This window comes from Myxine glutinosa, chromosome 13 (genome assembly GCF_964187855.1).
Source record: "Myxine glutinosa chromosome 13, kmMyxGlut1.1, whole genome shotgun sequence".
Taxonomy (NCBI): Eukaryota; Metazoa; Chordata; class Myxini; order Myxiniformes; family Myxinidae; genus Myxine; species Myxine glutinosa.
Genome location: NC_136273.1, coordinates 90,728,669 through 90,800,757, shown reverse-complemented (window position 1 = coordinate 90,800,757; position 72,089 = coordinate 90,728,669). Strand labels below are relative to the sequence as shown.

General features: G+C 45.3%; 2 protein-coding genes across 3 annotated transcripts; both read left to right on the top strand.

The window, feature by feature from the left end:
* The first annotated feature begins 18,515 nt into the window (after positions 1-18,515).
* On the top strand, positions 18,516-27,253 carry LOC137439115 (myosin regulatory light chain 12B). Of its 2 annotated transcripts, XM_068134824.2 has the most exons (4): positions 18,516-18,870; positions 23,299-23,460; positions 24,018-24,197; positions 25,798-27,253. In XM_068134824.2, the coding sequence occupies exons 1-3, from the start codon at positions 18,684-18,686 to the stop codon at positions 24,191-24,193; spliced, it is 525 nt and encodes a 174-aa protein (XP_067990925.1). In that variant the 5' UTR covers positions 18,516-18,683; the 3' UTR covers positions 24,194-24,197; positions 25,798-27,253. The 2 variants fall into 2 exon arrangements, with proteins under 2 accessions (XP_067990925.1, XP_067990926.1); XM_068134825.2 differs by lacking the exon at positions 25,798-27,253 and having other exon boundaries at positions 24,018-24,913.
* Positions 27,254-43,983: 16,730 nt separating this feature from the next.
* On the top strand, positions 43,984-67,619 carry LOC137438405 (syntaphilin-like). Its single transcript, XM_078767034.1, has 7 exons — positions 43,984-44,006; positions 44,249-44,315; positions 44,501-44,624; positions 44,730-44,847; positions 48,411-48,569; positions 62,221-62,370; positions 63,766-67,619. The coding sequence occupies exons 1-7, from the start codon at positions 43,984-43,986 to the stop codon at positions 65,186-65,188; spliced, it is 2,064 nt and encodes a 687-aa protein (XP_078623160.1). The 3' UTR covers positions 65,189-67,619.
* Positions 67,620-72,089: the final 4,470 nt, after the last annotated feature.

Genomic DNA, 72,089 nt, shown 5'->3' with positions numbered 1-72,089 from the left:
CAAAGACACTCCACACATCCACGGAACCATTCGCATTTCCACCCTTTCCAGCCTTCGTTGCTGCTCTACGTTCATTACCCTTGTCTCGCTCCCATAAATCATAACACTTCTCACACATGCAACATACACCTTTCCCTTCAGCTTCAACGACACTCTCCTCCTCGTCAGCACGCCACTCAGTTCCCGAAACTTCTTCCATGCACATCTCACTCGAGCAACCGTTGCCGAGTCTGATCCACCTTCTCCATTCAGCATGTCTCCTAGGTAACAAAATGTTTTCACACCTTCCAGCTTCACGCCGTCTCCAAGATCCAACTCAACATTTCCTCCATCTGCAGCTCCCTCTGTGCACACCTTACACTTGAATGTAGCTGCCACACTGGTTAATGACCCTCTCAAACCATTATATTTTTGATGAACCCACTCAGCGCACATTGTACATTGAATGGAGTTCACTCCGACACCCTTCCTGCACACAGCACATGGCCACATCCCAGTTCTTTCCACCTCACCACATGCTTTACCACTTGCCATCACCTTCGTTTTTCCGATATTCACCTTCAGAACTTTTGTCTCCATACATTCCTTCCACTTCTTCATCTTCTCCTTCAGTCCATCCATACTTTCTGCAATCAACACCAGATCATCTGCATTCAACAACTCCCACGGTAAACCCTCCTTTACGTTCCGAGCCAGCACCTCCATCGATGTTGCAGCCTTATGCTGAAATCGTTTAAATTCATTTTTTCCCTCATCAATCTACACTCAATACCCCATAATGACAAAGAGAAAACAGGATTTTAGAAAGTTTTGCAAATTTATTTAAAAAAAAAAACTGAAATATCACATTAACATAAGTATTCAGACCCTTTGCTACGACACTTGAAATTTAGCTCAGGTGCCTCCCATTTCTCTTGATCATCTTTGAGATATTTCCACACCTTGATTGGAGTCCACCTGTGGTAAATTCAATTGATTGGACATGATTTGGAAAGGCACACACCTGTCTATATAAGGTCTCACAGCTGACAATGCATATCAGAGCAAAAACCAAGCCATGAGGTTGAAGGAACTGCCTGCAGAGCCTGTGTGTTCGGTGTATTTTGGGTGTTTGAGGTCCATTGGGTCTTCAGGGTCTTTTTGGTCTTCGGGGTATTTTGAATCTTCAGAGTCCTTGGTGGTCTTCTGAGTCCTTGGGGGTCTTTTTGGTCCTCTGTCATTTGGGTCATTGGGTTTGTTTGGGTCTTTAGGATCCTCTGGTTCTTTTGGAGCCTCGGGTTTTTTTTGGGGTCTTTGGGGTCCTTTGGGTCTTCAGGCTATTTTGGGTCTTTTGGGTCTTCAGGGCATTTTAGGTCTTCGGGGTATTTTGGGGCTTCAGAGTCCTCGGGTTCTTCTGGGTATTCATGGTCTTTTGTGTCTAACATTCTACAGGGTATTTTGGGTGTTTGGGGTCTATTGGGTCTTTGGGGTCTTCTGGGTCCTTGGGGTATTTTGGGTCCTTAGAGTCTTTTAGGTCTTTTAACCGGAGGACACACAGTCGTGTTCAAAGATTGCCCATTAAACCGCCCCACTCAAATCCCTCCTAAAGCACTACTCAAAGCTTTTGAAACCTAACCGTATGAAAGGGGACAGACACACACACACACACAAACACACACATTGTGTTTTATATGGTAGATTATATATATATATATATATATATATATATATATATATATATATATATATATATTGTTACAGATCGCGGTTTAGATGTTATGATGACCGAGCGGTGGTGTATTTAACCGCGACCTAACAGGATCCCTGACTCACCCGATTCACCCAGAACCTTGGCCGTATCGCACCACAGCTGCCCAATAGGGAAAAGACAAAGGCGACGCAATGCAAGAGGAAAAAGGAATAAAACGAGAAGACGTACAGACGAGTAATGGGGTTTATTATTTACACACACAAGCAAAAAGGAGCAATCAAGTTTTATTTACAACACATAAGACGCAGGTGACACAGTGCAAATTTTAGCTTACCTACAGACTTAACTTATTCCCAGGACAGAACAAACAAAACAAACTCACGTATACAAGAAGGATGGAATGGAATGAAGGTGGATGGCTGGAGGGAGAGGGAGGTCCAAGGGGGTCCCGCAGCACAACCGGCGCGTTTAGCAGCCGCCGTTCAGGCCAGGCCCCACGCTGCTGTTTTGGCTGCTGTTTTCGTCGCGTGCTTTGCCAGGCCTTGTCCCACTCGTCTGGTCCAAACCCTCAACTCTTTCTTGTTTCTCTCACTCCTCACCACCGACTCCTCACCGCAACCAACTGACCACCGACTCCTTACCAACGCAACCACTGACCCTCCTCAGGCAACCGACTCAGACCAACTCAGACCAACTCCTTGTGACCAACTCCAGGGCTTTCTGTCTTCTGCTCTCCTCTGTAAAAACGCATCTCCTCCTGGACACGCCCTGCCTTGGGTTATTTAGGCCCCCGCCCCTCAACCTTTGCGAACCTCCCCGATCGCTCTTCCTCCGCCCTCTCTAGCCGAACCCCTGGCTCATGGTTGGTCGAGTGGGGCTGGCTCACTCCTCCCCTCTATGACGAGGTGGAGACACGCCTTTCTTCCCCAACCCTACCTCGTGGCCAAGGGTGGTTGAAGAAAACCGCCCAAAATGCGGAAGGCAATTGGAAGGGAGGTTTTGGGAATGGGAAGGAAAGGGAGATTTTGGGGATGGGAAGGAAAGGGGATCTATTCTCTTTCACTGGTGCAATGGAGTATTTCAATTAATGGAAGACACAGCCTTACACTAATACACATAATAAGGATATAACTGTCAAAAAAGATATATCGTGTCCTGCATGTATGTTTTATGGACTAACTACGGGAATGCCCTTTGACCTTTATACAACCACAAACGGAGGGAGGAGGGGTGATATTTTACAACAACCTTTTACAACAACATTTTACCACAACAATAAAATAAAAAAACATTCTCATATCCACAACACTGCACCCTCCTCCCCTTAGGCATGTCCCGGGCCTACAACTTTTACTTTTAGTGTGACACGTAGGTGTAGTCCCCTCTACTTTTAACCTGACCCTGAGTGCGACAGTTTTAAAACATAAATAAATGTGTCCCGCTGCTCCATTGCACCCTGCCTAACAGACTTACGCCCACAGTTAACCAAATTGCGGAATGGTCTTCAAACTATACACTGACGGTGGGAAGCATTATTTACAATGACGCTATTTTTATTTACAAAACTAACCCAGGACCTGTGATTGTTCTTTCTGGGGGGGAGACAGTCTGCTCTGCATCGACGCACCATGAACGCACCCAAAAACGCACCAATACAAGCCCAAGCACCAATCGGTGCAGTCACCATTGTTCATCAATGTTCAACAATAAAATAAATTCAACAACCCTTAACCCTGCAGGTGATCTCTTGCTCTTCGGCTCCCTCTGCTGGTTATTATTTTTGGTCTTCCAGATGTTGTCATTCTTTGGCTTTGCTTACTGGCGGCCTATTTTCAATAAAGTGTGCCCAATGTGTCCTTTTTATTTGCTTTATTTATGGCCCACAGGGCCGACTATGTGTGGTTCACCTGTGGGGCATCGGTGCCCTGTGGCCAAGGTCCGCCAGCAAGATTTCGGGCCCTCATGGCCGGTTCCAGCAGAGGGGCCATGCCCCAACCCATGGGGTCCATAAGTGGTGCTCGGCCACAGACATGTGGTCCATAATGTGGTGCATCGATGCAGACAGCTGGTTCTGGGAATTTCGGGCGCACAATGGCCGACCCACGCACGCTCCCCTCGGCACCCAATGGCGCACAGGTCATGTGGGAGACAAAAGGGGAAAGACAATTGAGCGAGGGGTAAGGTCACAAGGGTACACGTCAATAAGGCAATGCAAGGCGAAATGCGTACGGAGGGCGAAGTGAGAAAGCTCGTCCCTACCGTACGTCACCCCCCTGTCACCTACCCTACCCTTGCCCTTACCCCATATGTACAAAAATCTACCCATTTACAAATTCGTCACTACTGTCACGTCTTCCCCATATTTCCCCTATACCAAATTCGTCTCCACAATCCCTCTACTTCAAAATTTGCCATCACCAATTCATCATCAATCCTCATAAGGAGGGAGAGATGGAATTACGCACAATGTCACACCCACGTCATGATGCGTCTCACAATCCAAACATTTGCATCATAAAAAATAATCAAAACATGGCATGGTGTGGAGTACCTGTCACCTCAGGTGAGTGGATGCAGATGGTGCGAGGAGATCCTTCATCCTAACTATTTTCTAAATGACTTTAACACACTTTACACTACCCGGGGTCTTTCCCTGCCAATCCATTGGCCAACTTACACTATGGGTTCTAATAACCAATTCCCATTGCCCAAACTGTGGTGCTTCTCAATTTGGGGTCTCACTCCCCCGATTCATCTCCCGGTGCCCTCGCACAATTTCTGGGCTGCGACGTGTAACTCTCCCAGCAGGTCTACCCACCTGCACACCTCCACCACTGTAGTTGCCACCCGAGCTTACCTAGCTCCTCACCCTAACCTATCTAACTGGGGCAGGCCCCTCCTGGCTCTGTCACCCCACTCGGTGCCCTCTGGCACTGGGCTACCCGGGTCCGTCCTCCGGATCCTCGGGCCCCATCCACAACAACTACTACCGGCTCCCAGAGCCCACCTGCGGCCTCACCTGGCCGACATCCTTACAGTGGTGGAGCGCCCAACCAACTACACACACTAACAGGCTACACGCCCAGCCATTTCCACAACACTAATGCACCCATCCAAATACCATTCTGTCACCCGCACCACAGATGCCAATATCCAACCACAATTTACCTGTACCCTCTACCTAACACTTACACTACCTGCCCCGGGTATCCGTGATGGGGTCCACTCTTCCCCCATTCACACCTTCGCACCATCCACTCCACTCCACAATTTCCACCATTCTCACCATTCTCACTCCACGACCATCCATTCCAATACTCCAGATATTCCACACTACCATTTATTCCACACAGCCACATACACCTGTTGTTGCACACCTGTGCCCTCACACCTGGTGCCACCTGCACCCTCCTTTCTTCCTGGACCATTTGGTCAACACAACACGCAATCACCACTACTCCCTCATACACTGCTCCACACACCTGTTCAGTTGCACACCTGTGCAATCACACCTGTTCCATTCTCACCTGTTCAATCCTCACACACACGGCATCATCTCAGCTAACTACTCCCCTCTGAAACTTGCGCTTCCCAGTCGTCCCTTTAAACTATTGCGCTCCCACGTCATTATCATCCACACTAAACTACCTGCGTCCCCACTACAGGTATCAGTCACTAACTAATCTTAACGTTACCTAATGTCATCTTCGCTAGATCCCTACAATATAACCTAACCCACCCGGGCTAGTTTTCACTGCCATACACCCCATAAGCTATTGCGCATTTGCCCCAGTTCTGTGAGGGATGGTGGATTTGCCATCCCACCACATCGGGGGTCTCTCACTACCAATTTCGCACACCTAAATCCAACCAATCAAAAATTCTGCCAATCATCTGCCAATCACCGTACCAATCATCAAATTTCGCCTTTTTCTAATTTTGTGGCCACATCACTATCCTCATCACCCGTCTACTTATTAGATCCTCTCGGTGCGCCGTGACATCATTAAACTCGGTTCGTAAAGCTGAGCAATGAATTCGGGTGGTTTGGTTGCCTGCAGGTTGAATCCGTCCGGCTTTCGGTTCAAGGGAGGTGGTTTGGTTGGACCGAGGTTCCACGCACCATCTCGGCGCGGCACCTTGCGGTCCCGGGCCCGATGGCTCAATCTCCCCCAGTCGGAACCCCGTCCCCACGAGGGGGCACCGTTCCGCTTCCTCCCACTCGCCCTCGAACCGGACCGGTCGCCTCGCCCGACAAAGCCCGGACTCGACCGTGCGGGGCGGGGCCAAGCCCGAATCGGCAACGACGCTTCGAAGAGAAGCGACGCAGCATCGATCCGCGCCAGGCCCTGCATCCAACAAATCACACCGCGCCCCGAGTGCTCGCATCGGCTATCCGTCGCCCTAACCACTACTCCGTTTACCGTCGATGCTTTACTTGCATGCTTACAAGCATACGCTACCCCTTTCACCCTCACAAAACCCGGCGTTCCAACGCCGTCCGTACATTCCACCAACGCTCTCCCTGTTACACACCACACCTCTCGCGCACACTTTGGTCCACACCTCTCCTCCGTTACGTCCTCCGTAACACTCACCATGGGCGTGCACTCTTGCATCCACCCACTAACGCGCTCGGATGGGCTCTCCCACACTCGCGCCATGACCAACTCAGGTGTGCTTCCTCGCACACGTTCCACCACCACCTTACTCTCCGTGTCACACTCCGTACACCCCGACGTGCATTCTCGCTCGCACTCGGTTTCACACTCGCGCTTCGTAACACGCTCACCCCTTGACGCACACTTTTTTTCCACACGCGTGCCATTTCCACTAACACGGGACCCCTCACCAACGCCCGGATGCTTCCTCGATCCCAAGCGCGCGAAAATTCTTTTGTCGCCAAACATCCTCTTACAAAATCTCCCCGCACAATACACAACAGCACGTCTCACCTTCGGGGTTCTTCTTCCTCCCTGCACCAAAACCTGCAAACTTCCATTTGGATTAGCGAGTACATCATCATGATTTGAACAGGGACTTTGTACATATTCCATTTCTCCCTGCAATTCCCGGGCTACCTCCGTCATCTCTTCAATTTCAATGCCCACTTCCGCTTTTTCTTTACTCACCTCGACGACCGCTGGCTTTAATAAAACACCCTCTACCTCATCGGTCGCCGGCTTTTCCAAACCCCGTGTCGCGATTTCTACCCCCGTCATTGTACCCGTGCTTTCCTCCGCTTCGCTCAACCAGCGCTTTACGACCCGCTTTACCTCCTCGTGCACCCCTGGGACCCTCTCGCCCACCATGCGATCCATGGTCTCCCCACATTTTTGCATGCGGTCACCCATTCTGTTGGTTATTGCTTCAATTTGGTTTCCCCATCGCTCACTGTTAGCCCTCCTTTCGTCCCTCATTACTCCCAATTGCTCACTATTCTTCTCCATAAGGGCCTCCATTTCGTTCGTTATTGCTTCCATTTTATTACTCAATTTCTCCCCGTTTATTCTCAGCATCTCGGCGAATTGCGCCATGAAGTCCCCCACATCAAAGCCCGCTACTACGGTCACGGGCGCGGCAAAATTTGGTGCCGCTGTAACCACCTGCGCGAGAGCGCCATTTTGTGCACCTGATACCCCCTCAACCACACCTTCTTTACTCTCCTCCACCCTTTCCTCCACATACATTTCCCCGAGGTCCTGGGTCGATTCTACCCCATCTATCTCTCCCACCGGCATCCCGTCGCCTTGACCAGCCATGGCGCGATTTCAAAATTCGGGTTTTATAAAACAAAACAAATTTCGGCCGCTCCAAATTTTGACCAAATTTTTTTTTTTCCTCTATTCGTTTAAAAAAAAAAATTTGGTCGGGCATCGAATCCCACTCCTGACACCAATTGTTACAGATCGCGGTTTAGATGTTATGAAGACCGAGCGGTGGTGTATTTAACCGCGACCTAACAGGATCCCTGACTCACCCGATTCACCCAGAACCTTGGCCGTATCGCACCACAGCTGCCCAATAGGGAAAAGACAAAGGCGACGCAATGCAAGAGGAAAAAGGAATAAAACGAGAAGACGTACAGACGAGTAATGGGGTTTATTATTTACACACACAAGCAAAAAGGAGCAATCAAGTTTTATTTACAACACATAAGACGCAGGTGACACAGTGCAAATTTTAGCTTACCTACAGACTTAACTTATTCCCAGGACAGAACAAACAAAACAAACTCACGTATACAAGAAGGATGGAATGGAATGAAGGTGGATGGCTGGAGGGAGAGGGAGGTCCAAGGGGGTCCCGCAGCACAACCGGCGCGTTTAGCAGCCGCCGTTCAGGCCAGGCCCCACGCTGCTGTTTTGGCTGCTGTTTTCGTCGCGTGCTTTGCCAGGCCTTGTCCCACTCGTCTGGTCCAAACCCTCAACTCTTTCTTGTTTCTCTCACTCCTCACCACCGACTCCTCACCGCAACCAACTGACCACCGACTCCTTACCAACGCAACCACTGACCCTCCTCAGGCAACCGACTCAGACCAACTCAGACCAACTCCTTGTGACCAACTCCAGGGCTTTCTGTCTTCTGCTCTCCTCTGTAAAAACGCATCTCCTCCTGGACACGCCCTGCCTTGGGTTATATAGGCCCCCGCCCCTCAACCTTTGCGAACCTCCCCGATCGCTCTTCCTCCGCCCTCTCTAGCCGAACCCCTGGCTCATGGTTGGTCGAGTGGGGCTGGCTCACTCCTCCCCTCTATGACGAGGTGGAGACACGCCTTTCTTCCCCAACCCTACCTCGTGGCCAAGGGTGGTTGAAGAAAACCGCCCAAAATGCGGAAGGCAATTGGAAGGGAGGTTTTGGGAATGGGAAGGAAAGGGAGATTTTGGGGATGGGAAGGAAAGGGGATCTATTCTCTTTCACTGGTGCAATGGAGTATTTCAATTAATGGAAGACACAGCCTTACACTAATACACATAATAAGGATATAACTGTCAAAAAAGATATATCGTGTCCTGCATGTATGTTTTATGGACTAACTACGGGAACGCCCTTTGACCTTTATACAACCACAAACGGAGGGAGGAGGGGTGATATTTTACAACAACCTTTTACAACAACATTTTACCACAACAATAAAATTTAAAAAAACATTCTCATATCCACAACAATATATATATATATATATATATATATATATATATATATATATATACATATATATATATATATATATATATATATATATATATATATATATATATATACGTATATATATATATATATATATATATATATATTGTTGCGGAGATGAGGACTGTATTTTTTTTGATTGTGTGCTGTATTATTATTATTGTTTATTCTGCGCCCCCCTACCTCCGGAGCTGTGTAAAGGTGAAAGGGCATCCCATAATTAGTCCACAAGCATACACATCAGCCAAATAATAGAATACCCCTGTTGATAGTTATCTCTTATTCTGTGTTTTAGGGTAAGGCTGTGTCTCCCATTAATTGAAGTACTCCATTGCACCAGTGAAAGAGAATAGATCCCCTTTCCTTCCCATCCCCAAAATCTCCATTTCCTTTTACACCCCCTTCCGTCATTGCCGGGCCTCGATTGCCGAATTACCTCCCCTCCAAAACCACCATTGACCATGTGCTCGAGTCGGAGAAGAAAGGCGTGCCCGCCCGTCGTCATCAAGGGCGGAGCCAGAGGGTCGCGCGACCAACCAGGGCCGAGGTGAGCACCCCGATGGGCGTGTCCAAAAGGCCGGCGGCTTAATCGCCGGAGGCGTTATAAAGGCGCGCACGCAGGAAGCAAGTGAGTCGGTTGCCAGAGGGGGTTGGTCGTCAAGAGAGAGTCGTGAAGAGTCAGTCAGTGGAGTCGGTGGTCAGTTGGTTGCGGTGAGGAGTCGGTGGTGGCGGTCAGTGGTTGCGTTGGTTGCGGTGAGGAGTCGGTGGTAAAGAGTGAGTGGACCAAGAACGAGTGGAGGGTTTGGACCAGACGCGTCCGACGAGGCCTGGCAAAGCACGCGACGTCCACAGCAGCCAAAACAGTAGCGTGGGGCCTGAACGGCGGCTGCTAAACGCGCCGGTTGTGCTGCGGGACCCCCTTGGACCTCCCTCTCCCTCCAGCCATCCACCTCCTGCCTTTCCACCCTTCTTGTGGACGTGAGTTTGTTCTGTTTGTTCTGTCCTGGGTTAATTAAGTCTGTATAAGCTAGTATTTTCCCTGTGTCACCTGCGTCTTATGTGCTTGTAAATAAACGTGACTGCTTTCTTTTTGCTTGTGTGTGTAAATAGTCAATAAATTCAGTAGTATTTCCAAACCTTTCTTTGCCTTCGTTTTCCTCTTTGCATTCGTCGTTTTCGTCTTTTCCCCCATTGAGCAGCTGCGGTGCGATCCGGCCAACGTTTGGGTGGAATCGGGTGAGTCGGGGATCCTGTTAGGTCGCATTAATACACCACCGCTCGGTCAATATAACATCTGTCCGCGACCTGTAACAATTGGTGTCTGGGAGTGAGATTCGGGGCCCGAACCAAATTTTTAAAACATCTAAAAAAAAAAAATTTGGTCAAAATTTGGAGCGGCCGAAATTTGTTTTGTTTTACAAAACCTGAACTTTGAAATCGCGCCATGGCTGGTCAAGGCGATGGGATGCCGGTGGGAGAGATAGAGGGGTTAGGAGTAACCCAGGATCAAATGGAGGGGAGCAATGAGGAGGCGGTTGAGGGAGTATCAGGTGCGCAAAATGGCGTCCTCGCGCACGAGGTTGCGGGCGCGCAAAATTGCGCCTCGCACATTGCTACGGCGGCCGCACCCGCTGCACAAGTGGGAGGGATGGCGCAAATGCAGGCCCTCATGGAGCAATTTATGGTACAAATGCAGGCGTCCCTCAACCTGCAGAAGGACGATATGAGGGCTAATAGTGAGCAAATGAGGGCTGATAGGGAGCGATTGGGTGAGCGATTGGAGGGCCAAATGGGGGTAATGAGGGACGAAGCGAGGGCTCAGAGTGAGCAATTGGGGGTAATGAGGGACGAAGCGAGGGGTACCGGTGAGGGATTAGACAAGAAATTTGAGGAGTTAGACAATGGGATAAAAGAGGTGAAAAATGGGTTAATGGGGTTAGAAAATAGGATGGAAGGCAAATTGCGGGAGATAGGGGAGCAATCCGCCCGAGAAATTAAACAAATGGGAGAGCAGATAGAGGAGGTAAAAATCGGGGTAGAAACCAAACTGGATGCTCAGAGGGATGAATTGGGACAGATGAGGGCGGCATCTACAAAAGAAAGGGAGGAGATGAAGGAGGAGGTCTCGGGGCTACGCGAGGAGGTAAAGCGAGGTGAGAAGCGTATGGAGAAAGAGGTGAGAAATAATACGGCAAAGTTACAAGGGGGAATAGAAGATCTGACGGAGGAGGTGGAACAGCTGACGGAGGGAAAAAAAGAACTAGTGGAGCAGGTTCAAAAGAACACTGCGGAACTGGGAGGGTTAAAGGCGACACAAAAATAAATTAAAAACGAATTAATAGCGACGCAGAGGCAATGTCAGATGGTACGTGAGGAACTGACAATGAGGGTGGACGAGGTGACAGAGATAATGGAGACGAAGGACCGAGAGGTAAGGATGCACATAGAGACGGTCACGGTAGCCTTAGAGGACGAACTTGAGGAGCCGCACCGAGAAATAAAAGAGGTTAAACAAAAATTAGAGGAAGTGGAAGAAGAGGTGAGTGAAATTAAGAAGGGACGGACAGAAACTAAAAGAGAAATCCAGGAGGAGGTGATGGAATATGTGCAAGGTCGGTGCTCAACTCATGATGTGATGCTCACTAACCAAATAAAGAGTTTGCAGGTGGCAAAGGAGGTGCGACGACGAGGTACGGAGGTGAGTGGCAATGTATATGATGTGAGGAAAGCTTCAGTCGGCTTGGGGATTGGTTTGGATCCGGGTGTTCGTGAAAGGCCATTGGTGAAGTGTGCGACAGGTCTGGTGTGCGAAAAAGAGGTGTGCGAGAATGTCCGACCATGGGGTGTGTGAGGAAAAAGTGCACGCCGAGGAGTGAGTGTGCCATCAAGAGTGAGTTGGTCGAAGCGCGTGTGTGAGGGGGTACATGGAAGCGCGGTGTGGTGAGTGTTACGGAGGAAGTAACGAAAAAGTGTGCGCAAGAGGATGCGTGAGAAAGGTGTGTAACGGACGGGTGCATGGGGAAAGCGCATGCTGTCAAGAATAAGGGAGAATGCACGCCTGTGGTGAGTGTTACAGAGGGTGTAACGGGAGAATGTGCGGAAGAGTGTGCGCGAGAAAGGTGTGTAACGGACGGGTGCATGAGGAAAGAGTGCGCTGTCGAGAGTAAGGGTGAGTGCGCTGTCAAGAATGGAGGTGAAAGTAGTGAGAGTGACACGGAGCGTGAGTTGGTTATGACAGGTGAGCGGGGATGCACACCTGGAATGGTAGAGCGTGTGTGGGAATGCACACTTGACTTGGTCGTGAGGCACGTGGTTGGGTGTGCGGGTGAGAGCACACCTGTGATTGTCACAGAGGAGGTGACAGAGGAGGGGGCACGAAGAGGTGTGTTGGTGAGGTGTGCGAGCGACGAATGTGTGCCAAGGTGTTCAGTGGTCAGGTGTGTGACCAAGTCTGTGAGTGGAATGAGTGTACCTGGGTGTGTAAGGAAAGGTACGAGGAGCATGGGAACAGCTGGAGGTATGAGCAAGAAAGGGGTAGCGTATGCTTGTAAGCATCCAGGTGAGGCATCGACGGTAACCGGGTTAGAGGTTAGAACGACTTATAGCCGAATCGGGCCCTCGGTGCGTGTCGGGCAGCTTCGCGTGCCGCGAGGACCAGCGGGGATCCGAGCCGCGGCGGGTTCGAAAGAACCGCCGTACGCGATCCACGCTGTGCCTCGCTTGGAACGGCCGCGTCCGGGCTCCACTAGGCGGAGCGGGCAGCCCGATAGGAAGGGTCATCATGGCGACCACTTTCTATTGAGACGTGCCGGCAGGTCGAGATCGGGACATTGGATGGCTCCACGCCGAGGTGGTGCGTGGGATCTCGGCCCGGGTAAGCCCCCGTCCCTGCACCGAGTGCCGGACGCATCCAGCCGCCGGCACAAAAGAACCCGCGTTCATTGCTCGGCTGTACGAAGCCGGGCTGTAGACGTGAATTGGCGCACCGAGAGGATGTAATAAGTAGACGGGTGATGAGGATAGTGGTTTGGACTCAAAATTAGAAAAAGGCGAAATTTAATGATTGGTACGGTGATTGGCAGTAAATGGCAAATTGTTGATTTGTTGGATTTGGACGAGCGAAATTGATAGTAGGAGACCCCCCGATGTGGTGGGATGGCAAATCCACCATCCCTCACAAACGGGTGGGGCAAATGCGCAATAGTTTATGGGGTTGATGGCAGTGAAAACTAGCCCGGGTGGGTTAGGTTATATTGATAGGGATCTAGCGAAGATGACATTAGGTGACGTTAAGGTTAGTTAGTGACTGATACCTGTAGTGGGGACGCAGGTAGTTTAGTGTGGATGATAATGACGTGGGAGCGCAATAGTTTAAAGGGACGACTGGGAAGCGCAAGTTTCAGAAGGGAGTAGTTAGCTGAGATGATGCTGTGTGTGTGAAGATTGAACAGGTGAGAATTGAACAGGTGTGATTGCACAGGTGTGCAACTGAACAGGTGAATGGAGCAGTGTATGAGGGAGTAGTGGTGATTGCGTGTTGTGCTGACCAAATGGTCCAGGAAGAAAGGAGGGTGCAGGTGGCACCAGGTGTGAGGGCACAGGTGTGCAACAGCAGGTATGGAGAATGGTAGTGTGGAATAAATGGAGTATTGGAATGGATGGTCGTGGAGTGAGTATGGTGGAAATTGTGGAGTGGAGTGGATGGTGCGGAGGTGTGAATGGGCGAAGAGTGGACCCCCATCACGGATACCCGGGGCGGGTAGTGTAAGTGTTAGGTAGAGGGTATAGGTAAATTGTGGTTGGATATTGGCATCTGTGGTGCGGGTGAAAGAATGGTCTTTGGATGGGTGCATTAGTGATGTGGAAATGGCTGGGCGTGTAGCCTGTTAGTGTGTGTAGTTGGTTGGGCGCTCCACCACTGTGAGGATGTCGGCCAGGTGAGGCCGCAGGTGGGCTCTGGGAGCCGGTAGTAGTTGTTGTGGATGGGGCCCGAGGATCCGGAGGACGGACCCGGGTAGCCCAGTGCCAGAGGGCACCAAGGGGTGACAGAGCCAGGAGAGGGCCTTCCCCAGTTAGTTAGGTTAGGGTGAGGAGCTGGGTAAGCTCGGGTGGCAACTGCAGTGGTGGAGGTGTGCAGGTGGGTAGACCTGCTGGGAGAGCTACACGTCGCGGCCCAGAAATTGTGCGAGGGCACCGGGAGATGAATCGGGGGAGTGAGACCCCAAATTGAGAAGCATCACAGTTTGGTCAATGGGAATTGGTTTTTAGAACCCATAGTGTAAGTTGGCCAATGGATTGGCAGGGAGAGACCCCGGGTAGTGTAAAGTGTGTTAATGTCATTTAGAAAGTAGTTAGGATGAAGTCTCCTCGCACCATCTGCATCCACTCACCTGAGGTGACAGGTACTCCGCACCATGCCATGTTTAATTATTTTTGATGCAAATGTTTTGGAATGTGATACGCATCATGACGTGGGTGTGACATTGTGCTTTGATGTTCCATCTCTGCCTCCTTAGGAGGATTGATGATGAATTTGGTGATGGCAAATTTTGAAGTAGAGGGATTGTGGAGACGAATTTGGTATAGGGGAAATATGGGGAAGACGTGACAGTAGTGACGAATTTGTAAATGTGTAGATTTTTGTACATATGGGGTAAGGACAAGGGTAGGGTAGGTGACAGGGGGGTGACGTACGGTAGGGACGAGCTTTCTCACTTCGCCCTCCGTACGCATTTCGCCTTGCATTGCCTTATTGATGTGTACCCTTGTGACCTTACCCCTCGCTCAATTGTCTTTCCCCTTTTGTCTCCCACATGACCTGTGCGCCACTGGGTGCCGAGGGGAGCGTGCGTGGGTCGGCCATTGTGCGCCCGAAATTCCCAGAACCAGCTGTCTGCATCGATGCACCACATTATGGACCACATGTCTGTGGCCGAGCACCCCTTATGGACCCTATGGGTTGGGGCATGGCCCCTCTGCTGGAACCGGCCATGAGGGCCCGAAATCTTGCTGGCGGACCTTGGCCACAGGGCACCGATGCCCCACAGGTGAACCACACTAGTCGGCCCTGTGGGCTATAAATAAAATCAAATAAAAAGGACACATTGAGTGCATTTTTCAGTTCAAATAGGCCGCCAGTAAGAAAATGAAGGAAAAGACAACAACTGGAAGAAATAATAATAATAACCAGCAGAGGGAGCCGAAGAGCAAGAGATCACCTGCAGGGTTAGGGGTTGTTGAATTTATTTTTGTTGAACACTCTTGAACAATGGTGACTGCACCGATTGGTGCTTGGGTGTGTGTTGGTGCGTTTTTGGGTGCTTTCATGGTGCGTCGATGCAGAGCAGACTGTCTCCCCCCCAAAAAGAACAATCACAGGTCCTGGGTTAGTTTTGTAAATAAAAATAGCGTCATTGTAAATAATGCTTCCCACCGTCAGTGTATAGTTTGAAGACCATTCCGCAATTCGGTTAACTGTGGGCGTAAGTCTGTTAGGCAGGGTGCAATGGAGCAGCGGGACACATTTATTTATGTTTTAAAACTGTCGCACTCAGGGTCAGGTTAAAAGTAGAGGGAACTACACCTACGTGTCACACTAAAAATAAAAGTTGTAGGCCCGGGACCTGCCTAAGAGGAGGAGGGTGCAGTGTTGCGGAGATGAGGACTGTATTTTTTTTGATTGTGTGCTGTATTATTATTATTGTTTATTCTGCGCCCCCCTACCTCCGGAGCTGTGTAAAGGTGAAAGGGCATCCCATAATTAGTCCACAAGCATACACATCAGCCAAATAATAGAATACCCCTGTTGATAGTTATCTCTTATTCTGTGTTTTAGGGTAAGGCTGTGTCTCCCATTAATTGAAGTACTCCATTGCACCAGTGAAAGAGAATAGATCCCCTTTCCTTCCCATCCCCAAAATCTCCATTTCCTTTTACACCCCCTTCCGTCATTGCCGGGCCTCGATTGCCGAATTACCTCCCCTCCAAAACCACCATTGACCATGTGCTCGAGTCGGAGAAGAAAGGCGTGCCCGCCCGTCGTCATCAAGGGCGGAGCCAGAGGGTCGCGCGACCAACCAGGGCCGAGGTGAGCACCCCGATGGGCGTGTCCAAAAGGCCGGCGGCTTAATCGCCGGAGGCGTTACAAAGGCGCACACGCAGGAAGCAAGTGAGTCGGTTGCCAGAGGGGGTTGGTCGTCAAGAGAGAGTCGTGAAGAGTCAGTCAGTGGAGTCGGTGGTCAGTTGGTTGCGGTGAGGAGTCGGTGGTAAAGAGTGAGTGGACCAAGAACGAGTGGAGGGTTTGGACCAGACGCGTCCGACGAGGCCTGGCAAAGCACGCGACGTCCACAGCAGCCAAAACAGCAGCGTGGGGCCTGAACGGCGGCTGCTAAACGCGCCGGTTGTGCTGCGGGACCCCCTTGGACCTCCCTCTCCCTCCAGCCATCCACCTCCTGCCTTTCCACCCTTCTTGTGGACGTGAGTTTGTTCTGTTTGTTCTGTCCTGGGTTAATTAAGTCTGTATAAGCTAGTATTTTCCCTGTGTCACCTGCATCTTATGTGCTTGTAAATAAACGTGACTGCTTTCTTTTTGCTTGTGTGTGTAAATAGTCAATAAATTCAGTAGTATTTCCAAACCTTTCTTTGCCTTCGTTTTCCTCTTTGCATTCGTCGTTTTCGTCTTTTCCCCCATTGAGCAGCTGCGGTGCGATCCGGCCAACGTTTGGGTGGAATCGGGTGAGTCGGGGATCCTGTTAGGTCGCGGTAATACACCACCGCTCGGTCAATATAACATCTGTCCGCGACCTGTAACAATATATATATATATATACGACATGGCCAAAAGTATGTGGACACCCCTCCTAATTAGTGAATTAGGCTGTTTCAGCCACACCCATTGCTGACAGATATATATATACTGTATATAATCAAGCATACAGCTATGCAATCTCCATAGACAAACATTGGCTGTAGAATGGGCCATACTGAAGAACTCAGTGACTTTCAACATCGGATGCCACCTTTCCAACAAGTCAGTTTGTCAAATTTCTGCCTTGATAGAGCTGCCCCAGATAACTGTAAGTGTTTTGTGAAGTGGAAACGTCTAGGAGCAACAACAGCTCAGCCGCGAAGTGGTAGGCCACACAAGCTCACAGAATGGGACCGCCGAGTGCTGAAGCGTGTAAAAATCATCTGTCCTCGGTTGCAACACTCACTACCGAGTTCCAAACTGTCTCTGTAAGCAACGTCAGCACAACAACTGTTCGTCGGGAGCTTCATGAAATGAGTTTCCATGGCCGAGCAGCCACACACAAGCCTAAGATCACCATGCACAATGCCAAGTGTCTGGAGTGGTGTAAAGCTCGCTGCCATTGGACTCTGGAGCAGTGAAAACACGTTCTCTGGAGTGATGAATCACGCTTCACCATCTGGCAGTCCGATGGACGAATCTGGATTTGGCGGATGCCATGAGAATGCTACTTGCCTGAATGCATCGTGGCAATTGTAACGTTTGGTGGAGGAGGAATAATGGTCTGAGGCTGTTTTTCATGGTTCAGGCTTGGCCCCTTAATTCCAGTGAAGGGAAATCTTAATGCTACAGCATACATACAATGACATTACAGATGATTGTGTGCTTCCAACATTGTGGCAACAGTTTGGGGAAGTCCCTTTCCTGTTTCAGCATGACAATGCTCCCGTGCACAAAGCGAGGTCCATACAGAAATTGTTTGTCGAGATCGGTGTGGAAGAACTTGACTGGCCTGCACAGAGCCCTGACCTCAACCCCATAGAACACCTTTGGGATGAATTGGAATGCCAACTGCAAGCCAGGCCTAATCGCCCAACATTAATGCCCGACCTCACTGATGCTCTTGTGGCTGAATGGAAGCAAATCCCCACAGCAATGCTCCAACATCTAGTGGAAAGCCTTCCCAGAAGAGTTGAGGCTGTTGTGGCAGCAAAGGGGGGGACCAACTCCATATTAATGCCTATGATTTTGGAATGAGATGTTCAACGAGCACATACGGGTGTGATGTTCGGGTGTCCACATACTTTTGACCATGTAGTGTATATACAGTATATCTATGTGTATATATTTGTGTGTGTGTGTGTGTGTGTGTGTGTGTGTGTGTGTGTGTTTGTGTGATAGAAATGTGAGCAACCGAAATGAAAAAACAAGATGTGTATGTGTACTTGTCCGGATAATATTCGACATTCACTTGTTGAGCTACCAAACTTCGATCTTCTTCCTCTTCACGACCAATCGGTATTCAATCTCACCCTTGGTACAAATATCCTGCAGGGATTTTGCATTTTCCCGGCAATCCAATAATCAAAAATCCCTTCCATATCATACCGAAGGGCTGAGGTTGCGTGGCAACTACAGAGGTTAATGGCGCCATCTCTTGGTGTTATTGACACAGAATAGAAGGCACATTAATCAAAACGATGCGAAAGATCATCAGTTACTTTTTTACTCGGATAAAAGTATTTTATTAACAAGTATTTCGTCAAATACACAGGTTACTGATTGGGTCTTGTTCTTTCTCGGGATCATATCAGTTTTTGATCGTCCTGTTCAAACAGCTGGTATTTTGACAAGAGACGCCAAAATTAGCCACAACCCGAAGAGCTAACTTTAGCCCCCTGTGTCACCTACCAGGTCAGACTGTCGGGTGCAGACCGTTGTCGGGCACATATAAGAGGTCTCGGAAGTACAAAGGTTCACAATCGACATCGATCACCAGACTCGAACGCCGAGCCAGACTCGAAGCCATCTTTGAATCCGCCTCTCGCCAGCTCCATGTCCAGCCGCAAGGTGCGAGGAAAGGCCGCCCAGAGGAAGCGACCCCATCGGGCCACCTCGAACGTGTTCGCCATGTTCGACCAGACGCAGATCCAGGAGTTCAAGGAAGCGTTCAACGTGATCGATCAGAACCGTGACGGGTTCATCGACCGAGAAGACCTGCAGGACATGCTGGCGTCTCTCGGTGAGTCCAGCTCATTTGGGATCTTTCACAGGTTATCTTTTCACCCCTGTCTGTTTGTCTGTCTGTTTGTCTGTGAACAAAGTCTCTCAAAAAGTTCTGGACGGATTCGGACGAAATTTGCCAGAGATGTAGCGTACGTGACAAGGACCAAATTATTAGATTTTGGTGAAGATACAGATCCGGCTACAGTAATTTTTAAGTGATTCTTCACCATTGGGAGATCGGGCCAAAAACTATACATAGCAGAACATCTCAAAAAGTTGTGGACGGATTTGGACGAAACTTGGTGAACCGGCTGGGTGTCTGACAATGACGATTCTATACGATTTTGGGGAAGATCTGAATATGGATTCGGATATGATAATTATTTAATTTTTAAAGTGATTCTTCACCAGTGGGAGATCTGGCCAAAAACGATACATAGCAGGATATCTCAAAAAGTTATGGACGGATTTGGACGAAACTTGTTGGACAGGTTGTGTGTGTGACAAGGAAGAATCGATTCAATTTTGGCGAAGATCCGGATCCAGCTAGTACAATTTTTTGAGTGATTCTTCACCATTGAGTGATATGGCCAACCAGGTGGAGGCATGCTCTCTACTGAGTGCCGTTCCAGTTCATCCTGTTAAGCCATATGCTTCGTGTTATTGTGCCGCTTAAGTTTATGTCTAATTTGTTGCCATGTATAAGCTATATGTACAATGGACTTCGGTCCACTATGTTGGTGGTTCTTCTGTCATTATTACTCGACCTATTAGCCCGCCCCGTGCACAACAGGAGACGGGGTTTTGGAATCACTTCCGTCTGTTTGTGTGGGTGTGTGTTTGTCTGTCTGTCCGGGCCGAAATTTTTTTACCATTTGAGTTTTGCCATCAAATTTTCACCAAAGCTTTATTATGATAATACGGAGAAGGCAAATTAATAATTCTGTCAAAAGGTCAAAGATCAGCATCACAGAAAATCGTCAATTTCTATCCAATTGACCTTAAAAATTTAAATAAAAGCATATCGGGCCACTGAATAGGTTCACCAATCAAAAGCTACAAGCCAATTGTTTTTTTTAGATCAAAAGGTAGAAGGTAAAGGCGGCATAAAATCATCAATTTTCATTATGTATTTTTTTACTGTTTTTATTATTTTGAGCATACAGAAGAAAAAGACCTCTGATACAAATGGATGCGTACTGGCTTTGCATTTTCAGATGCTTTTTAGTTTCCATTGTTTTTGGATAAAATGTCGAGGCTCATGGAGGAGCTTATACATAGAATGGATCAGGACATACCAGAACAAAAGGAACAGTAGAAAGGGAGGGGAGAACATACCAACAACAGGGATAAGGGACAAAATGGATGGATATTGGACAAAGATGGGATGTGACGAAGAATGAGGGCTTGCCGTGGACAAGATGGATACCAAAGTAAGTTCTCAGGAAGGAAAAACTAAATTTGGAAAGAGGTGGGCTTGAGATAGGTTAATGCGGTTAGAAAACATCATGTTGTTTTTAGCATATCGCTCTGATTTATTTTGCCTTCTTAACTCTGGAGATGTCCCCATGGAGAACTGAGCTATGGTATCACCATGGAAGCTTGTGGAGATCGAAGCTTGTATAGTGTTCAACAAGTGGTTTAAACACTCAGGCAGGCACTCAAATGAAACAGTCCACCCATCGCTTCGCTGAATATGGAGAGGCAGAATCGTATTGTTCTTCTTTTTCAGTTTTATGGTGTTTTCAGAGCCATGGGCCTCTACATACGCCATGTGCCGAGATATAACAGCGGTGAACAAAGAAGCCTTTCGGTAATCTATAGCTGAGTTTCTCTGTAATGCTTTCCAATTTTAAAGAAGATGAATCACCAGTAGCTGAATTTCTCCATTATGTTTTCTGAGTTTGAAGAAGAAAAAGTTTCTTGCCGAGTTAAAAAAAAAATTTGTGCGGTGCATTTCACCAAAAAATGTAGGGAATAATAAAATTATAATTTACTAGTGAGGTACCCATGCTATGCACGGGTGGGAGGCCAGAAGCAAACAGACAATGCAGAAACAGAGAATGCTAAAGAATGAAACCAATAAATTCCACATTCCTGTAGCACCTTCAGTCGCACGTCAGACATGGACAGCAAGTTCGTGAAGGACTTCAATGAAAAACGTACCAGTTCGCAAACAAACGGGTACGTTTGTTCCATACCCAGTCGATGGCGAATCTGCATATGGCGATCCGCAAATTTCACATTTAGAAAGTAGAAACTGTCATGGCATTTCGTCATTCACTTGAACTCGATATCTCTTTTTTCATTCCAAACAGCATAACTCCAATCACAAATCAAATAGCATTAATATAAAAAATATATACTTTTAACAACATTCGTGACATAAACAAATATTTAAATCCTGATGTGAAGTTCCGTACGGTTGGGTGAATACAATTACGAATTCAAAATCGTACTTCTATTCACTCAATTCCAATCATCAATTGATACTTTAACAAAATACTGTTTTAAATGACGGTTGTATTAGGATATTATTATCAAACCAGCTCATTGCCGTAATCTGTCCACTTCCGCATTCGCGGCAGGTTCATAATTCTCATCAAAATCGAAACAGTATTTGAAGAATTTCAATAAAAGCCACATCACTGTTCATATCGGTAAATATTATTCCATCATGTTTGGAAAAACTGGAAAATCGGAAAAATTGGAAAATTGGAAAAACAATATAGCCTATTTTACTCCAGGGGGTCCCAGGATTACCCACCCAAAATATCGTTGTGATCGGTTCAGCCGTTTTTGTGGTACTTGGGAATGGACAGACAGACAGACAGACGGACATTTGGTGAATTATAGTAAGATGTTGATGTTTTGCCAATCTCATTGGTAGCTGAGTTTCTCCATCATTCGTTGAAGAAGACGAAGAAGAAGAAGAAGCATTAATGCTTTGTTCACCCTGTTTCTCCATATTCTGTTTGTTTACAATCCCAATAAATAAATTAAGACAAATGAGAATAAAGTTGAAACATTTTGCAACTTAAAAAAAAAGATCTGATGTATCATCTCATCCATATATATGACTAAAGTGTATTGCTGTGGTGTATATACATTCTGTTGTTCAAATACCATATGAAAGAAGAAGTTTAAAAAAATTCAGGAATTCCCCAGCGTCTTGTCTGACTAATTACGTTTTTGTATTTTCTTTTGTAAATACGGAAGAGGTCCGTAGGAGGCCTTTCTTGCATATAAATAAAAAAATATGCTAAGTTGTAATAATCACAGATTTTAATTTTTTTTGCAGATTTCACTCCAGATTTAGAAAGCTATTTAGTCCATGAGATGTGATCCTCATATGTGAAATCCTATTTCGATTCTAAACTTTAATTAGCCCGTGAGAGGCCATCGTGGAAAATTTCATCATATAAAGCATGAAGTCACTCCAATCTCCTAATTTGAAAACTATAGCACCTACAAAAGTGATGTATACACGGCTTCATAGGTATGAATATCAGACATTCGATAATGGAAGTGAGGAAAGTGAAAAAATGAATTCTAAAGCCCTTAATCGTGCAGAAACCTTTGTGGCCTGTTCCAAGGCAAGGTGTTTTTGAGCAGGCCGAAAAAACTTAAGACCCCTGCGAGGGATGGTGAGCCGACCAAGGATAAAGCCTGTTTTTGTTTTTAATTAAATAAGCTGGTAAGCTGGCAATATCCTCAAAGGTCATGTTTAAATGTATTCAAACACCCAATTTTCATTCATGCACTTCCTTGGAGTTCCATTAGTATGCATGCAAAGTTTTGGGCCGCTAGGTTTCATGGTTTTGCAGTTATGGAGGAGACACACACATTGTCTTATATTATTATAGATGAGTAAAATATTATTATAGATGAGTGAAAAAAATTACAATTTTTGATACAAAACCCGCGATCCTGCACCGTGGCCTACACAGAGTGTCGTTTCTCCTGAAGCAGTTGCTTGGCTGGAGTTGCCACGCTGACACAGGACTTTTGCCTCGAAGCTGTCTAGCCTGGGTTTGATTCCCGATCCAACTATAAACTGTCAGCCCAGTGTTCACAGGCAGGGTGATTCATCAATGTGTATTTTCACGGCCACGTCCATCAGATGGATGTTAAATGGGCGTCCCGTCTGCCAGCATTCGTTGGTGGACGTTAACTATCCCATGGTGTTCTTTGCAAAGAAAAGGTGAGCTATCGCCGGCACCATGGCCAAATTCCAAATTCCTGCCCTAACTAGTCGAATGTCTTGGCCAACCCCACAAGAAAAGGTCGGTTAATAATGGCTGTTAAAAGAAGAAGAAGAAGAGGAAGAAGAAGAAGATGAAGTGAAAGAGGTACACTATAAGAAATCCCATGCCAGTACTAGTGGTCTCATGCAGATATTGTGTTTTTATTTATTTTATGGGGGAAACTATCTGTCTTTCAGGTAAAACCACCTCTGACGAGATGTTAGAAGAGATGATCGGGGAGGCCATGGGTCCCATCAACTTTACCATGTTCCTCACCATGTTTGGTGAAAAGATGAACGGGACTGATCCTGAAGACGTTATACGGAATGCTTTTGCCTGCTTTGATGAGGACGGCACAGGTGAGAACCTGGGTCCTGGACCATATATGTATACGTAAATGTATGTACTTGTATATGTGTATACATTGAGTCCCGGACTGAGTCAGAAATTTTTCACACTAGCCCCACGCAGGAATTTACTTCCTTTTTCTTAAATATATATATACATTATTCTAAGGAAACTCCTTCTGATCCAATAATCGCAACATGGCATTTTTGAAGTGATTCGTCACCAATGAGTGATAGGTTTAGTTGGTGTATGAGTTGGATACCTGACAATAACAAGCCGATTCGATTTTGGTTCAGGTCCAAATCCAGATCCGGCCCATCAGTGGGATACAAAAAACAAACTGTTCAACCTGGCGGAGGTATGCACTCTACCGAGTGTCGTTCTAGTTGATTAATGCAATACTTGTTGCTGTGACGTCACCATGTTCTATACGTACTTGGCTCAGTGGTTTATTTAATCCCAATCCTTGGAAGGAAAAGTTTGTTTTTCTTTGTTTCGAGTGCATTTAACAATACATTTCCTTGCATTCACTCTTCCTTGTAACCCCGGAATCCCCTTGACTCAAAAGGACAGATTAATGAGGACCACTTCCGGGAGCTCATGACCACCATGGGAGACCGCTTCAGCGACGAGCAGGTGGATCAGCTGCTCCATGGTGCGCCAATCAATTCAAAAGGTGACATCAATTACACGGAGTTTTCTCGCCTGCTGAAGCGCGGAGCCAGAGAGAAGGATGACCAGTGAGAGAGTAAGAGGATGACAGCATTACCTTCACTTATTATTGGGATTCCAAGCACATACAGTAATATACTGTATTTTAGAAAATAATGATAGATTCAGCAGGTCGTGCGGCAGGTAAAGTTTTAATGTATTATTGTGTTTTGGTTTAATTGATGGCCGATGTCACCTGCAGTCACGGTTTGTCTCGTAATAACTACTTTTTCACTGCATAACTTATTAATAATCTTGCATAACTGCATAACCGTTAATTTTAAAGTATTTTATTCAAATATTTAGTAAAGGAAGTAGTTCCTGCAGTTGTCTGACATTCATATGACCCCTTGGTGTTTTGGAAAGTCCAGGGAGCAATGCTGCCCTAAAGGTTGCCCGTGATGACGTAATCAGTGGCCAAAATTAATGAAATATATTAAATATAAATCTGGGACCATCATTGGGTTCTTCGTGTTTCCTACAGACAAACGGCTCTCTTATAGTATAGATAATGGATTATTGGATGGAGAACTATATCGATGTACATGATACCAATTTTCCTTTTGCTAGATGAAGGTATTCTCTCGAACACCGTACAGGTGGCTCCTATTATCCCCATTAAAATGCCTCACGAATCTCACTTTCGAGAAAGCTCGAGTTTCATAATTATTTTGATTAATCGATAATAACACTCACAGGTTTTAAAGGTTTAATATTCTGTGACTTTGTTCAATAAAAACTTCCTCATTGCTATTACTAGCGTGACTCGACGCACCTCACCACACGTCGTTTCAGAAGGATAGGCATCTTTGACCATTTTGGTGTCTTTTGGATCTTCATAGTGTTTTGGGTCCCCATGGCCATTTGGGTCTTCAGGGTCTTTTGGATCCTCTGGGCCTTTAAGGGTATTTTGGGTCTTCCGGGACTTTGGGGTCTTTTGTGTCTTCAGGTTGTTTTGGGTCTTCAGGTTGTTTTGGGTCTTGAGGGTATTTTGGGTCTTGAGTGTATTTTGGGTCTTTGGGGTGTTTTGGGTCTTCGGGGCCTTTGGGGTCTTCCGGGTCTTCGGGGTGTTTTGGGTCTTCAGGGTATTTTGGGTCTTCGGGATGTTTTGGGTCTTCAGGGTCTTTTGGGTCTTCAGGGTCTTTATGGGTCTTTGTGGTCTTCAGGGTGTTTTGGGTCTTCAGGGTGTTTTGGGTCTTTGGGTATTTTGGGTATTCGGCGTTTTTTGGGTCTTCGTGGTATTTTGGGCCTTTTGGGTGTTTTGGGGTCTTTGGGGTGTTTTGGGTCTTCGGGGTGTTTTGGGTCTTCGGGGTGTTTTGAGTCTTCAGGGTCTTTTTGAGCTTCTGGGCCTTCAAGGGTATTTGGTGTCTTCATGGTCTTTTGGGTCTTTAAAGGTATTTTGGATCTTCGGGGGTCTTGGTAGTCTTAAGGGTCTTGGGGAAATTAAAGGGTGGTCAAAGCTCTGAGGGGTCTCAGCAGTCTAAACGTAATTAAGAGGGTTAATTAAGAGAGTGTTAATTTAATTGAAGAAGAAGAAGACGTTTTCGTCGCATGCAAACACAACGACATAACCATATACGTTTGCTCTATTATAATAAGATTTGCTCGTGCTAACTGCTTTCATTCTCATTTAAAAGAGCACTCGGTGTCTGTTCTTGTACGAGGTCTGCGGCTTTTCCTTGGACCTTCTTGGCTGGTCCATATGTCTGCGTGACCACATCGACAAGCGGAGACCCAACGTGAGTGGTGGTGACAGGGTTGTCCATGCCACCTGGAGTCGGACGCTGCCATCCACAAATGGGCATTGAACAGACTGGCATGACCACCAAGTTTCTCTGACATTTGGGGAACGGTGCTGGTCCTTGTGATCCACAAGTGTGTATATTTTGCAGATCACATGAACCAGCACCACTCCACCCCCACAGCACCCCATCGCACAAGTGGGCAATCCCCTAATTTGGACTCCTCATCAAGAAATAACCAAAAAACTGGGTGCCATTTTTTTTCCAGTTGCCCTAAATTCTCATGACCTTTGACCCTTGTAAAATTGAAACTGCCCTGTTGATCACCTTATGAATCAACTGAAAGTGATGCGTGAAAACAGGTATTAACTAGAACGCCACTCAGTAGAGCGCATACTCCCGCCGTGGGTTTAGTTGGAATAATACGTTTTGTTTAACACCCCCTCTCCCCAAAACAATAAATGAAAAAGAAAGTAAGCCCTAACTGTCAGAATTTATTTTGATATATCTCGGAATTGGAGGAGGAAAACATCATTTAAGAATAAGAATGAAAGCTTTAATGCAGTAAAACAGAAAAAATATTTACCAAAAAAAATTCCTGGATCCAGAATAATATCCTGAGCTTCACCAAAAACTAATGAATTCTTCCTTATCCCAAGGGCAATCATCCCATCAACTTTCATCCAAATCCGTTCAGAACTTTTACAGATATCTTGTTCACAAACACACGAACACACACACACACACAGACACGAGTGAATGCATTACTCCCTGGTAGGAGTAATAAACCTGAAAATCGCAGAGCCAGAACCAGAATTATTTATTTGGTTTGGGAAGCCAATGCGAGGTTTCTTCTTCTTCAGCCTCACAACCCTGGGTGAATATGCGATCTTTTGAAAAAAAGTTGGAATTTTGCCAAATCTGTTTTATTCGTTTGTTGATATACCTCAGCCATTGTCAAATATGGAACTAAGTCTTTATAAGTTCCTCAAATACTGACACCGCGAATGACATTCGCTGAGCTAAATGTTGATATCTCTTCTGAGGTTAAAAAAAAAACCAGTTTTAAAGCATTATACGTATCAAACGATATATTGTATGAAACGGGGAAACCTAATACACACTTTGGTGGTTTTAAAATGACAGAATATGTCTTTATTAGAAAAAAAAATGAACATTGAAGACGACGCTGCTAAAAAAAATACACCGCTCTAACGCATAACCACGAGTTTAAACTACATTTACAACAAATATGAAAACTATTTTCATATCACAAAGTTAAATATAGAATATATAGAAGATAATGTTAAAAAAAAATGAGCCCTATCTTCCAATGGGAAAAAAATCCTTCAAAAAATTTCTGGATCCGGAATAATATCCTGAGCTTCATCAAAAACTCATCAATTCTTCCTTATCCCAAGGGCAATCATGCCACCAACTTTCATCCAAATCCGTTCAGAACTTTTCCAGATATCTTGTTCACAAACACACGAACACACACACACACAGACACGAGTGAATGCATTACTCCCTGGCGGGAGTAAAAAACTAGGGGCCTGCCAGACCGTCTGTGTAGAGTTGAATACCACCTCCTCTAATACTGGAGACGATGTTGTGTCTACCTTAATGTCCTCTCATCATCCATGTGTTCACGAACAAATCTCTGCTGAGCTCCTCTGTTTTGTGCTCTAAATGCATTTAAATCAGTCACAGACAAACCTGCTCTTCTTCATACCTTATTCTTTGGATTTCTTCTTAACCAAGCTTCTGTTTGCTCCTCTGTCTCAACAAGTCGCCCATTTCGCATTCAAAATGGAGCTTCTGATTCATATGGTCTTTTCCGTGGACACATGGCCTGAAGAAAGATCGATTTTTATGTGGAAAAGACGAAAACAATGTAACGTTGGTCGCTGAATCAACGATGAAATGTATTTAAAATTGAGGTTGTATGTCACAGTTGTCAACGAAGGGGCGAACAACGTTTACAAGTGTACCGGGGTGTGGCGTCGATTCAATGTCGCGATAAAAAGTAGTGTGATGGCATTTTGGTTAGATGATGTGAAACATTTGGCACCTGCAGCCTCTCACCTGCCGTGAAGTCCTCTATTCTATTTTTTTTTTTTTGTATACAAGATCGAGGCTCGTGTAAGAGCTAACAATCACAAAAAACCGGACACATAAAACGTATAATAAAGGGAGCGGGAGACAAGATGGGGAGAGAGAGGGAAGCATACAAGTACAACATTGGAGAAGGGAGAGGGTCTGGGGGGCGGAGGCATGGGAAGGGGGGGTGGGAGAGGTATAAAACACATGGCTCGGACTTCCAGGAAAGAAGTCGGTATTTCAAAAAAGTGGATCTGGGGTGAACAATGTCTCTGTAATGATCTCAAATGTAAAGATCTCTCTGTTATGTAATGGTCTCTAAGATGCAAGAAAAATTCTGGATCAAACATTCCATTTATTGCCAACGTAATTTGGGATTTCGGTCAACATTTTATTATAATAGAAAGATACACATTGGTCAATGCAAGGAGGGTTGCTGGGCAGATGATCAAGGTTTACTAATGAGGAAAAGGTGAAATCAGACCATAAATAGGCCAACACATCCTAGTTTGAAAAAAAGGCCTCTGGGCCCTTCAAAAAAAGGCTTCTGGGACATTGAAAAAAGGCTTCTGGGACATTGAAAAAAGGCTTCTGGAACATTGAAAAAAGGCTTCTGGAACATTGAAAAAAGGCTTCTGGGACATTGAAAAAGGGCTTCTGGAACATTGAAAAAAGGCTTCTGGGACATTGAAAAAAGGCTTCTGGAACATTGAAAAAAGGCTTCTGGAACATTGAAAAAAGGCTTCTGGGACATTGAAAAAGGGCTTCTGGAACATTGAAAAAAGGCTTCTGGGACATTGAAAAAAGGCTTCTGGAACATTGAAAAAGGCTTCTGGAACATTGAAAAAAGGCCTCTGGGCCCTTCAAAAAAAGGCTTCTGGAACATTGAAAAAGGCTTCTGGGACATTGAAAAAAGGCTTCTGGAACATTGAAAAAAGGCTTCTGGAACATTGAAAAAAGGCTTCTGGAACATTGAAAAAAAGGCTTCTGGGACATTGAAAAAAGGCTTCTGGGACATTGAAAAAGGGCTTCTGGAACATTGAAAAAGGCTTCTGGGACATTGAAAAAAGGCTTCTGGAACATTGAAAAAAGGCTTCTGGAACATTGAAAAAAGGCTTCTGGAACATTGAAAAAAGGCTTCTGGAACATTGAAAAAAGGCTTCTGGAACATTGAAAAAAGGCTTCTGGAACATTGAAAAAAGGCTTCTGGAACATTGAAAAAAGGCTTCTGGAACATTGAAAAAAGGCTTCTGGAACATTGAAAAAAGGCTTCTGGGACATTGAAAAAAGGCTTCTGTAACATTGAAAAAAGGCTTCTGGAACATTGAAAAAAGGCCTCTGGGCCCTTCAAAAAAAGGCTTCTGGAACATTGAAAAAGGCTTCTGGGACATTGAAAAAAGGCTTCTGGAACATTGAAAAAAGGCTTCTGGAACATTGAAAAAAGGCTTCTGGAACATTGAAAAAAGGCTTCTGGGACATTGAAAAAAGGCTTCTGGGACATTGAAAAAGGGCTTCTGGAACATTGAAAAAGGCTTCTGGGACATTGAAAAAAGGCTTCTGGAACATTGAAAAAAGGCTTCTGGAACATTGAAAAAGGCTTCTGGAACATTGAAAAAAGGCTTCTGGAACATTGAAAAAAGGCTTCTGGAACATTGAAAAAAGGCTTCTGGAACATTGAAAAAAGGCTTCTGGAACATTGAAAAAAGGCTTCTGGAACATTGAAAAAAGGCTTCTGGAACATTGAAAAAAGGCTTCTGGGACATTGAAAAAGGGCTTCTGGAACATTGAAAAAAGGCTTCTGGAACATTGAAAAAAGGCTTCTGCAACATTGAAAAAAGGCTTCTGGGACATTGAAAAAAGGCTTCTGGGACATTGAAAAAGGGCTTCTGGAACATTGAAAAAGGCTTCTGGGACATTGAAAAAAGGCTTCTGGGACATTGAAAAAAGGCTTCTGGGACATTGAAAAAGGGCTTCTGGAACATTGAAAAAAGGCTTCTGGAACATTGAAAAAAGGCTTCTGGGACATTGAAAAAAGGCTTCTGGGACATTGAAAAAAGGGCTTCTGGAACATTGAAAAAAGGCTTCTGGGACATTGAAAAAAGGCTTCTGGAACATTGAAAAAAGGCTTCTGGGACATTGAAAAAGGGCTTCTGGAACATTGAAAAAAGGCTTCTGGAACATTGAAAAAAGGCTTCTGGAACATTGAAAAAAGGCTTCTGGGACATTGAAAAAAGGCTTCTGGGACATTGAAAAAAGGGCTTCTGGAACATTGAAAAAGGCTTCTGGGACATTGAAAAAAGGCTTCTGGGACATTGAAAAAAGGCTTCTGGGACATTGAAAAAGGGCTTCTGGAACATTGAAAAAAGGCTTCTGGAACATTGAAAAAAGGCTTCTGGAACATTGAAAAAAGGCTTCTGGGACATTGAAAAAAGGGCTTCTGGAACATTGAAAAAAGGCTTCTGGGACATTGAAAAAAGGCTTCTGGAACATTGAAAAAAGGCTTCTGGGACATTGAAAAAGGGCTTCTGGAACATTGAAAAAAGGCTTCTGGAACATTGAAAAAAGGCTTCTGGAACATTGAAAAAAGGCTTCTGGGACATTGAAAAAGGGCTTCTGGAACATTGAAAAAAGGCTTCTGGGACATTGAAAAAAGGCTTCTGCGACATTGAAAAAAGGCTTCTGGGACATTGAAAAAAGGCTTCTGGGACATTGAAAAAAGGCTTCTGGGACATTGAAAAAGGGCTTCTGGAACATTGAAAAAAGGCTTCTGGGACATTGAAAAAAGGCTTCTGGGACATTGAAAAAAGGGCTTCTGGAACATTGAAAAAGGCTTCTGGGACATTGAAAAAAGGCTTCTGGGACATTGAAAAAAGGCTTCTGGGACATTGAAAAAGGGCTTCTGGAACATTGAAAAAAGGCTTCTGGAACATTGAAAAAAGGCTTCTGGAACATTGAAAAAAGGCTTCTGGGACATTGAAAAAAGGGCTTCTGGAACATTGAAAAAAGGCTTCTGGGACATTGAAAAAAGGCTTCTGGAACATTGAAAAAAGGCTTCTGGGACATTGAAAAAGGGCTTCTGGAACATTGAAAAAAGGCTTCTGGAACATTGAAAAAAGGCTTCTGGGACATTGAAAAAGGGCTTCTGGAACATTGAAAAAAGGCTTCTGGAACATTGAAAAAAGGCTTCTGGGACATTGAAAAAGGGCTTCTGGAACATTGAAAAAAGGCTTCTGGAACATTGAAAAAAGGCTTCTGGAACATTGAAAAAAGGCTTCTGGGACATTGAAAAAGGGCTTCTGGAACATTGAAAAAGGCTTCTGGGACATTGAAAAAAGGCTTCTGCGACATTGAAAAAAGGCTTCTGGGACATTGAAAAAAGGCTTCTGGGACATTGAAAAAAGGCTTCTGGGACATTGAAAAAAGGGCTTCTGGAACATTGAAAAAAGGCTTCTGGGACATTGAAAAAAGGCTTCTTGGACATTGAAAAAGGCTTCTGTGACATTGAAAAAAGGCTTCTGGGACATTGAAAAAAGGGCTTCTGGAACATTGAAAAAAGGCTTCTGGAACATTGAAAAAAGGCTTATGGGACATTGAAAAAGGCTTCTGTGACATTGAAAAAAGGCTTCTGGGACATTGAAAAAAGGGCTTCTGGAACATTGAAAAAAGGCTTATGGGACATTGAAAAAAGGGCTTTTGGGACACTGAAAAAAGGCTTCTGGGACATTGAAAAAAGGCTTCTGGAACATTGAAAAAAGGCTTCTGGGAAATTGAAAAAAGGCTTCTGGGACATTGAAAAAAGGCTCCTGGGACATTGAAAACATAGGGGCAATACCCCTGGCGCTCACCTGATAGAATAAACAGTATACGGCACTGACTAAAGGTGCACTTTGAAATGTCCGCGTGACCGGCACTAAGGTAACAGAATGCCAGGAGATCGAGCGCCGGACAGTCTGGACTTATATAAGCTCCCTCAAGGTCGGCCCTCCGACCGAACCTTCTCTTCAAGCTCGAGACATTACATCATATTTCACCACAATTTTAAACCAATTTCAGTGGTTGCTAAAAGACCTGTCTTTTAGAAGGCATGTGAGGCTGGTTCCACCCTTCAATGAAAAGGAGGTAGCCAAGTTTTTTTTACACTTTGAGAAAGTGGCTCAAATGCTAAAATGGCCTGTGGGGTCCTGGACTATGTCGGTGCAAAGTGTTCTGGTGGGTAAAGCTCACTATATCTATTCGGCTTTACCGATTGACCAATGTGCAGATTATGATATAGTGAAGAATACCATTCTCAAAGCCTATGAATTGGTCCCTGAAGCTTACCGGCAAAAATTCCGGAATGCTAGAAAGAGGGAGAGTGAGACCCATGTGGAGTTTGCCAGAATGAAGGAAACCATGTTTGATCGGTGGTGTTAGGGCAGGTGGCAGGGCAGGATGTAGAATCATACTTGCATAATCATAAGACTTTAAACAAACAAACAAACAAAAATACCTATTTTGGGGGGCAACCCCACCCCCCTCCAACCCTCATCCCACCCCGTGTACCTCTTCAGATCCCAATTTTTCCAATGCCTTGAACAAACATTGGTAAATCATGGATGATGAAGGTTGTGGTGAAGTTTCAACAAAATCGTGTGTGTATGTTGTTACATATTTATGTGAATGTATGTGAATTACCATTCAGGTCTTTGCTTATCCGTGTGTAGTATATTAAGTTGTTGTGTAGTTGTTGTGGTTGGAGGGTCAGGAGCCCTTCTGAGGGAGTGGCCGGAAACGGAAGTGACCGGAAACGGAAGAGGAAAAGACACGAGGAAAAAAGGACGAGTATTATTCTTCCTCGCCCCGCACCGACGAAAGGTGGGATTGATTGAGCCGTGTGGAAAAGCGGCGTGCCGAAGCCCGCCTGGCGAGAGGAATCACCGGGACGTGTACCTGCCCGGTGGAGACGTCAAGTTGACGTGGGGCCGTGCATCGACCCCGCGTCTGGCACCGTTCCCAACACCGTCTAAAAAGACGCGTACGGGTCGCCCGTTGGGGCCGAACACGCCTGGCAAGCGGCGTGGGGCTTTTGGCTTGCTTTCCCGTCCCCGCGTCGCGTGGCCGCGAGGGGCTGTAGCCGGGGTGCCGGGTACGATACCTGCCCGGTGGAAACACGTCCACCCGGGGTTCGTTCAACCGCCCGAGTGCGGCGACGCCGACTATCATCTTGGTCAGGAGGGGCCCAGAGACATTGTGCGGGACCGAGACCAAAAGGGTGTCGTGAGTACTCACCGGGACACACGTATATAAGATGGCCATCTTACTCATAGGGAATTGATTGTGGCTGGGGAATTGTTGATGGTAGGGTATTGTTGATTGCTCGGGGAAAATCTCCGTGGTTGTGTCATTGAAATATTGTTGATGGTTGTGTATTGTTGATTGCTCGGGGAAAATCTCCGTGGTTGTGTCATTGAAATTGTATGGTATCATTACCATTGGAAATATATCCTTGAACATCAGTTGTCTCCTGGGTGAAATTCATATGGATTGCGTGGCGAAAGCGCATATATAATACAGCTTGCTGGCGGAGTTCCTCTCACGGTCCGGGGGTCACCGAGACCAGGTATTCACCGAGGGGACCACGTAACAGAATTGGGGGCTCGTCCAAATTACGATTTGCGGTGTCGCAATTGGGTCTACGTCCGGGATCTAAAATTGTATAACATAATAAAATAATAATATTTTATTAATTAAAATTTATTAATTAATTATTAATTGGTAAATTTTTTTGAGAAATTGGGGTAAAGTCTTGGGTGAAGGTTAACAGGTGTTAACGATAGACACCATGGCGTTTGTGGCACAGAACTTTGGGGTAACCCCGAGTGAGGCACAGTTCCGAGCGTTGATAAAGTCGGACCTATTGAAATTGGCCAAACATTTTAACTTGGAGGTCCGAACTAATTTGAGGAAGGCAGAGTTGCAGGCCACGGTGATACAATCTATGGTGGGATTAGGAACATGGGACGAGTTAGCTTGGGAGTGGCTACCCGAAGAACCAGAAGATGTTGAGCTCCGGAAACTGGAGTTGCAATTACGGAGCCAGGAACGGATTAAAGAAGAAGAAAGGAAAGCAGAAAAGGAAAGAGCAGAAGAAGAAAGGAAAGCAGAAGAGAGGAGAGAAGAGAAGCAAGCAGAGGAAAGGAGAGTGGAACGAGAACTCCAGGAAAGGTTAAAAGAAGAAGAAAGGAAAGCAGAAAAGGAAAGAGCAGAAGAAGAAAGGAAAGCAGAAAAGGAAAGAGCAGAAGAAGAAAGGAAAGCAGAAGCGAGGAGAGAAGAGAAACAAGCAGAGGAAAGGAGAGTGGAACGAGAACTCCAGGAAAGGATGAAAACAGAGGAAAGGAAAGCAGAAGCAGAGGAGAGGAGAGCTGCAAGGGAACTCGAAGCAGAGGAGAGAAAAGCGGAAAGGGAATTAAAGGAACGTGACATGGAGCTTCAGCAAGAAATCAAATTCAAGGAGCTGGAGTTAATGAGAGAACGGGGAGAGGCACCACCCTTGCTGACGGGGTCGACACCTAACCAGAAAACCTGGGATGTGGGCAGACATGTGAGGCTGGTTCCACCGTTCAGTGAAAAAGAAGTCGCGAAATTTTTTCCACACTTTGAGAAAGTGGCTCGACAATTAAACTGGCCGGAGGAGGCCTGGACCATACTCGTGCAAAGTGTGCTGGTGGGGAAAGCTCAGGAAATTTATTCGGCGCTACCAATGGACCAATGTGCAGATTATGAGGTACTGAAGACGCACATCCTCAAAGCGTATGAGTTGGTTCCGGAAGCTTACAGGCAAAAATTCAGGAATGCCAGGAAGAGGGAGAGTGAGACCCATGTGGAGTTTGCCAGAGTGAAAGAAAACATGTTTGATCGGTGGTGTGAGTCAAAAGGAGTCGGGAAAGACTTCGAGACATTGCGGGACTTGATCCTGGTGGAGGAATTCCAGCAGTGTGTCCACGAGGACATCAAAGTGTACCTGCAGGAAAAGAAAGTACCAAAGTTGTGGGACGCAGCCACCATGGCAGATGATTATGCCTTAACCCACCGAATAGGGGTCCACGAACCTAACTCCTCGCCTAGATCTCCGCAGGGGAGGTGGGGAACAGCAGGTGCGGAGAACGACCATACATGGCGGCGGCCTCGAGATGATTATGGGGACAACTATGATACCCCACCGGTTCGAAATCAGAGGGATGCGGGCCCAAGACAAACTTATAGTTCGGGGGGCCCGAGGCAGACCCCGAGTTTTTCCTCCGGGCCTACTTGCGCGTTTTGCAAGAAACCTGGACACTTGATGTCCAGTTGTTACCTCATGAAAAGGGACAACCCAGAGCGGAGTCCGACTATTACAACTCCGAATGCGATGGCTAGCGTAAGAAATCGCCATCAAAAGGGTTACCAACCATTTATTTCAGAGGGGTTTGTGTCACTGGATGGAGCCTCGACTAACCGGAGACCGGTTAGGATATTGAGGGACACAGGGGCCCATCAATCTTTAATGCTTGAAGGCATTTTGCCATGGTCCGAGGAGACGGCAACGGGGGATAGTGTTCGTTTACAGGGGATCGGGGGCGGTGTTAGTGCTCCCCTTCAGGTCATCCAGTTGGAGTCCGATTTGGTGTCAGGACCGGTCACCGTCGGTTTACAAGCCACGCTTCCTGTAGAGGGTGTATCTGTGGTTATCGGGAATGATTTGGCCGGGGGTCAAGTTTATGGTAACCTGAGGGTTGGTAAAGAGCCCAGCAGGGAAAATAACACCACACCAGCTCGGGATGGTGACAAAAGGGCCAAGTTATTTGTAGGGGGACTGAACTTCAAAACAGAGGAAGAAGTTCTGACCTCTGTCTTCAACAGATATGGGCCGCTGGTGGAAGTGCGGTTGGTAAGAGACTGGGAAACGCAACAGTCAAGAGGGTTCGGCTTTGTCACGTTTGCCAGCACAAAAGACGCCAGAGAGGCAGAGAAGAATTGGAATGGCAAGGATTTGGAGGGTCGGACCATAACAGTAGGGAAGGCATTTCATAGGCGTCGAGAGGTCTACAGGAGAGGACAACTGGGCGGTAGTTTTGGTGGTGGCCGCAATCAATATTATTATGGAGGCTCCCTGAGTTACGGCCGCTCCCGAAGGAAGGATTGGCCAAGTAGTGGCCGAGAAGGAGACCGCTATTCATGGGACTACAGGGACCAGTGGTCCCACCCTAATTATTAGGGAAGTTCTGAGAAGTTGAAGCACTGAAGGCGGCGGAGCCGCCGAGCCAAGATTCCTTCATGAATTAACCGTGAACGCCGTTCCTAAAGGCGTCCATGTAGTGAACTTTCATGCACGGACTAACTGTGAACTCCACGTTCCTCAAGGCGCCCATGTAGAGAACTTTCCTGCACGGACTAACCGTGAACTCCGCGTTACTAAAGGCATCCATGTAGTGAATACTCGGCTTGGCCTCCCGGAAAAAGTGCTATCGAGTTGCTTAACTTTGGATCTTTGATCAACCCCTTAACCTTCATTCCCAAGAAACTGACGGTCAAAGTCAGAGGGTCATGAGATGGAGTTTGATTTGGCAGGGACAATGTCGTTGTTGGTACTTAGTCCAGAGGGAGTAATCTGGAGGGGTTGTGGTGAAATTTTGGTTGCTTTATTTTTAAATGATAACTGTGCCCGGGGGGAACGGATAATGTGGGGGGGTTGAGTTATCTGGTTTGTTTCCCCAAATTGGCCGGCAAAGAAAGTTTTCGCTGGGTTCAAACTTTCTTTCTTGAAGGGGGGGAGTGTTACATATTTATGTGAATGTATGTGAATTACCATTCAGGTCTTTGCTTATCCGTGTGTAGTATATTAAGTTGTTGTGTAGTTGTTGTGGTTGGAGGGTCAGGAGCCCTTCTGAGGGAGTGGCCGGAAACGGAAGTGACCGGAAACGGAAGAGGAAAAGACACGAGGAAAAAAGGACGAGTATTATTCTTCCTCGCCCCGCACCGACGAAAGGTGGGATTGATTGAGCCGTGTGGAAAAGCGGCGTGCCGAAGCCCGCCTGGCGAGAGGAATCACCGGGACGTGTACCTGCCCGGTGGAGACGTCAAGTTGACGTGGGGCCGTGCATCGACCCCGCGTCTGGCACCGTTCCCAACACCGTCTAAAAAGACGCGTACGGGTCGCCCGTTGGGGCCGAACACGCCTGGCAAGCGGCGTGGGGCTTTTGGCTTGCTTTCCCGTCCCCGCGTCGCGTGGCCACGAGGGGCTGTAGCCGGGGTGCCGGGTACGATACCTGCCCGGTGGAAACACGTCCACCCGGGGTTCGTTCAACCGCCCGAGCGCGGCGACGCCGACTATCATCTTGGTCAGGAGGGGCCCAGAGACATTGTGCGGGACCGAGACCAAAAGGGTGTCGTGAGTACTCACCGGGACACACGTATATAAGATGGCCATCTTACTCATAGGGAATTGATTGTGGCTGGGGAATTGTTGATGGTAGGGTATTGTTGATTGCTCGGGGAAAATCTCCGTGGTTGTGTCATTGAAATATTGTTGATGGTTGTGTATTGTTGATTGCTCGGGGAAAATCTCCGTGGTTGTGTCATTGAAATTGTATGGTATCATTACCATTGGAAATATATCCTTGAACATCAGTTGTCTCCTGGGTGAAATTCATATGGATTGCGTGGCGAAAGCGCATATATAATACAGCTTGCTGGCGGAGTTCCTCTCACGGTCCGGGGGTCACCGAGACCAGGTATTCACCGAGGGGACCACGTAACAATGTTCTGAGAAAAAAGCAAATACCTATTTTGGGGGGCAAGTCCCCCATAGACCACATTAGACCCCGATTTTTTAAATTCCAGGAACAAACTTTAGTACAACACAGGTGATTAAGGTTGTGGTCAAGTTTCATCAGAGTTGCATGTGTAGTTTCTGAGAAGAAAGCAAATACCTATTCTGGGGGCCAACCTCCCCTCCCCCCATAGATCCCCAAAGGGGCAGATTTTTTTTTAATGCCGTGAACAAACTTCGGTACATCACGGGTGAGGAAGGATGTGGTTAAGTTTCATCGGAATTGCGTGTGTAGTTTCTGAGAAGAAAGCAAACACCGATTTTGGAGGGCAACCCCCCGCAGACCCACAAAGGGGCAGATTTTTTTTAATGCCGTGAACAAACTTTGGTACATCATGGGTGGTGAAGGTTGGTTTTGGTGAAGTTTCATCGAAATTGTGTGTGTAGTTTCAGAGAAGAAAGCAAATATCTATTTTGGGGGGGGGGGTCAAACCTGGACCCTCTTTGACACCCCGTAGACCTCCAAAGTGGCAGATTTTTTTTAATGCCGTGAACAAACTTTGGTACATCACCGGTGATGAAGGCTGTGGTAAAGATTAATCGAAATAGTGTGTGTTGTTTCAGAGGAAAAAGCAAATTCCTATTTTGGGGGTCAAACCTGGATCCACTTTGACCCCCGGTAGACCCCCTTACACACTGAGTTTTTTTTTAGTGCTGTGAACAAACTTTAGTCACAACACAACAAATATAACTTGTGCCCAATTTGGGCGCAATCCCATCAGTGGTTTCGGAGAAGAAGTTTCAAGTTTTTACGGACGGACTGACTGACAGACGGACGAGGCGCCATCGCATACGCTCCCCTGAACTTCGTTACAGGTGAGCTAAAAAGGCTTCTGGAACATTGAAAAAAGGCTTCTGGGACACTGAAAAAAGGCTTCTGGAACATTGAAAAAAGGGCTTTTGGGACACTGAAAAAGGCTTCTGGAGCATTGAAAAAAGGGCTTTTGGGACACTGAAAAAAGGCTTATGGAACATTGAAAAAAGGCTTATGGAACATTGAAAAAAGGGCTTTTGGGACACTGAAAAAGGCTTATGGGACACTGAAAAAAGGCTTCTGCAACATTGAAAAAAGGGCTTCTGGAACATTGAAAAAAAGGCTTCAGGAACATTGACTAAAGGGCTTCTCAAACATTGAAAAAGGGCTTCTGGGACGTTGAAAAAAGGCTTTTGAGACACTGAAAAAGGGTTCTGGGACATTGAAAAAAGGGCTTTTGAGACACTGAAAAATGGCTTCAGGGACATTGAAAAAAGGCTTGTGGGACATTGAAAAAGGCTTCTGGAATATTGAAAAAATGGCTTCTGGAACAATGAAAAAAGGGCTTCTGAGACATTGAAAAAAGGTTTTTGGGACATTGAAAAAGGCTTCTGGAACATTGAAAAAAGACTTCTGGGACAATGACAAGAGGGTTTCTGGGAGACTAAAAAAAGGCTTCTGGGAGACAAAAAGGCTTCTAGGACATTGAAAAAAGGTTTCTGGAACACTGAAAAAAGGCTTCTGGGACATTGAAAAAAGGGCTCTGGAACATTGAAAAAGGGCTTCTGGGACAATGAAAAAGGGCTTCTGGGACAATGAAAAAGGGCTTCTGGAACATTGAAAAAGGGTTTCTGGAACATTAAAAAGGGCTTCTCGGACAATGGAAAGGTCTTCTGGAACATTGAAAAAGGGCTTCTGGAACATTGAAAAAGGGCTTCTGGAACATTGGAAAAAGGCTTCTGGAACATTGAAAAAGGGCTTCTGGAACATTGAAAAAAGGGCTTCTGGAACATTGAAAAAAGGCTTCTGGAACATTTAAAAAAGGGCTTCTGGGACATTGAATTGAATGTGATTGTGATTTATTTTATTGTTTCATCTTTTACACCTTAATGCGAATGAGGGTCCGAATAGTAAAACTCAAAATAACTAACGAGTTCATTGAACACCTTACCCCATGCAGTCGTTAGACAAATATAATAATAATAATAATAACAATAATAATAAATAACGAGAGGAAAAATATAATACAACAAGAACACGGGCAGGGTCTATGAGCAGCAAATTTGATTGGTCGTGATGATGTAAAATTCTGTAATAATTTGTCCAAGTACTGCTAAACGGAAGGGTTTGAAAGTGGCAAAAGGCGATTTGTCTTCACCAATGTTCAAGTATTTAATTAAATAAAAATAAAGATTTTAAAGGTTATTTAAAAAAATTCTGGAAGTATACCACCATTGATGCAGCTTCTTTTACACCACCTTATTGACACGTTACATCAGTTTTTGTGCTTGTCGTTTGTATCTTTCATAACGTCCTTAAAAACAGTAAGTTTCCTGCTTGGAATAATTTTCAATTTTGTTTAACTGCTAGACAGGCAGACAGAGTAAAAATGTTATCTCATTCCGCTCTGTGCGTGAGCAATGGTACAAATTTAGAGCCAAAGTACTGTTAAACTGCAGATTTTGTTTTCCGATTCGTGTTCAAAATAAACATTCAATTGAAATCAAATTGTTCCTCGATCATAAACTGACGTTTGTGGACACATGGACAGAAAGACAAACAGAAGTGAACAAAGTATTGATTAAGTTCTTAACCCCGCTTTTCAGTTTGCATGCGTGGGGTAAACATGTGTCTCGGTGTACTGGACCAAGGTATCTCCGTTCAAAATGTAGAGGAATGGTGTGCGATTGTAATTTGTTGGAAAGAACAAAACACCAAAAATCACTGTACAGTACAGTACAGTACAGTGACAATGTCTCCCCTCATTGTCGGAGAGAATATATAATTAGGAGCCATCTATTTATTACGTATGCACAGGAGGAGATGCTGTAAATTCAGAAAATTCAAGTGAGATAAGGGAGAGGAGAGAAAGTGGGATTGGGGATTGTGGAAAATAAGTGAAATAAGGTTGGGGGGAGATAGGAGTGAGTGGGGTTTCCGCCATATTTGCGTACGTTATAAATAGATGGGTACAGGATTTCGTATATTTATTACGTACGCACAGCGGTGGTTTTGGAATGATATTTCCAGAAAGGACGACCATGATCGTCTCCCCAATATTTGCGTACGTAATAAATAAATGTCGCTTTGTACGTTTGCGAACGTGTGGCCGCCAGGGGGCATCGGGACGTGCGGGGTTCCGGCGGTCCGTGCTCATCGCTCCTCGAACCCCTCGGCTCGTCCTTCGGTTGCTCGTCCTGATTGGGCTCACAGGTCGAACGAGCCCGCGGTGGATCAGCTGCAGAGGAGGCGGGAGAGGTGCAGGTTCGATGGGCGTGCGGCGTGCATTGTGGTGTTTGTGATGTTTCGTGCACCGCGTGCTGCATTCGACGAGCATGTATTGTATCATACGGTGTCTGCGCGGTGTACGATCCATTAATAATTGCTATTAATGATGTCCCACATTGTATATATCGGACCGACAGCATCACATCGCCATTGCGGATTAATCGGATTCAATGGAGGGTCCACGAGCTCCCCGGAGACTCCTGATTCCTCCATTTTATCCCTTTTTTTTTTTTTTTGTAATGCACCAAAACCATGAACGAGTGCGTGCACGATCCAATCCGTACCGAACCTGAACCGCCAATCGTGATCGATGAGGTCGACCAGGTGGCGTTTTATGATCCCGACGTGATTCGGAAAGCATCGACTTTGTCTTTAGAGGCAGGTAGAGGTGTATGGGGGAGAATGGGGACGAGGAGCTGTTGGGACGGTGAGAGGGCCTGACATTGTGGTTGTGGCCAGGAATGAAGAACCAATATAATTGTAATTATAATCCCTGTTAATGCATGGGGATTACCTGGAGCGGGGAGGAAGCTTGTTATCGATCCAGCCTTTCTCGCAGGTACTATTTGGGAAATGAACTTTGCGTGGGAATGCGAAAAATTGCGCTCTTTAGTGACTCATCCAGCAGGTGGACCCGTGGAACACCCGGCAGGTGGACCCGTGGAACACCCGGCAGGTGGACCCGTGGAACACCCGGCAGGTGGACCCGTGGAACACCCGGCAGGTGGAACACCCGGCAGGTGGACCCATCAACACCCAGCTATGAACGCAGGTTCTACGCCAAAAAGGGAGGGAGGGAGACAGGGTGTTGGAGAATTTTATAAATATCTCATTACCATATTCAGTGTCCATGATTGGCTGGAAAAAGCACGTGACACAATTACTGTTTTTGCATTTTTATTTGTCGGATTCTTTTTGACAAGGATATCGATTTCGAACTTTTAAAGTCTGGGATGTTTTGTTCCTTTGCGGAAATCCGGCATCATGGGTTCATACATCAGGTACCGGAGATCATACCGCATGGTCGCCAAACATTAGGGACCAAGTGGTGTAAGGCAGATGATAGATTAGTAGAGAAACAAGCCCTGTAGTCTAACAGCGGCGCCGGGATTGTTTGATACTTTAGTGGAAGAGGATAGTATCAGGTATGACATGGGTGGAGATACCAGCATAGGTGGGCGCGATTCGGAAAATTTTAAGTCCGCTTACCGCTTATCCGCTCCGCCAGCCCGTGTAGTCCGATTCGCTTATCCGCTTCAGCGGCCGAAAATCTTAGTCCGCTTACCGCTTATCCGCTTATCCGCTTCGATTCGATTTTTTTAAAGCGCTTCGACGTTTTTAAAGCGATTTTTGACGTTTCTAAAGGGAATTTAATGCTTTTTAAGCCTAAATAGCCATTTCTAACTACTACAAAGACAAACAAAGCTTTTAAGATCAAAAATATACATTTTTATTTAAATAAAATTTATTCAAAATTTATTGAAATAAAGTTTTCCACTCGACTCTACTCTACTCTGCTGCGCGCGAGCTGAGGGGTCAGGGCGCAGATCTCGTGACTGTCCTCCACGTCCCCCATCATGTTGACCGCCGGGTTGTGGATGTCGCTGTGCTGGGACTGCTGGTTTGCGTCGCTCGTGTGCCTGTCCCTGGCACTGCCGCTGGGCTGGAGAGTCAGAAATCTCTCCATCTTGACGTATTGCCGCTCTAGCGTCCAATAAAATATTCAGTTTTCACTTACTAGGGCGTGCCCGCACGTACGTGCTTGCCCGTACGTGCTTGCCCGTACGTGCGTGCAAAAAAACATGCGTGCAAACAACAACAACAAAAAAAAACTTTGAAACCACGTGGCAGTAACGACCACAGAACCCCCCCCTCTATTTACATGAAATGGTTTGGTCCATTCGCAAAGCCAAAGCAAACGGCTTGCGAGTACGGTAGAAACCCCCCCCCCTCTATTTACATGAAATGGTTTGGTCCATTCGCAAAGCCAAAGCGAACGGCTTGCGAGTACGGTGACCATACCTTGGGAACCACTTGTCCGATTAATTTCAAACCTTGAAAAGGCACATCCTCGGGTCCCCAGCAATATACCTGGCAAGTTTCAATTAGATCGGACCCGTGGTTGTCGAGAAACAGCGGTCACAGACAAACACACACACACACACACACACAGACACACACACATACACACAGAGATTACTGGAATTATAGATAGATTATTCACTTAAATAAATATTCACAATTCTAGAGTAACGGCTCAGGCTAACAGCTGATTTGGCGAATCGTGATGCGCTTTAATTTTTCGGTAGTCCGCTTACGCTTATCCGCTTCGGTTTCCGGGGGTTGTTCCGATTCGCTTATCCGCTTGGAAAACGTTAGTCCGCTGCAGCGGATAAGCGGATAAGCGGACTTTCGAAGCGGACCGCCCACCTTTGGATACCAGGTCGCAAATAATGTAAATATTAAATTATTTTGAAGCATTCTAAGTCTCTAAAGTGTCTGTCACCAGGAAGTGAAGAGATTGCATTGAGACAATGGTTTATTTTATATGTTTCGAGTCAACAATGAACCAACCATACACCACCTCAATCCAGTAACTTTGCAGCCATGACAAAGAGATTGCAGTGTTGCGATTATATTTATGATATTATTATTATTAACATTATTATAATTACGAAAACAATACTTCTGTATTAAGAAATCTGGGCTAATTTGTCCGAAGCGGCCTGAAGGTGAGGCATGAAGCCTAAGGCCTATATGTACTGTGTCGTTGGAAGACCCATAACGTCGATGCTTTCGATATTTGATGATTATTTTAACAATCGGTTTATTTGTGTTTCACACTGAATGAAAAACGTCAAGGTAGAGCATGGCGATTGTGATATATGAGAGGTTAGACGACGTTTTCACGTCACATCACCCCTGTCATGTGACCAGTTCCTCAGCTCTGATTGGTGTTCGTTTGTGAGGGACAGACAGACATACAGACAGACATACATACATACATACAGTGTGTCGGTCATCATGGGTTAATCATACATACAAACGCTGTTCGACGGCTTTGCCCTACAGGCTACGCTGTAAAAAGATCCTGGTGCCAAATGATATCTGTCCTGTTATTCATTCATGTGCAGCGTGTGTCCACCGTTTTGGATAATTGCTGCAGACACAGTTGTGTCACTGATGCAGTGCCCCCTGTGGGTTAGGGCAGAACTTTGTAATGTATTGAGGATGCTGACAATAACTCACCTACTCTTCACGAAAGACACCGTGGGATCTTTAACATCCCACACTAACAGACGGGACGCTCAGACTAACGTTCGTCCGAGGGAGGGACGGCACACCTTGTGATTCAACCTCCTGCCTGCGAAGCACCAATCCAACAGTTTATCATCAGGTTGACAATCGAACCCAGACTAGACGGCTCAACAGACCAGGTGAGTGCACTACTTCCGACCTATCTTGCGAACCTGCTCCTAGAATGCTTCCACAAGTATGACTGCAATCCAGGTTATTGTACCTTGTAAGCACATATAGTAAGTAGTAAGGTGTTTGTAAGCTGTGGAGAGCATGAGGTCGTCCTCGAGTGAAAATGACTTGAGCTTTTGTTCGCAGACATCAATCCAATCTGTGCAGCTTCTTTTGGGGATCTTCTTCCATGGCTGGGTGAGTCCGTCGAGCACAAAGCCCTCGAGATGTCAAGCCGGAAGAACTCGCCATGCTCTTCACCCAGGTAATGGAATCACTCGATAGATTGATACCTCCACCCAGTCACGCAAGCCTGGTGTTGGTTTAACGGTTAAGGTGGCTGGCTTAAGATCTTGGGGTCTTGAGTTTGGGCCCCTGCTGTGCTTTTGAAATAACATCAGGTGGGTTGACTCCCACCACCAGGTGGGAAAATGAGTACCAGCTTGCTCGGGTAATAAGCCATTCGAGTATCCTGTGTCGTAGTGGCGACCCGTCCAGGATTGTACTTCTTAGCCAATGAAATTGTCTCGGCAGCTCGTATGCCCCTCATGGTGTGAACGGAATGGTTATTATTATATTTACCCAAGCATGTAGTGATGACATCAAAATCCTTAGACTCTACCAGGTGAGGACATCATGTGACCAAAGGAGAACCGGTCCACATAAACGAGTACCGTACCCTCACGGCATTTTTACCTTTTCCACAAGTAAGGAGATGGTTGCATGCGTCTCCACAAGTAAGGAGATGGTTGCATGCGTCTCCACAAGTAAGGAGATGGTTGCATGCGTCTCCACAAGTAAGGAGATGGTTGCATGCATCTCCACAAGTAAGGAGATGGTTGCATGCGTCTCCGCAAGTAAGGGGATGGTTGCATGCGTCTCCACAAGTAAGGAGATGGTTGCATGCCTCTCCACAAGTAAGGGGATGGTTGCATGCGTCTCCACAAGTAAGGAGATGGTTGCATGCGTCTCCACAAGTAAGGAGATGGTTGCATGCGTCTCCACAAGTAAGGAGATGGTTGCATGCGTCTCCACAAGTAAGGGGATGGTTGCATGCGTCTCCACAAGTAAGGAGATGGTTGCATGCGTCTCCACAAGTAAGGAGATGGTTGCATGCGTCTCCACAAGTAAGGGGATGGTTGCATGCCTCTCCACAAGTAAGGGGATGGTTGCATGCGTCTCCACAAGTAAGGGGATGGTTGCATGCGTCTCCACAAGTAAGGAGATGGTTGCATGCGTTCCCCGCACACATTGCGAAACTTTCAACAAACTTCCATTAAACCATTCGTGGTTTCTTGTTACCTCCGCCACCAAAGGTGGAGGTTATGTTTTCACCCCTGTCTGTCTGTTTGTGAACAAGATATCTCAAAAAGTTGTGGACAGCTTCGGACAATTTGGTAGAGAGGTAGCGTATGTGACAAGGACGAAATGATTCGATTTTGGTGAAGATTCGGACTCCGATCCAGCGAGTGGACTTTTTAAAGTGATTCTTCACCATTGGGAGATCGGGCCAAAAACGATACATAGCAGGATATCTCAAAAAGTTGTGGACGGATTTGGACGAGACTTGGTGGACAGGTTGGGTGTCTGACAAGGACAAATAGATTCGATTTTGGTGAAGATCTGAATATGGATTCGGATGAGAATTATTTAAATTTTTAAGTAATTCTTCACCATTGAGTGATGGGGCTAAAAACGATGCATAACAGGATATCTCAAAACGTTATGGATGGATTTTGACGAATCTTGGTGGATCGTTTGTGTGTGTGACAAGAAAGAATTGATTCAATTTTGGTGAAGATCCGGATCCGGCTAGTAGATTTTTTAAAGTGATTCTTCACCATTGGGAGATCGGGCCATAAACGATATTTAGTAGATCTCAAAAAGTTGTAGACGGATGATTTTGATTAAATGTGATTAATTATTGTGATTTTCTGGTCTACTTTGCGATACAAAACGTAAACTGTTCACCTGGCGGAGGTACTCTCTCTACTGAGTGCTGTTCTAGTTCCAGACTGCAAACATCCTAACTGGTGTTGAGCAGGGCAGAGACAACGTGTTCGTGTGGCAGACGACACTTGTTGACAATAGGTCATGTGCAGTACGTGCTGTGATGGGACAAGATCTGCGCCCCGCTGCCGTCTCGTCAAGTTAGGGGGCTCGATTTGTATATATACAACCAAATAACGCATGATGACAATAATTACAGCAACAGGTAAAACGACTGAAGGCGACGTGAATGCTACATTGGCTCGTCACCGACAGGGTATGCAATATTGCATTGCTCGTCCAGGTGACCAAGATGTAAAGCAAACCAGTGGTTGGTAATCCGTTTTCGTCCAATACCACTGATCGACACGTGCAGTGCATGAAACTCGCTCTCCTCGGAACTGTTGCTCATTCTTAAATGTCGTTTCAACATCAATCCATAAAAATCACTTTGTTGCAAACTTCTTGAAGCTCAAAGGTGTTCTAATCATAACTTGGTGGATCCCCAAAAAGATACACGCCATGAAAGCAAAATCATCCATTACAGGCCCAAGCTTGGCAGAAGGCTCACAATAAGGGAACATATTTGTCCCATTATAAGACTTCTGGAAACGCATTAGCATTGCCGTAAGGACATCGCAACTCATAGTGTGTGGGCGATTGTCCATGAATCCATGGCAAGTCTCCCATTATGCTTTCAGCAAATTGCTATTATTTGCTGAAGATGAAAGCTTATTGAATCTGCGACAAAGTTGAGGACTTCAACACGAGATGGCAGGAAATGGGGCGACGAGTGTAAAATTTTCATCAAAGGTAACCAGCCATACACTGGAGCGACTCACCTGTGTAGATCCCTGGCGATTAACTATGGGCAATTGACGCATTGACTTGACGTTCAACGACGTTACGAATATACATTGGCTTGTACTTCAGAACTTTTTCAAGCGAATCTCAAATCCAATGGCAAAATTACCTCCGCCACCTAAGGTGGGCAGTAGGTTATGTCTTCATCCCTGTCAGTTTGTCTGTCTGTGAACAGGAAGTTATGGACGGATTTGGACGAAACTTCTTCGGCAGGTGGGGTGTGTGACGAGGACGAATCGATTCGATTTTGGTGAAGATTCGAATATGGATTCGGATACGAGAATTATTTAATTCTTAAATGATTCTTCACCATTGAGAGATCGGGCGAAAAGCGATATATCACATGATATTTTTCTGTGGATGGATTATGACTTGATAAGTTGTGGATGGATTATGACGAAGCTTGGTGCACGAGTTGGTTAGGTGACGAGAACAAGCCGATTCGATTTTGGTTCAGGTCCGAATCCAGATCCGGCCTATCAGTGGGATAGAAAACATAAACTGTTCACCTGGCGGAGGTTTGCGCTCTAGTGAGTGCCGTTATAGTTTTCTTTGTTTTTATATGTATCTACAATTGGATTTTAAAAGACTTAATCCACTGATTTTTTGCATGAAGAAGGGTTATGAGAAGGGGCATCAAATAACTCGAAGGGGCATGCCTTGTGGATATTGTAATGCAGTGTGATGTCAAAGGCTTTTGGTAAATCGTCGGTTGTTCACCGGTTCAATTCTGATTACAGGAATATTTTGGTGAGAGGAATTATTCCCGGGTAAGTCCCTTGCAACATGCACTCTCAAGTGTGAGGTGGATCTTAAACAACTATCGGGCAAGGTTCCAGTGATGTCGAGAGGCGAATCTCCTGGAATTCACACGGATAGATCTCCCCAGGAAAAAAAGAAAGGCAAAAAGCATGAAGGAACTGACATGTTTAAAACGACAAATACTTGGACCGTGGATTGTCATTTTGTTTCCAGGAAAAGTCCAATTTCATGCCCGTCTGACTCACCCAAGCGCAAAGCAACCGGATCGGTGCCTAAGCGTCCCTCGGTTCCGGATGTTGTGGCCAGGCCGCAGGATGCACCCTCCCAGTGCTGCAGCTCCTGCGAGGACTTCGAAACAAGTCCCAGGCTCAGGTGACACCTCCAATTGTATTTTTGTATTTACCACAGCTTTATTTCCATGCTTCCATACCATCATCATTTCAACTGAGTTTAGAATTATCCGTCTATTTTACATTTATTTAAGTTTAACAGCTTATTTTCAAAGTATTGATGCTCGAGGAAAAATTGAATTGGAGCAAATAATCAACAGACGCAAGGTGGGGTGAGGGGGAAAAGAGAGGACAAGAGAAAAGGGGATGAATCAGCATTAAGGTTAGCTCTAGAGAAGGTAACAAGGTAACGGTTTCAGATAGAATGCATGGAGTCTGTGGAAGGGCATGGATTCGGCAGAGGTGAGAGTGTTGAAAGGTCAAGAGTAGAATGGAGGCAGTAAAAAAAATAACTCGAAGGTCACCAACATGCATGCGGTGAGGAAGAAGCAGGTCCTGAGATTTGCCTTGTTGTCATGATGTTCGTATGATACAGAGGAGAGGGCCTTACATTCCACCGCCTCGAGGTGAGCAAGTTCGGAAATGGCAACACCAATCCACAAGGGGGAGCCATATTCCATAACACCTCAGATAAAAGTCTTTTACAACTTTATAAGCTCACATCGGCGTTGGAAGGACCTGACCTCATGGATAATTCTGAGGTGGCGGATGGCATTGGACGTCTGCATAGAGATATGATGTGCCAAGGAAGGGTAATAGCTAATGGTGACACTCAAGCACTCCAGAAACTGTAATCACAGAAACATATTGAGAAAAAGGGAGCTCCTGCCGTTGACAGTGTCACCAGCATGAGTATTGGGTTTGGGTCTAAGGGCTCCAAGAATAACCAGGATTAAGGGAGACGTGCCAGTCCTGGATATCCGGTGAAAGGTAGGTTACTGTTTGACATATGAAATCTCAGAATGAGACTGCAACCTGCAGAGATGGATCCATTAGAATGGAGCATTGGCACCTGATGCTCAATAAAAGCATAGCTGAGTGAACAAGATTGATTATTCTTAACTTTATAATAATAATATTTAAACTTCATTTTTAGGTCATCTCGATTCTTAGAGATGAACTTGTAAAATGGGTGGTGATGTCTGGATGTCCGTCCATCTGTCCAGTCGTCCGTCTGCCCGTCCGTTAACTTTTTGCTATTCATGATACTCTTCCCTTATCACCCAGCTGATTATTCTGAAACTTAGCAAATTAATACAACACAGTAGCCCACACAATCGCTCGGGCTTCAATCTTTCGACTTCGGATCATGTGGGATCCCGGGGGCTGGGGTGGGGCATTATTTACCAACCGATTGCTCTGAAACCCGACGTAGCCCTTCTACTCGATGGTCCGCAGGATCACTCGGGCTTCGATTTTCTGATTTCGGATCATGGAGGCTTCCGGTGGAAGGGGCGGGGGGGACATAGGGGGAGGGGGGCGGGGGTTACCTATTGAAACCTCTGACCCCTACTCGATCCTTATTTACCAACTGATTGCTCTGAAACGCGATACAGCCCTTCTACTCAATGGTCCGCAGGATTTCTTGGCCTTACATTTTTCGATTTCGGATCAGGGGGATCAGCATGCTCCCAGGTGGGGTTCCCCAAAATCAACAGAGGTCTGAACCACAACCACAAGAGATACCCCACTCGGGGCTATTTTAAAATATGTTCTTTCTTTCTTTCTTTCTTTCTATCATAATCAACTGTATCTTAGCTGAACACAATCTTCATGATAATATTGTTGTCGGTTGGGTAGGCATATATAGATCCAGGAGATCTACATAGGTATCATGCTGTCGTGATAGGAAACCTCACCTGTAATAAGTTCTGTTCAGGCGGTTTGTTCGGATTAAGGTGTATCTTCGTCCCCATTATGAGGAATGGGGCATGATAAATAGTTCTAGGGATTATGCTAACTCCATTGTGTGTGAAACCTCTGTGATCATTCCGGTGTCCCTTATGGCAACACATCACATACAGTAGATAGATCCATTAGTGCACCACATTAATTAATTCCCCCGCCACCACAATGACTGACCAAAAAAACCGACAGCAAGCGGCCGCGCAGTGGTACACCCATGGCGAACACACATCGAGCAGGCAGGCTGAGGCCACACCCACCACGCGATAGATTGACACCGAGGGTATGATGGGCGGATCACAAGACTGGTAAGAAGGGACTCATGGATTGGTAAGAGGCCCGGATGACATCAGAGCGGCCCGGACAATATACTTGGAGCGGCGGACATTTTGTCTCTTTGGGCCGGACTTTGGTGGTGAAAGGTTGTGTGCCGACATCTTCTGACTCCTTCTCGTCCCTGGATCCATCCTGCCCAGACCTCTGTCTTGACCCTTCTTCTTGTCCTTGCTTCTTCTGCCCTTGCCTCGTCCTGCTCGTTTGGTCCCTACACCTTCGACCCTCTTGCCACGAATGTTGGGTGCATCGTAGCTTCGTGCCGAATTCGGGAGAACATTGCACGGCTGAGGAAGCGGGTTGCACGCCGGCTCGCTCGCTTGGCGCGAGGGGACGCATCGAGGCCTGATGAAGGGGGGGGGGGGGGGGGTGCAGGGAGGCCTGCGTTGGACGACGGTGCTCAAGCGCGACGATAACTGACGATCCCGGACACACTACAGACAGAGCTAAGCCAGCACATCCACAAACATGACATTTTATTTTATTTATCCTTTCAATTCGTCCTGTTGTTGAAGTCTGTGAGTGGGATCCCAACTTAGGATTTCGTTTTTATCGTCGCATTTTCTTGTCCCAATAGTTCTTGTAAATAAATCTTTTTATTATTTTCCCTTTCTATTCGAAATCCGTGTTCGGTTTGGATTATTTTCGCAGGTTGAAGACGCTGGCGCGCGCAGACCGTGAGGTAAATCTCGCCGCTTCTTCTTCCTCTTTCCTTCTTCCTCTCGCGCGTGTATAGCAAATCCACCATTGAACGTCGCCTCGGAGTTAAAGCTCGTTTTGGCCATCCGCGATTTCCCTGGTCTTAACCGAGGGGAAGTCGCGCGACAATATTCTGACACACTCAATGGTCGTATCATTCCAAAAATTCAAATGCAGGAATGTCCACTCAGACATGGCTGACATATAATAAACTCGAATATATTTTGAGAGATACACCAAGATCATATTATTCAAGGCCTGCATTGAAAGTATCCTCTTGTGTGGTTAAGAGACCTGGACGGTCACTCGGAGTTTAGAGGACAGAATTCATGGCTGATTCACTGAGGTCCTGTGCCTTGTGCTCAACATCATTTGGAATGACCACAACCCTAACAGTAAAGTGTAGAGTGACATACCTCCCTTCTCACAGTCCTTGAGGAAACACCACATTTGGTTTGCTGGCCATTGTGTGCATGCCACAAAGCAATTAGTATTCTCATTGTTTTCTGGTTTTGGTGGTACCACAAACGAATGTCAGGAAACCGTTCACCTACCCAAGTCTCATTGCCATTATAATACTGGTCTTTCACCAACAGAGATCTTTCAGGTTATGAAGAACAAGAGAGTTTAGGCCAAGTTGTTTCGTCTGTTTCGCCATTCCAAAATGATGACGATGATTTATTCCTCTTATTCTTCTGCCCACTCAGCAGAACATTTGGCCAATAGACTGGGAGCTGGTCAGAGTTTAATCATAAACTCACGCCCGAAAGGTTTGACACTCTTAATCGTGTTACATTGCCTTGATATCCAACAAAACCCATTTCTTGAGTTGCGCATTTCCGGCGTTTGGAAATGGCAGACCCTTAAAAAGACCCTTAAAACCCTTTTTCAGAATTATTTGCGCCCGAGACTGATTATTATTTTATGACATCTACATTGGATACTGAATACAAAACACACATGTAAGAAATGAAAATCACTGGCATTTTCATAGGAGAAGGACCCTTATTAGGGTCCACAAAATAATCTTTTCTCATGGAATCATGGAATCAATCATCAAAAACGGTCATGGAATCAATGGAACAAAAAACATGGTATCAATGGAATCAATGGAACAAAACATGGTCATGGAACAAAAAGGTCATGGAATCAATCATTGCTTCTGACATCAAATCCTTCCTCTTCTCCAATGGCTTGATCTCAGATCATCAATTTGGATTCAGACCAGGTCATTCTATGCTGGGCATGCTGCTTCTGCTGTCTCAACAATGGATGGAGGTCCTTAATGCCAAACAGGAAATCAGAGCTGTCTCCCTTGACATATCATGTGCCTTCGATACGGTCTGGGATCCCTCTGCTCACCAAACTCTCCTCCTATGCCCTATGGTATCCATGGAAATCTCCATGCATGGCTTGCGGACTTCCTCTCTGGGCATAGTCAACGTGTGGCCCTGAATGGATTTCTCTCATCTCCCCTTCCTGATCAGGCTGGAGTTCCCCAAGGCAGTGTTCTGGGCCTTGTGCTTTTTCTGGTCTTCATCAATGATCTCTCCAACTCTGGAAAATCCTCTCCATCTCTTTGCTGATGACTCCATCTCTGCCGCTCCATACCTCATCCCTCAGATCGGCAGTCTGCAGCCTCCTCACTCTCTGCAGACTTGGACAAAATCACAGACTGGTCAAACAAGTGGAACATGTCTTTCAATCCTGACAAATCTCACACTCTTACGATGTCTCTACGAAAGGACCGGCTGGACAACCCTCCCATCTACTTTCTGAACAATCCTCTCCAAGAAGTTCTGTCACTCAAGCTTTTGGGTCTCACTGTCTGCCATGATCTTTCCTGGGAAAACCACATTTCTAAGCTGGCCTCCAAAGCCAGTCGCCAACTTAGCATCCTCCATCGTGCGAAGTCCTTCCTTGGCACACCTGAGCTCCTCACCACATACAAGGCTTTCATCCGCAGCTCAATGGAATACTGTTCTCCCCTCTAGGCTGGCTTTCTCCTGCCTCAAACCTAGCTCGGCCTCACGCTGTTGAAACCCAAGCTTTCAGAATCATTGGAATCTCCAGCGATGAAGCTACCTCCGAGGGCCTTTCACTCACTCACCGCAGGCAGGTTGGTGGTCTTTCTGTCTTCTACCGACTCCTCTCCAGCCTAGCTCCCCCAGCCCTGTCTGTGCTCCATCCCCCAAATATTCCTACAGGTCGCACAAGATCTGCCTGCAACCCTCTTATGGTTAAACTGCCCAAATCAAGACTCTATTCACCTTCACTCTTTCATTCCCCTTTTCTCCTGCCTCTGGAACAAACTCCCTAACTCTCTTCAATCCCACTCCTCCCTCCACGTCTTTAAAACAGCTGTTCACCACTATCTCTTATCTTCCCCCATCCAAAACCTTGATGATCTTTTCTACCCCTGCCAATTTATGGATTCATCCCAGATCCACTTTTTTGAAATACCGACTTCTTTCCTGGAAGTCATAGCAATGTCCTTGTGTTTTATACCTCTCCCCCGACCCCTCCCTTCCCATGCTCCCCCCCAAGCCCTCTCCCTCCCACAGATCTCCTGATGTCCCTGCTCTCAAATGTTATAATTGTGTGCTTCCCTCTCTCTCCACATCTTGTCTCCCGCTCCCTTTATCATATGATTTATGTGTCGGTTTGTCTTTGTGATTAATGTTAGCTTTTACACGAGCCTTGATCTTGTATACCCAAAAAATTTAAAAAAAATGTTTTAATCAGAAATTTGCCCCCGATAATTTTTTTTGTTCCAAACTGCTCTATTCAAATAGTATGAAACAAAAATGCAACATAAGAACATTTCTGAGCCAGAAAGAAGGAACCATGGGCTCAAAGGGGTCAGAAAGGGTCTCGGAATATTTTTCAATGAAAATGCTGAGCCCAAGCAAATTTCCACTTAGAATGCATCAGAAAATTGCATGTGAATAATGATTCGGTGCGTAAGAAGTTTTCATGTTGGTAATTTGCATATTTGGATCCAGAAAAGGGTTTAAAAAGGGTCCTAATTAAAAATTTGCGCCCGATAATCTTTTGTGTTGCAAACTCGACCATTCTGATGTTTGAAAGAAAAATGCAGCGTAAGAAACTTTTTGATCCGACACTTTCAGATAAGAAGGCCCCTTAGGCTCGAAGAGGTCAGAAATCGCACTTGTAGCATTCAACTACCTGCAGAAGTAAAATCTGCAGGGACATAGAGAAAGACTGTTATTCCAGATTTTATATTTATTATGTTGAAAATTTTAACGGATGTGATGCCACTTTTTCCTAAAAGAAAAGTGTGCTGCAAAACCGGACAGACCAGTGCGCTATTAAACCGGGGACAGACTGCAGGGCACGGCTGAACCAAGGGCAGACGTGTGCTGCAACACCGATGACAAAAGTCCCCAGACAAAAAAAAAAACCGAAAAGCAATCCATGAAGAACTAGAGCAATGTGACTGCGTCATGGGGTGGTCCACAATTTTTTTTTTCCTCCAGAACTGTTCCAAATACCTAAAAAAAACTGCTGGTGAAATAAAAATGAAATTAAATAATATTTATGGGTAGCTCATGGTCATCAAAGTTTCCCCATATGGTCTTACACTAACGTCTTACAATACCATGGACACTGAAACAGTTTCTGATTGTCGCATACTTTTACAGGAATTTTAAGTTGAGTTATGAATACCCTGCATGCCTTGTTGATGTTTTATGAAGGAAAATATGTTTTGAGGGGTCTATGCAGTATGCATTGTACCCTGCAGAGTAGGCTGGCCAGAGCATGTGTGTTAATTGAACAAGGACTGGGCACCGAACTGCTATTTCTTGCTTGTCACCACTACATACTTGAAATTGTGATTGGAGCAGTGTTTGTGAGCTGCATAGGGCCCTCCTCTGGACCAGAGATCTTAATCTTCAAACGATTCCAGGCTCGCTGGGAATTTCTGGATCAGGATAACTTTGATAATGCAACCACAGATGAATTGGTTAGTGAATCCCTTTCTGATATCAAGGATGATGTTCTGCTTTTCGTTGGGAGTCAGCTTGCTGAAATCCAGCCAAGAGATGATTATCGGGAATTATTGGAACTGTGTGTAATCTTTCTGGGTGGAGTTCCTGCAAAAGGAGTCAGGTTCATGGCCCAAGGATCCATGCACCATGCCCGTTGGATGTCAAAGGTCATCTATAGCCTGAAGGTTTGGATGTTCAGAAGTCAGTTCAAACTCACTAGCAAAGAGCAGAAAGGACTGAGAGACATTGCCATCTTCACCATCCATATTTACATCAGAGCATGGACGACAGCTCCTCTTGCGGCTTCTGCCCCAAACAGTGATTTGCTTCTTCTAAAATCTCTGGTGCAGTACAAAGATGTAAACCAAGCAATTTCGAAGGCAGCAACCATGAAACTAGCAGGCCATCTGTGGTACTTATCAGAGGACCTGATTGGTCTTGCATTTTTTGACAAGAATGTGCCTGCAGCAGTGAAACAACAAATGATCCTCGCACTGGAGAATGAAGGGCAAGAAGATCCTCCGAAGCGCATCCAAGTTGATCTGGGAAATATTCAGGAAAGTGGTTTGGAAGACTTTGTTACACAGAAATCACGCATGCTTTTTGAAAATATGGATTTTCCTGACAGTTTTCTGGAAGCAGACCCAGAGACTTGGGAAGACCGAGACGATTTTAAAGCAGCGTGTGAGACTGTGAAGGCCATGAAAGTGGTAAATGACCATGCGGAACGAGGAGTTGCACTAATTCAGGAGTTCAGTGGACTGCTGACACATGATGAAGATCAACTTCAGTTCCTGCTGCAGGTTGTGCAGGAACACAGGAAAACATTCCCTGACAGCAACAAGAAGACCCTAACTGGAAAAGACTGAATAACCAGCTGGTAGATGTGTTTAGAATCTGTATGTACTGTATGTGTAATTTGTGTATTGCGTTATATGCCAATTTCACCTGTATAGTGTATCTAGACTATATATACAGACTTGGCATTTAATATGGAATATGTTTTTTTTTCTTGACTTGGGTTTACTTTCTGAACTCAGTATATCAATCTGGTGAGTTTCTTTTACCCTTCGGTGATGTCTTTGTTGAAAGAACCATGTTTCTGATTGTCTTTCGCAGCAAGAAGTCAATAACAGGATTATATCACAGGTGGCGTGACAAAATGCAAGGACAGGTACATTTGACGATTGGCTTCACAATCGGGTATATAAGGGTTGTTGCATTCTGTATTAGTGGAAAACAACTGCTGCCCGTCTACAAAAGTTATTGCCGCTTCCTCTGGAGATGGTCCGTCAACTTGACAATGCTGTTTGTCATGGAGTGGTGGCTTTACGAAATTCTGGCATGAAACAGCATGCTATTGCTTGGCAGTATGGCATCACTCAAGGTTAGTTGTCAAAGATCCTGAAAGGAAATGCTCAGAGGGGTGTCCCTCCTCCAATACCGAGACCAGGACGTCCACGCAGAACCACAAGGAGAGATGATCGCCAGCTGCACCGGTTAGTCTGCAATGGCTGTACCAAGTCAGCTAATCGGCTTAGGGCTGAGTGGCAGCAACTGACAAATGTGCCTGTATCCAGAAGGCTAGTCAACCAACGACTGGTTCAAGCAGGCTATCGTGCCAGGCGTCCCCTGAGAAAGCCACGCCTGACCAGACAACACAGCCAGCGCCGATTGCAGTGGGCCAGAGAGCACCGTCAATGGCAGCCAGGACACTGGAATCACGTGACCTTCAGTGACAAGTCTAGATTTCTGGTCTATCGTCAAGATGGCCGCGTCCGAGTGCGCAGACAAGTGCATGAAGCCCACAACGAAGATTGTATGGTGCCAAGAGTCCAAGCTCCAAGCTGGAGGTGGTGGGGTGACCGTTTGGGCTGCTTTTCATGCAGGGGGCAAAACTGACCTGGTTGTTCTGAATGGAAACCTGAACCAGTTCAAGTAAAGGGTCATTCTGGAAGAAACATTGCTTCCATTTGCTCGTGCAGCCTTTCGAGGAAACTTTGTCTTCCAAGATGACAATGCACGGCCTCATCGTGCTCGCATGATCCAACACTTTCTTGCTGACCGTGGTGTAGAGCTTATGGAGTGGCCTGCCATGTCCCCGGATATGAATCCGATAGAGAACTTGTGGGCAGAATTAACGCGTCAAATCGACAACTTGGACCAGCAGCCTCCCTCTGTGCGTGAATTGCAGCAGACTATTGTCACTGCATGGCAAGCGATTCCTGTCCGAACCTTGGCAAATCTCGTGAACAGCATGCCTCGACGTGTACGTGCTCCCCTGAATGCTCGTGGGGGTTGCACGAAGTACTGAACTGTAATTTTACTGTCCGTAATCCCAGTCATAATTTAGCTTTTGTTTTTGTTGAAATTTGTTTTTGGCTAATGTGCAAAATAGAGATACTTCTGGAAAACATACAGAGGTTTAACACAGTACTGGCCGTGAATTGAGTTCGATATCAGTTTACATCACTTTCAAGGATCAATTTATTTGCTTCGAAATGTCAAATGTGGTCTTTGTTTCTTTTAAAGGTCACATTAACAAAATCTGGAATAATTTCAACATAATTCCAATGAACTTTTGGTTCTAAGTCATCTTGAAAAGTAAGTTCACCCCCACAAAAAAAATATTCCATATTAATGCCAAGTCTGTTTATACTGAAATTTCAAGTTAGTTGAGCTACCTCTAAATATTAAAATATATCCCTAAAACTTCACATACAGTGTTGTTATGACAAAAGGAACAATTATGGATCGTGAGAACATTATAAAGTTGTTACAATTGTTTTCTTATATTATTCTGGACCACCCAACTGCGTCATCAATATGCCTCCGCTTAGTGCCTGCCCATGACAACAGGTAGATGCCCTCGTTCACTGTCCTAAACATAAACAAGTTTGATTTAAATCCCTTCAGCTGTTATCAAGTAACATTTTTACCAGACAGGACAGGTTTCACATCGATCGGTGAAGCGGTTTCAGAGAAGGTGGTTTTTATATATATCGGCTTTCAAGCTAAAATGGCTGCCAAACCACCTGACATACGACATCAAAAATGTACGCTCTGCATATATTTATGGGTAGGGGATCACGTTTGTGAAGTTTGTGTTGATTGGATAAGGTTTGTTTACAGAAAACGTTCGTAAGGTAATGTTATCAGAAACTCCAAATCCACCTTTTTTGTCTCAGCCACGATTGCATCCCAACATGTCCCTTGTACAACGCAATTATTTTATGATGGGATGTTGCGTTCTATTGTTTTTCACTTCTTGGTAATTTGTGAACATCTTCAGTTTGATTCGCTCAATAAAGCATCCAAATTGCTTAGAAGATTCTTCAGGTATTCGTTGGGCCGCTTTTTTCTTCTGAGAGCAACAACTATGGTGTACCCTAGCTGCCTTTGCTATCAAATGTACCCTCGATTTTCACAAGTACATTGGCTAACTTCAATTCTATCCTCAATCTCCCGTATTCTTAGTTCAGCTTGTTTTGTTTCAATTTTTGCGGAGAACTCTTTGGTCCCATTGGATCGCTGTTTCGCGTACTTTTCACAAAATATGCATTCATTCCGAAAGGTTCCCACATTTGATTGGCTTGTAATGAAGACATTTGCTTGAAGACACACCTGTTTGGATTGACCTGGCTGCTGAGGAGTGGATGGAGTAAATTTCCGAATGGGAATAGCTGTGAAATTCTTGCAGCTCTTACTATGGTTTCCTTGATGTGCCGAAGGGTACTCTGGTAAAGCTACAATGATGGTGTGATGTATCGACGTATTAAAGTTTTTGAATGATTTTCTCGATTCGGAAGCACTGAGAATATTCAACCATTTGTCGTCTGTGAACGGTTTTCAATTTTGGATTTTGGATTCACACACATGAATGATGTATTCTGTTTTTGTGACAATAGTTGTCGTTGGTGCCTCCTTGGCTGGTGGTTCCATTTTGGATGATTCCATAGCCGGTAGTTGCGTAGCGTGTGGTTTAGTCGTGTGTGGTTTGGTGGTGGGCTAGTCCAGTGTATTTGGAAGTTTGGATATCTCTGAACCCACCATGTCTGAAAACATGCACGGTGCGTGTTAATAAGGTACACATAAAGCAATGGTTGACTTCAAAACCCACTTATGCATTACATAAAATGACAATAATTCAAATTGCTTTAAAATTGGTACTTCGGATAAGATGTATGTGGACTAGAAATCATATGTATGTTGATGCATCAGGAAACACAGATGCATTTTTACACCATGGTTGAGAGAGAGAATAAATGGCCTTTTACCTCTAATTCATGATTGGATCGAATCCATTTAAGTGTTGTTGTTATTATCCATTTTGTTCAATTGATGAAACACTTTGTTCCATGTTGCTTCTCCTCTCATCCACCACCTCTGTGTTTGGCCGTACGTTCTAATGGAATAGTTCATGGACTCTTGTGGGGCCTTCAAGCCTAAGGGGCCTTCTTATCTGAAAGTGCCGGGTCAGAAATTTTCTTACGTTGCATTTTTGTTTCACACCATTAAAATAGAATGGCATTCAGTAGAGCGCATACCTCCACCAGGCTGAACAGTTTTGTTTTGTATCCCAATGATAGGCCGGATCTGGATTCGGACCTGAACCAAAATCTAATCAGCTTGTTCTTGTCACCTAACCAACTCGTCCACAAGTTTTTTAAATATCATGTTATATATCTAGTTATATTATACAATATGTTATAAACATTTTGCTACCTAGGAGACATAACATGCTGAATGGAGAAGGTGGATCAAACTCGGCAACGGTTGCTGGTGTGAGATGTGCATGGAAGAAGTTTCGGGAACTGAGTAGCATGCTGACGAGGAGGGGAGTGTCGTTGAAGCTGAAGGGAAAGGTGCATGCTGCATGTGTGAGAAGTGTTATGATTTATGGGAGAGAGACATGGGTAATGAACGTAGAGCAGCAACGAAGGCTGGAAAGGGTGGAAATGCGAATGGTTCGGTGGATGTGCGGAGTATCGTTGAGAGAGAGGAAGACAAATGATGAATTGCGAAAGATGATGGGAATAGAGCCTGTGATTGATGCTGTGAAGAGGAACAGGTTGAGATGGTTTGGTCACGTGTTGAGGAAGGATGAAAGTGACTGGTTGAGAAGAGTGATGGAAATGAATGTAGAAGGAAGTAGAGGACGGGGAAGACCGAGAAAGACTTGGCTAAAGATGGTGGAAGAAGAAATGCGGGCAAGGGGGTTAACAAGGAGAGATGCAGAAAATATGGCAAAATGGGGAAGATTGTCATGGGGCCCGCAAGGCTTCCCCCACTCTAGCAGGGAAAATGGCCTTAAAATGCCTGTTGTATATCGCTTTTCGCCCGATCCCTCAATGGTGAAGAATAACTTTAAAAATTTAATAACCCTCGTATCCGAATCCATATTCAGATCTTCACCAAAATCGAATCGAATCGTTCTTGTCACACACTCAATCGGTACACTAAATGTCATCCAAATCCGTCCACAACTTTTTGAGATAGCGTGCTATATATAGTTTTTGGCCCTATCTCCCAATGGTGAGGAATCACTTAAAAAATTATACTAGCCGGAACCGAATCCGGATCTTCACCAAAGTCTAATCATTTCGTCCGTGTCACATACACGACCTCTCTGCCAAATTTTGTCCACAACTTTTTGAGATGTGTTGTTCACAGACAGACAGACAAACAAACAAAAACAGACAGACAGGGGTGAAAACATAACCTCCATCCACCTTTGGTGGCGGAGGTAAAGAGAGCAGTTTCCAACAAGACAATTTATCAGGTGCAAATTTTAAATTTCTGATTGAGACCCTTAGTGGGCCCTAATAAGGGTTCTTCTTCGATGCAAATACCAGTGATTTTCATTTCTTACGCATGTTTTGTATTCAGTAGCCAATGTAGAAGTCATAAAATAATAATTAGCTTCGGACGCAAATATTTCCGAAAAAGGGTTTTAAGGGTCTGCCACTTCCAAACGCTGGAAATGCGCAACTCAAGAAATGGGTTTGTTGGATGTTAAGGTGATGTAACATGATTAAGAGCATCAAACCTTTCGGGTGTGAATTTATGATTAAACTCTGACCAGCTCTCAGTCTACAAGCTCCCCTACTTCAGTTTCTCCTCATCCCCATTCCATCTGGTGTCTACCCCCTGACTTTTGACCTCCATCCCCTACTATTGACCACCTGAGTTCATCTTCATTCCATCCTCCTCATCGCAGGCCTACAAGAGCTCCACATAGTTGCTATTGTTGTTCTTATCTTCTATGCACTAAAAAAAAAAAAAAAAAACACCTTTAGAGGCCATTTTTCCCCGCAAGCGGGGGTTGGCCTTTTTCGGGAACTGTGGTTGTTGTTGTTTTTCGGTCCCCTTTTTGAAGCAATGTTTTACGGCCGGATGCCCTTCCTGACGCCAACCCTTTTTGCTGCCTTTAACGACAAGCAGGGAATTACCAGTGAACTGGTACTCAATTTGCCGACCTCGGAAGGATGACAGGCTGAGTCAACCCCCCTGGCGTTAATTCAGCGATTGACCGGGATTCGAACCCAGGATCCTAGGATCCTAAGCCGGCACCCTAGCCGCTAGCCCAACACCAGGGCTTCTTATCTTCTATGCACTGATTCATTTTATTTCCACTGACCTGTTTTATGACATGTGATTCACTTTATTCAAGCCAATTTACTTTTATTTGCCCAGCTCAGGTTACACTCCTGTACCTGTATGTGATGCGTATGATTCAATGTACTTCTTCATTCCCCTCCATTTTGTCTGCTTCTATTGCAGCCGCAGGTGGAAGTACATGTCATGCAATGACAATCATGGCATAAAACCTCCGCCTCCAGAGCAGTACCTGACACCTTTACAGCAGAAAGAACTTTCAATCAGACACCTCAAGTGTGAATTGAAGGAGACACGAGGCCAACTGCAGGACAGGCAAGACCAATGATTAAATGCCATATGTGTTTAATGCAGGATGACTTGTAATTATGAGGCCTCAAGTGAGCAATGGGATATTGTGATTGAGGATGTAACTCATATCAAGTAAGACGATGAGTTATACAGGGTCCGGCTGGGAGGTGTGACGATTTTCAGAAAACTCGTACACAGTTATTTTTAATCGAATTTCAATTTTTAGTTTTTTAAAAGACTACATATATAATGCCATTTAATACACTGCAACAAAGACATTTAAAAAATGTAATTCATGTTTGAATTGGGTATAACAATGCAAGTGGGGGGTCTAGCGCATGCGTGATGGCTGTTGGTTACTCGTTGTTAGGCGCCATTTCAGTAGCCATGGAGCTGTGGACGATTGAACATCGCGTCTTTGTTGTTGAGATGTTTATTCAAACGGGTAGTTCGGTGGTGCTTACAAAGCGCAGATTTCGTACTCACTTCAATGTTGGTCGACGTGGCGCCGTTCCATCTCGAAACACAATATTGAAGTGGGTAAAAAACTTCAGGACAACTGGATCTGTGAGGCCGGGAGCAGCTCGGGGAGGTGATCGAACCGTTAGGACCCCGGAAAACATCGAAAGGGTTCGAAAGCTGTGGAGGCCAGCCCTCGTCGGTCAGCGGTACGGCACGCTCGCGCTCTACGGATGTCAGACAGATCAGTTCGTCGAATTTTTGGAAGGCGGACGCACTGTGACAATCAACTCACAACGTTTTGTTACGATGTTGCGCGAGTTCGTACTGCCTGAATTGAGACGTCGCATTGACCTCCCTACAGTTTGGTTTCAGCAAGATGGGGCTACTTGCCATACCTCAAGAGAATCAATGGCCTTATTAAGAGAACATTTTCCAGGGCACCTCATTTCAATCCGTGGGGATGTGGAGTGGCCCCCTCGATCGCCCGATCTTTCACCCTGTGACTATTTTTTATGGGGTTACCTGAAAGCTAAGGTTTACAATGAAAAACCACGCGCTCTTGAGACCCTTTCAGATGCCATCACCAGAGAAATTCGAGCTATTCCACTTGCCATGGTTGGAAGGTCTATGGACAACTTTTCCGCGCGTCTGCAAGAATACTTGGACAAGAACGGCCGCCATTTAGATGATGTCATTTTTCAAACATGAATTACATTTTTTAAATGTCTTTGTTACAGTGTATTACATGGCATTATATATGTAGTCTTTAAAGAAAATAAAAATTGAAATTCGACTAAAAATAACTGTGTACGAGTTTTCTGAAAATCGTCACACCTCCCTGAAGGACCCTGTACAATGGGAATTGATTATTTGTGTTCCATATTGCATTATTAAGAATTAATTATCTCTAAGTCAGGAATATATTTCTCAGTTCTTCTCTGTCCATGTGCTCCTCAGAGAGAATGAGGTAGAGGGGCTCAGAATGAAGGTTACTCAGATGCGAGATGACTGGGTTGATGGTGAATACCACCGCCGAGAGGCACAGCATTCCCTAAAAGACGCCAAAGGTGAGATCCGACAGCTAAAAACTTTGGTGGACCTCATGAAGTCCAGTCTTGTTGGCAAGGAGAAGAGGATGCAAAAATGCTTCATCGACATAAGCATCGAGCCAAGAGAACAGGTGGATTCTCTCGAGCAGCGCAACGAAGCTGGACCTACCATTACTGAGCAACAGGAAGATAGGATTAGTGATCAGGCAACTCTGCGAAAGACCTTACCACGTCGTTCCACTTACACAAAACTCTCAGAGAACATACATAATGAAGTCTTCATGTTGAACACTGATCCTGAATCATTTAATGAAGTGGTGGATCGAGCAATTTGGACCCGAGGTGGTGGAGGTGCCATGGTTTCATCCGCAGTGTACATTGTCCCTCATGGTAAGAGAAAACCTCCACACCATATCAATCTGCCAATTATTTCAACCGAAGGTTCTTCCCAAATTGAATGTGACTTGGAGTATGAACGAAGAAATAGCTTTGACAAAATTGATGCTTGCATCCAAACTGATGCTGTTTGGGATGAAAGATGGAGTGGCTATCAAGGAATATCCAACGGCACTATATTGCGCTCCACCGTCGACTTCTCATCATCGCCAATAGGATTCACTCATCCTCCTGAAATCACTGTGCAGGGGCCCCATGTAGATGCTCTTCCAAAGGGTCAGACACAGTCGTTGCCTTCACGAATTTGTAGTCTTGAAGCTGTTTCTCGGCTTCAGGCCATCTTGGATAAGTTTGACAAAGTTTTCAGCCAGGACAAGAAGAAATCAGAGCCGCATTCTGACACGCAGCAGCTGATTGACGAAGAGAGTGACAAGGTGCCATTGGACAAGCTTGCAAACCAAAATGACCCAACTTTCACTTTGTCAGGTCAAAGGCAGCAAACAACAACTGGTTTGACTCGCAGCTGCAGCCTGGAAGCTACAGCGTTGGTGACCGAGCCTCCTTTGGCACGACCAAACTACATGTCTTTGGACAACGAGTCTTGCCACAGTACGTTACCCTCAGACAGTCCCGAACGAGGAACTGCAGATCAGGATGAAGGAGCAGCTCACAATTCTACTATCGAGGGACGAGCTTTCTGGAGTCGGCACGTGCTTCTTGACACCATTGCCGTCGCCGGACCTTTTCTGCCTGCGCTGGCCTGGTTTCTCGGAGGTCGCCAGGGCTCCGGCCTTCCGTTCAACTTGCCGGGTCTGCTGCGTGGCTGCTGCCTGCTGGCTCTAAGCTCCTTGCGTACTGTGCCCCAGTCTCTTGTATCCCCGCTGTGCCGCTGCACTAAACCCGGGAACATTGGCAACCCACCCAGCGGCAAGTGATGGTGTTACTTGTACTGACTATAGCAAGAGGAAATATTAATGCTTGCATCTGTGGCCTTGTACACACACAAGCTTGCAGCTCGTACACACACACACACACACACACACACACACACACACACACACACACACACACACACACACACACACACACAGTAAATTTGCGTTTTATTTCCGGAGTAAAATCTCACAATGAGCACTTGATAAACACCTTGACTGCAAAAAATACAAAAACAAAAAAGACTCCATATATTTGTCCTTTCACTGGAATTGATTGATAATTATTATTTGTTGGATTCATTACAATTGATTATATAATTTCAAAACTTTTAAGTTTTGCAATTCCACCAAATCCTGTTTCCAAATCAGTTGCTGCACTCAAAAGTCGAATGTTTTTTTTACAACAGGTATCTTCGTTAACACCAATTGTACGGCAGCGTTAAATGCATCGACTTTCCTGGAATTGCAATGTTTCACCGGAAGGTCCACTTCAGTACGTTGAGAAAACGAATCGACGTAAAACCAAGTGGATTTACTTTTGAAGCCGAAGGAGTTATACGAGTCGGGAATGAGCTGCTGATCATCGGCGACAATTGTTCATCCAGCTATCGCCTGACATCCTGCTTGTTCTGTTCATCGCGGCTTTGACCTCACTACGTTGGACACTGCTGGAGATGCTCGTGCACAATTACCGCAGACAATTTCCCTGCATGCCACACTTGTGCATCCTAATTTAAGAAATAAATTCCTTCAGCCATCGTCCATTGATTGCTGCGATCAAAATCCTCTTTCTCCTTGAATTTCCCCTTGTCCGTTGACCACCATCTTGAAATCCAACATGGCAGGTGTACTCGCAGTCTGGAAGTTTAATTCTGTTGGAATTCAGTATTGTTTGGTTTTCATTATCACCATGGTGATTTAGTGTTGTTTTTACAATTCTCTATTGATATAACACAAGCTCTTCCGCGAGACTTGATACCTGAATGAAAATGTATTTCTGTTCGGGAAGGGATTGAAGAAGGTTTGTGTGGACTAATTTTACCACAATTGTGATTTATATAATTTATAGGTCTGAAGGAATTGTGCAGAGGTAGCGCACTTATTTTTCAGCTGTTTTTGTGTGTTCCTTTACCGTCCCGACTCTAAACTGTCGGATGGGTGCTTCACAGGGCGTTGCATCACAAAGTGTGCCATCCATTGGGTGGTCGTTAAATGTGGTCCCATCTGCTAGCGTTAGTTGGTATGCCTTTAAGATTCCCACGGTGCCAATTTTTGCAGAGTAGGCGAGTCATTCACATCATCCTGAACAAATGACAAATTCCTGGCAAATCACGTTTCACTTGAGTGTTGGGCCTGAGCAGCTGTTTTATTTATTTATTTATTTTTCCTCTACAAGAGCGAGGTTAAATTGACAGTGGGAATGCGAGGCAACAATTGGGGACAATTGGCAAGGGTATAAACACACAGGAAAAGAGAAGAGGAGGGAACACTGAAACTAACAAGAGGGTTGGGTTAGGAAGGGTTGATGGGGGTAATAAAGATCATAGGTCAGGACGGGGGATGACACGAGATGGCGGTGCAAACTTGAAGCCCTGGATGACAAAGTGCGAAAGAATAACGGCCTCTGGAATGCGGTTCAATAGATGTGAAAATCGAGGAGCGTGGGTTCGTAAAAGACTTTCAGGCAAAACTTCCCCTTCGGTCAACCCGGGAGAAGGTGGGAACAATTGGGTCGTAGAAGCAGAAGTAGAAAGTATAAAGTTATTGTTTTTCTTTTTCCTTGTTAAACCCAACTTGGATACTTGGGTTGCTTGGAGTAAGGGAGGGCTAATTTTCATCCAATCCCCACAATGCAATGCGGGTTTCCCCTAGTTTTATATTTTGAACCTAATCTAATTCTCTCCAAAGAAATTGTCTATAGCAGCTCACGCTTGAATGGCCCGTTAGTTATTGTGGTTAAACCTATTGTCGCGGTGCTTGATGAACTCGTGTGAAAATGTTTTTGTTTTTTAAAAATAATCATGAATTTCAGATCCTTGTGTATTGACCTGAAGAATGGCTGTGTGCAGCGTGTCCTTCATTTTTGTGTTCTTAACAATGGCTGTGTGCAGCGTGTCCTTTGTCGTCATGTACTCGTACGCATTTTCCACCCACCATACCTGGTTACCTTCCATACCTGAGTCCCTAGTTACCTTCACATCCTTCTTATGGCCCACGTCTACTAACTTCACCACGTCTAATAACTGCACGCTTGTATGTTGTTGCTGTGCCGACGGCTTGTGCTCTTTCCACTTGTTTGTAAATATTTTTGGCCTACCCACCCCATTTGAGCTGTTTGTAAATAACTCATTTGAAGCGAAAACGTTACTCTAAGGCTGAGCGTTGTGCAATATATTGTATATATGTTTGCTGTACATGGTTGAATACTGTATGTGCCACTGAATATATATATATATATATATATATATATATATATATAAATAAATAAATAATTCTTCCCGCAAACTTTCTTTTCTTGCACTTTGGAAGATTGTAGTAAATATGGTTTTGCTGCATCATGCGTTGATGTTATTTTGTCTTTCCAATAAAGCAAGGGAACAAAATGTAATGTCGTGCCCTCGCCACCACCTCCTCGCTCCCCCTCGCCCCCCTATACACGTTAATCTTACTATAATTCACCAAATGTCCGTCCATCCGTTCGAAGGTACCGCAAAAACGGCTCAACCGATCGCAACGATATTTTGGGTGGGTATTCCTGCGACCCTTGGGAGTAAAATAGGCTATATTGTTTTTCCAATTTTTCCAAACACGATGGAATAATATTTACCGATATGAACAGTGATGTGGCTTTTGATGAAATTCTACAAATACTGTTTATTCTACGTACCAGGAGAGAATAGATCGACTCCTGATGAACTCTTCCAATATAAATGTGTGGCTCCGAAGTAACATGGCAGCATGTGTAAAGCGACTGAGAAACAGGTGTAGCGGCCGCTTCCGTGTTACAGATTCGGCGCGCACTCTTCACACAAACGTGCGACTGAGAAACAGGTGTAGCGGCCGCTTCTGTGTTACAGATTCGGCGCACACTCTTCACACATAAACGTGCGACTGAGAAAGACATGTAGCGGCCGCTTCCGTTTTGCAGAATTCAATCTTTTTTCAAAATGGGCGCCATGTACTGTTTAGATTTTGATGATTTGCGTGTGATATGATTCAACAGATGTTGATATGAATCGTTTAAAATTAAAAAGCCTTCTGATATTTTGCCTTTTCATTTGGGCCTCCCAATTGAAGCCCCACCCATAGGGCGGGTACCGTTGCTAGTTGAGTTAATTTACCTTTCAATCTCTCATTAATTTAAATGAGGAATATTTTCAAAAGAGTAAAAATGACACACTAGTTGTAGACTGACCTCTGTTGATATGTTTCTGTGCTCGTTTGTGTTTTGTAAATGTTTCTTTGTTTGAATTTATTTGTTTCTGAATTAATTTGCGTGCAGCACGTGGATGCTAGTTCGCATCGTTGCTGGAAGCACAGCTGTGCCACTGATGCAGTGCCCTCTGCAGGTTAGACTAGGAATTACCAAATTGTTAAGATTGCCAGCGTTAGTTTGCTCACCCACTCTCTTCCAATATCCTCAACCTGGTTAAACTTCCAAAATCCAGGCTGACTGCACATCTCGACTTTTATTCCTCACTTCTCCTGTCTGTAGAACTGCCTTCTCGAGGCTGTTTGTCTCGCTCTTTCCTCCAGGGTCCGTATTCATAAACGTACTTGTCTAAGTATAACACTTAAGTACCTCCGAAATTAGGTTTTACGAACAAGTGGTATTCAATATGCTACTTACCTAATGTATTACACTCAACTTCATGCTTATATTTGAGACACCTCCAGGGGTGTCTTAAGTGAACGTAAGTTGGCCACACACTGTATATTCTGTCCTTTCGACCAGACAGCAAAGAGGAATGGCTGCATTGCTTCTGATAGCACAAGAACGGCTGGTTCGACGGCATGCCATTCGTCGAGAACGAGTATTTCGTGACCGACTTCATCCGCTAGCGGCTAGATGAGTACGATGATGTCGAACTATACCAACGATACCCCCTTGACCGGCAAACGATTTTGGTTGTTATTGATGTTATTGGTGATAATCTTGATCCATTGACATTGCGAAACCACGCATTGCCAAGGGAACTTAAGGTTTTGGCAGATATACGTTTCTATGCGACCGGAGCCTTTCATCTGACAGCAGGAGATGCAGTGCATGTATCACAACCAACGATGAGTCGAGTTGTCTCTCAAGTCACCCATGCATTGCTTTCTTTACTGCAGGCTGTCGTGAAATTTCCAAAGGAACGAGACATTCCCACCATAGTTGAAGAGTTTCATGAAATTGCAAATTTTCCCGGTGTTCTTGGCGTAGTTGACGGGACACACGTTTGGATTTTAGGTCCCACCCAGCACAAGTGGCGATATGTTAACCGGAAAAACTATTATTCAATAAACACTCAAGTAGTGATGGATGCTAGATACCGATTCATCAGTCGTTGCCAAGTGGCCGGGAAGTACCCACGACTCAGTTATTCTGAGGGAAAGTGGACTTTCCACAATATTCGAGGAACTGAATGGTGATGAAGTGCTATTAGGTGACAGTGGGTACCCTGTGCGACCATGGTTAATGACGCCATTTCTCAACCCAAATACGCCGCAGCAACGTAGATACAATAGAGCTCACAAGAAAACAAGGTGTTTGGTGGAAAGAGGAATGGGACAGTGGAAAAGACACTTTCATTGTCTTCACGGGATGTGAGATACTCGCCCAAAAATCTTGTGAAATCATTGCAGTGTGTGCACTTCTTCACAATATTGCAATTGACAGAGCTTTGCCTGATTTTGATGAAGAGCCAATCGCACTGCGGCCGCAACCCGAAGATGACCCAGAAAATGTAATTGTTTTACCGGACAGGAACAATGGGGTTGCAAGAAGACATCAAATTGTCAATGCTCACTTCTGATAGATGTAAGTGAAATGAAAAGCATAAAACAAATTTAATAATGCTCATTCATGCATGTGTTTCACATGTTCACCTTAGTCGTTACAGTATTAAATCAGAGATTAGTGGAGACATGCGGAACCGGTACATCATTACTTCCATAGGTCGCCGGCATGAAATTTCTGGGATAAGCTAATTTTTACTTCTTCAATTGCAATACCTCTATTTCTAATGACAGCTTTTTTTTTTCCAATCGCAGTTTTTCAATTTCTAATGTTGCTCGAGTCTTAAGAGACAAAGGATCTTTGTGCATCTCTATGATATCTCCGGCTTCATCAGCTTTGCGCTTCGTTTTCTTTTCAGTTTCCTCGGCCAAAGGCGGGCACGGATTCGGCAATGTTGCAGGCGGTTTGCGGCTTCTCGTTGCTGTGAGACGTGTCATGGAGGCGTCACTGTTTGTTGATGGACTGAAAAACAAATACCTTATGTCAACTCGACCATCATTCTAGGACATTCCATGGTATATCATATAGCCTACATCATTCTACCACTGTACATATCACCAAATAGCACAGCTACCTTGTATAAGTATACCTAATATAAGAATATTGTAATTTCTGATAAGAGGACAACCGGCAAGTGGCAGCAACACACTCTAAAGCGAGTAAGGAAGGGGTGGGGTGGGGGTGGGGGGGGTTTGGGGGGGGGGGTTTGGGGGGGGGGGAGGATTTGTAGAATAAACAAATAAACACTCACCGGTACTTTTGAATGGTGCTGGGAACAGCCGATGTCGATTTCGAAGGAGCGCCCCATGACAAAGGAGAATTCGGTGTCGAAGGAGCATCCGGTGACTTGGCGTGTTCGGCATATCCTGCATCTTTTCTTGAACTGTCCACACCACCTTCTATACCGTGTACAGTTGGATCGTCTTCTCCTCGGATCGCGCCGACCTTCTGCGATATCAGGGACGGCTCCGCTGGTGCTGGTCCACCTCCTATAAAAGGGAAAATGATTTTGTTACAATAAAAAATTATTTTGCAATTAATGTAAAATCAACTACAATACAGAAACCAACTGAACAAGCGTTGCGCCTCGGTCCCCCGTCGGTGAAGTGATGCGAGTTGACAAAGTGGAAGACGCAAGGTATCTTGGATTTTGACGTGGCGACCCAATTTGCAATAGCGTTCTCCCTTATGCCTAGATACACTCACACACCAGATTAGAAGTTGGTACTTCGCTTATTTTTCAAGATATTCCACTCACAAGGTTCAGACGTACATGGCGGCGGCCATCTTGGATTTTGACGTGGCGACCCAATTTGCAATAGCGTTCTCCCTGATGCCGAGATAAACAAACACCAGATTGGAAGTTGGTACTTCGCTTATTTTTCAAGATATTCTGCTCACAAGGTTCAGACATACATGGTGGTGGCCATCTTCGATTTTGACGTGGCGACCCAATATTCAATAGCGTTCTTCCTTGTGCGTAGATACACCCACACACCAGATTAGAAGTTGGTACTTCGCTTATTTTTCAAGATATTTCACTCACAAGGTTCAGACGTACATGGCGGCGGCCATCTTGGATTTTGACGTGGCCACCCAATATTCAATAGCGTTCTTCCTTGTGCGTAGATACACCCACACACCAGATTAGAAGTTGGTACTTCGCTTATTTTTCAAGATATTTCACTCACAAGGTTCAGACGTACATGGCGGCGGCCATCTTGGATTTTGACGTGGCGACCCAATTTTCAATAGCGTTCTTCCTTATGCCGAGATACACACACACACCAAATTAGAAGTTGGTACTTCGCCTATTTTTCAAGATATTCCGCTTACAAGGTTCAGACATACATGGCGGTGGCCATCTTCGATTTTGACGTGGGTTGCACCCACACACCA

Coding starts and splice junctions, on each gene's coding strand:
- LOC137439115 (XM_068134824.2), top strand. CDS start 18,684: ATGTCCAGCCGCAAGGTGCGAGGAAAGGCCGCCCAGAGGAAGCGACCC. Junction 18,871..23,298: donor GGACATGCTGGCGTCTCTCG/GTGAGTCCAGCT, acceptor TCTGTCTTTCAG/GTAAAACCACCTCTGACGAG. Junction 23,461..24,017: donor CTTTGATGAGGACGGCACAG/GTGAGAACCTGG, acceptor TTGACTCAAAAG/GACAGATTAATGAGGACCAC.
- LOC137438405 (XM_078767034.1), top strand. CDS start 43,984: ATGGCGATTGTGATATATGAGAG. Junction 44,625..44,729: donor CAAGTATGACTGCAATCCAG/GTTATTGTACCT, acceptor TTTTGTTCGCAG/ACATCAATCCAATCTGTGCA. Junction 44,848..48,410: donor TCGCCATGCTCTTCACCCAG/GTAATGGAATCA, acceptor TTTTGTTTCCAG/GAAAAGTCCAATTTCATGCC.